General features: G+C 37.0%; 5 protein-coding genes across 5 annotated transcripts; 2 read left to right on the forward strand and 3 right to left on the reverse strand.

The window, feature by feature from the left end:
- The first annotated feature begins 6 nt into the window (after nt 1–6).
- On the forward strand, nt 7–1,640 carry LOC143571656 (uncharacterized). The gene is made up of 3 exons (XM_077057027.1): nt 7–210; nt 287–454; nt 1,035–1,640. Exons 1-3 carry the CDS (start codon nt 81–83, stop codon nt 1,184–1,186), a joined length of 450 nt encoding a protein of 149 aa, XP_076913142.1. The 5' UTR covers nt 7–80; the 3' UTR covers nt 1,187–1,640.
- A 2,450-nt stretch (nt 1,641–4,090) lies between these two features.
- LOC143571665 (uncharacterized) lies at nt 4,091–6,062 on the reverse strand. The gene is made up of 2 exons (XM_077057034.1): nt 5,344–6,062; nt 4,091–4,625 (listed from the first exon to the last, which is right to left on the reverse strand). The coding sequence occupies exons 1-2, from the start codon at nt 6,060–6,062 to the stop codon at nt 4,091–4,093; spliced, it is 1,254 nt and encodes a 417-aa protein (XP_076913149.1).
- Nucleotides 6,063–11,711: 5,649 nt separating this feature from the next.
- Nucleotides 11,712–13,408, reverse strand: LOC143571657 (uncharacterized). The gene is made up of 2 exons (XM_077057028.1): nt 13,278–13,408; nt 11,712–12,264 (listed from the first exon to the last, which is right to left on the reverse strand). The coding sequence occupies exons 1-2, from the start codon at nt 13,334–13,336 to the stop codon at nt 11,715–11,717; spliced, it is 609 nt and encodes a 202-aa protein (XP_076913143.1). The 5' UTR covers nt 13,337–13,408; the 3' UTR covers nt 11,712–11,714.
- Nucleotides 13,409–15,423: 2,015 nt separating this feature from the next.
- Nucleotides 15,424–17,522, reverse strand: LOC143571659 (large ribosomal subunit protein mL43-like). Its single transcript, XM_077057029.1, has 3 exons — nt 17,443–17,522; nt 15,838–15,944; nt 15,424–15,758 (listed from the first exon to the last, which is right to left on the reverse strand). Exons 1-3 carry the CDS (start codon nt 17,520–17,522, stop codon nt 15,586–15,588), a joined length of 360 nt encoding a protein of 119 aa, XP_076913144.1. The 3' UTR covers nt 15,424–15,585.
- Nucleotides 17,523–58,795: 41,273 nt separating this feature from the next.
- Nucleotides 58,796–62,915, forward strand: LOC143571660 (long-chain-alcohol oxidase FAO1-like). Its single transcript, XM_077057030.1, has 4 exons — nt 58,796–59,044; nt 59,525–59,797; nt 60,853–62,609; nt 62,833–62,915. Exons 1-3 carry the CDS (start codon nt 58,811–58,813, stop codon nt 62,569–62,571), a joined length of 2,226 nt encoding a protein of 741 aa, XP_076913145.1. The 5' UTR covers nt 58,796–58,810; the 3' UTR covers nt 62,572–62,609; nt 62,833–62,915.
- Nucleotides 62,916–72,089: the final 9,174 nt, after the last annotated feature.

Raw genomic sequence — 72,089 nt, forward strand, 5'->3', positions numbered from 1 at the left:
GTGGGAGCATACCTAAATTAAAATTCAGTGATCGCGAAACCTATGCTGGAAACAAGACAAAAGAATATGATGATCTGGCAATGAAGTATTTGTCATATGTACTTTTTGTACTTGTAGCATGCTCTTCTGTATATTCACTCATGTATGAAACCCACAAGAGCTGGTACTCATGGATCCTCTCGTCACTCACTAGCTGTGTATACATGTTTGGTGAGCCCTTACAGAACTTTAAAATAAATACTCAGAATATATTAGCAAATGTATTCATATTACCATGTTATTGCAGGTTTCATTATGATGTGCCCACAATTGTTCATCAATTACAAACTAAAATCGGTTGCTCATTTACCATGGAGGCAGATGACTTACAAGTTTCTCAATACGATTATTGACGATCTCTTTGCCTTTGTGATAAAAATGCCAATGCTACATCGGCTTTCTGTCTTCCGTGATGGTACGTTTTGATCCAACTTCACTGATAAATAGCCAAATTGGGTTTCGGGGGTTGGGTCTTTTCATATGGTTGAAATGGGCTGACCTAAAATAGCCTATTTTTTATATATATTTACCGTGTCAAATACGGTTATAGATTTTATACTCTTCCCAGTATTAATCTAGTTTTTGTTAAAAACAAGGTTTTATGCATCAAAAGTATATGTTTTGACGACCTTCCATCTTGTTAGACCCGTTTATTTCCTCACTGATCTCTTTGTTATACACAAAACCTAATCTGAATTGAACAATTTAGAAGGAAACGGGTCAAATCTGCCACCTTTAGTATGGGAAAATTATGAGCATGACCATTTTGACTGGGGAATTGACAAAGTAGTCGATTCTTTATAATTAACGATTAACCAGTTTTATTAAAAATTCCAATTCTTTTTATAAAAAAGAACCTATCATGTATACTTTGGTGCAAATGATTTTAATCTGTAGCAGATCCATACTGCTACGCCGGGACCCACCAAGCTTTGGTATTCTGCTACTAATTCCATGCTCACTGTTGACGTCTGTTGTCGATTTTATGGTTGCAGATGTTATATTTTTAATATATTTATATCAAAGATGGGCTTATCCGGTGGACAAAAAGAGAGTGAATGAATTTGGATTTGGTGGGGAGGATGAAGATGAAGCCTTGGCAGCGGCAGGCTCTAGCAGTACTGCAGAAGAGAAGAAAACCAACTAAGAACTGCTGACCTAAAATAATGTCAATTTTTGGACAACGCACACCACAGGTTTGTTAGTGTTAAGAATATTTTTGTTTAATTATGATTTTACTTTTATCTTAAGTTGTTGATCTTGATGGTTTAAAGTTGTTTAATTAGACGAGTAGAAAGGAAGGTACAGTGTTTGTAGTTTCGGATTTTCCAGTGTCAATCCTATTGATTTGCATAATCATATTCTTAAAAGAGCGCCATTGTAGAAAGTAATTCCCTATGCTTTAATGTAGTGTTTTTAAACTAGGATCGTGTTTGGATATGTGATTAAATGATTAGTTCTACAGAAAACTCAAGATTGTTTATTTATCGATATCCAAACTCAAATTTCTCCTAATAGTCCATATCCACCTTCCATTTAATAGACACTGAAATGATAACTAGAAGAAATTGACATTTGATTACGAATGTACATCAAATGAGGCTAGAAAAATGAAAACTTTTGTAAAACAAACAAACATTGTTGTTGCATGCAGACATTTGGTACTTGGAACTTATATGTACGTAACCTGAATAACAGGTTATTCCTAATAAAAACATGCATTTAAACAACCCTCTCCCTGCTCTACGTCAGAATACATTGATAATCAAGAGGTAATCGATACAAGTCGTGATCCAGTTTTCCTGAATGTAACAGAATATGTTGCAAGAGCATTGAAATGTAGCTCTTCAGGATCATGGATGCATAAATACTTGTTAATTTTCAATGGAGACTCATTATTCATACTATGGAAAGGTATGTAGTTGACGTTTATATGATGTCTAATGGTAAGATGGAAGGTGATAATGAAAAGGAATGTGGACGTTAAACAATATACGCGTAACTACAATAATAAAATCGGTGGCATTGCAATTTGAGGTCAAGAACATGTAACCATCACATCAGCTACCTCGAGTTTGCCCTCAAGTTTAGAATGTCGCACCTGGGTGGAACCAGGTGAGGGTCGAGAGGGTCCTTTGACCCTCCAGTCCCTTAGTTATGATCGAAAGAAAAGAGAACCTTACGAGCTATGATGACCCTCTGACTAAAAAGTTTCGATTTTCGGTTGCATGCAAATATTGTGCATAGTAACTCCATCTACATTGCTTACAACAATAAATCACTTTCATAGTTTCATACTTTCATGCATAACCCAATATACTAATGGTTACCACAACCTTAGAGATAACTCGACGTATGTACAATATCCGTCAAAACTAAGTGTATCTAGTAAAACAATGAAATTCTGTTAATCCCATACTAACAACCACTACTAGTGGGTTCAAGTCACTACCAATGAAAGTTGAAGTGCACCACTTTTTAAAACCATAGGGACGCAATCGTACCATTTTGACTTTTAGCACAACATGCTTCCGTCCACAAACCACATGGATGCAAATAAATATTGTCTTTAAAATTTAAATTACCATTTTTAGGATTTAAAAAGAAATGAAAAAGAACACATTTGCCAAGTTTAGCGCCAAAGTATCCCGGACTTGTGGCCTAGTGATAGGAGGCATGGGTTTTCTAGTAGAGACCCAAGTTCGATTCTTTTTGGTGGATATAGGAAATGGAGGACTTGAGCTAGGCCTTACGAGGTTGTTAGTTCGAATCCCAAGCCCACCCAGATTTTCGTCCCACCGTGTGTTACGCTTGAGAGTTCTGCTCTTGTGGTGACACAACGATTGTCAAGTGCCAGCCGGCGGTATGGTTTCCCGGTGAACGCCAAAGCCAAAATCTCTGAAGCCAACGTGAGCCCGATTAAGACAACATAGTCTGACCAGAGTGAGACAACAAGACTCTTCAAAATTGGGGAGTGCAGTAGCCGAACATACATGAAAGTCGCCTTTCCAAAAAAGAAAAAAACGTAAGTTTAGCGCCAAATCAGTGGAAAGCTTCATTTTTTTTCAAGTAATATATTATACAAAATCAATAAATAAAAATTAATATTACAAGAATATGCTTACAAGTTACAACACTGGTCTGACTTTTTTGTCGTCAAACCCGCTACTTTCCATAAACTAAAATACATATGAAATATTTCACTCTTAGCACCACTATCTTATGTTCCTAAAGCTTATTATACAATATGATACAGATATCAGTTTCAATTAAACAATAATGAATAAATTTAAATAAAAACCACAGTTATAAATCGCTACATTTGACTCTCGAAAGTCAACTTCGACAACTCTTATAGTCTGACGCTACTACCGATTTGATAGAGCAGCTGACAGTTGACGAAACTTAGGTTGCACAGTGATAACTCCAATTCTCGCCTCATAGTAATAATACCTGTCATTCAATTTATATGCTTTAACTACTTAACCAACTAATAAACTAGAAAACCAAGATTATAGGGAGATTATAACATCCTAAATAATAATTAATACTAGGAGTTGAAAAAGACGCACCCTTTTTCACTTAGAAAGCTTTTTATTACTACCGGAAGCGCAGCTGCCCCTCGGCTGTGACTGCCTTTCCCTGCGCGATCACAAGTTCAATATATCGGTTACAACTGTCTTACCGGCAAAATGGTGTCAAAATGAGCAGGTAGGGTCAGGTAATGGGTGACAAAATGGGTTCAGGTACCAACATAGAAAATATTCTTTTACATTACAAAATTGACAATCATTACTAATCAAATTTATACAACCATATCAGTAAATAGTATTCCTGTATTCCTTTCCCAAATTAATTTCATTAATCCTCTTTTATAGGCAAAATGTCTAATCCATACATCTCTTTGTATATTATTAATCAGAATAAAATATCATACTCAGTTGAAGAAACATTTCAACCTAATTACAGTTAAATGGGCAGAACGGGCCAGATGTTGCCCAAAGTGTGTTTTTGATGCAAAAAAACCTCCAAAATTATAATGTTAAAAAAGTTAGATTATTACTTTATATAATATAACTTTTGAATCATATTCAACATATAGCTTACAGAAAGTTGAACAAAAATGTGTTTGGAGTTTGGACAACCCAAAATAACCAAATCTTGACCCATTATCAAACTGCAGCATACTGAACAAATAAGAAGGTATTGTAGATAAATTTGTATGTTTATTACCTGTAATAACTTCTAACAACTTTGGCTTAGATAACTGTTGTCTTTCTGACTTATCTATTTCTAAACCGACTTTAACGTTGGTTTTATCAGGTTTTGTAGACAACTGAGACTCAATCTTTAATAAATGCTCTTGTAAAACTTGAACTGCTTCTGTGGCATGAAGACCATGCAAATCCAACTTCCAATCATCATTTTCACAGTTTATGATGGTTAATATTTCCTTAGCTGCCTTAGCATGAAGCTTTTCTGCATTATTCCATTCTTCTCGGGCCTTAAGGGAATATTCCAGTGCAGCTGCATGATCTTTTCTCAAATAGGCATCGCTGGCAGCTTTTGAGTGACGGGAGGCAAACCTGTTCACCAAAACATGATGCAACATTAATCTTAATATACACAAGTACACAACTATCATAAGTTCTATGGGTGGCAATGGTGACCTCATCTTTAAAAAATGGGTTGATTTGGACAAAAGTAAGTTGTATATGGGTTACCTAAAATTAGTCAACGGGTCAATTTGGGTACACTCAAACTAGTCAAAGGGTCAAAACGAGTGACTATTGTAAAACTTAACTTAAAACGGGGTTCATATGGGTTCCATCACCCATGACCATTGTTTATCTACACCACCTACTTGTCATCGCCAGCACCACCACCACTCTACCACCAACGCGCCCACCACCACCACCACCGCAACTGACACGTCACCACCGCCTCCGCAACCAGCATGTCACCGACGTGCCCACCACCACCACCGCAACTGACACGTCACCACCGTCTCCGCAAGCAGCATGTCACCAATGACGCGCCACCAAAGTTGCCACCACGCCGCTACACCCACTGCTGTCCCCGTCATCACCACCATGCTACAGGCGACACCAACAAGCCCGGAGCCACCACCATTCCACTACCGCCACCTTTAAATGACCCGTTTTGTCCCAAATTCATTTCAATGAGAACCCATTTTGATTCGAACCAAATTAACACTTCTTTAAAATGGCCCGTTTTGACCCGAAATCATTTTGTTCAGAACCCATTGTCACCTGAACCCGCCCTTATAAATTATAATCATACCTCATTGCCCTGATCGCTTCTTTTCGATGCATTTGGTACATGTCATCATCTTCCCATTCAGGCTCCACTGGAATCATACTCATATCCATCATAAACCCTAGTTGTACAGTATCACCAAGAAGAACACTACCGGAATTATTATGCTTATTTAATCGTTCATCATCTGCTGCAGTAAGACCAACTTCCTCAATATTATCATCAAGTTCTGTTATCTTCTTCTCCTGCAATCTACCACGGGGAGCCATCTCAATTAACAGAGCCGATGCCTTGTCAATATCATTATCTACAGCTGCCATTATATCCTCAATTAAGTTCTCATTAGCCCATGGATGATCTACCTTCAGTTTCTCATTAACTCGAGAGACGTTTTCTACATAATCGGAACTCAACTTTTCACTTTGACTATTTTCCTTCAAAGGGTTATGAGCATCCTCGCTGGTGATCGTGTTTCGAACACTTGATGAGTGAGTCAGCGCAGAAAAGAAAGATTTCCCAATAAGACTACCATTTCTTGAAGGATTTTGGTGGTTTTGTAATGCAGTAATCTTGGTTGAGATTGGTGGGTATGGATCATTATCATTATCATTATTATTATTATTATTATTATTATTATTATTATTATTATTATTATTATGTGTTTCGACATCCGTGAATTGTTTTGGTTGGTTTTTAGGGTCAAATGCAGCCCATCCAGGCGTTTTACGCCTCATACTAGACATATTTAAGTATCTCTCACTTTCAAAAGCAATCTCATGTATAAGAAAGAACAATGCATTAACTCTCTGAATGAGTCACACAGCAAATTTGAGGACCTGACATAATAAACATGACGAACGAGAGTAATATGATAGAGTGGCATACACACATATATACAGATACAGATATAGATAATGGATATACACAAGGGTGGGTTTTGCTATATAAACACCGCCCCAATAGTGTACACCGGCGTGGCTGTCACATCTTAAGTGCGGCTGAGTCAGAAACATCATAAATGAGAGTAATTTAATAAAGCTACACAAACACAAACACAAATACATATAGTAATGGATATGGATATATACAATAATAATACAAACATTAGAAAGCAACCAATTAAACCTTTCGGAAGTTGATGGTGATTAAAAGATTCTTGTATTAAGTTGTTCAGGTGCAAGATTCAGTTTTTATGTTTGCTGCTACTAGTAATAATTAATAAAAGTTGTTGTCAGTCAAACAAGTGAAGAGGTTAAATTGGTTGGTGTTTAATGTTTGTATAATTATATATGTGTTTGTGCAGCTTTATTAAATTCCTAACACATCACATGGGATTGAAAATTGAATGAATTATTGATTGAAACAACAGAAGTGCGTACCAATTCAATTAGGGGTTGTAATGCAAGTATTTGGAATCGGATGTTGGTCGTCCGTGGGTAAGGTTGTGGCTCCCCACGTCCGGTCCGATCGTCGGCGGTTTTCGCTGTGGATTTTCTGACCCTAGGTCTGCGTTGACCAAGCACAAATCAAATCCACTCAAAATTCCTGATGTTTTTTCTTTATTTTATTATATATATTTTTTAAGACATAATTATAGAAATTGTCTTTATCTTCCACTCAAATTTCAATTGTGGTTCATGATCTTCAAAATTGATTTTTTTTTCCTTTACGTTTCAAAATCCTTCAGCGTTTGTCCTTTTCGTCTAGCTCAGTTAAAAATCTTCATTAAGTCAGGTCATGTGCCTTACACATAAGGGTAAATTAGTCATTTTATCTATTAAATTAAAAAATATTTTAATAAATAAAAAAAAAACAATAAAAAACTAAAAATATATATTTAATTATCACTCTCTCCTTCTTCTTCCTCCTCCTCCTCCACTGGCAGCCACCACCAGTCCACCACTGCCGTCTTCTCCGAAAAAGAAAATCGCCGTCTTCTCCAACACAACCAACCTTCCAGTACCACCGTCCAACTTCCACCCACCTCCGATAGCCACCATCTCACCCCTTCCGACGACCCACCGCATCCTTCAAACGTCGGTGACTGTCGTAAACCATCGTCACCGGAATCCACCACAGCCGGAAACCACTACCACAACTGGCTCATCGTCTACCACTCCACTACTGCAACCGTCTCCCACCTCCACCCATATGCAAATCCTCGATAAACAGCCCACCCCCATCTTAAAACCTTCATCATATCTCTAGATCTGTCGTCGAAACCACGATTAGGGTTTCTATCAGCAAGGGGCTTTGATTGCAAGCATAGCGGCACCGGTGCCATGGAAGAAATACACCCAAATAAAGAGAGATAATGGAGATGGCAGCCATGATTCTGGGCAAAGAGTAAAGAGAGAAATGGAGATGATTGGTCCGATGAAATGCTTTAGAGGGTAATTTAGAAGTTTGGTTTTGTAATTACTACAATCTTCTGTGATTGCAATTGGGAGCTGCAGATGAAGTATTTCACTTCTCTAATTTATGTGGAAATTTACAAAGGCTGGTCCATTTATGCATCATTATTTCATGGAAACCGTGTTCACAAGCTCCAATTTGACTAGTTCCTTTTGAAGTGTTAGCAATTACCCGGGGTCTAGGCCTCTTTCCGGGAAAAAGAAGTAGAAATTGCTATCAATCAGAGTGTATATTTGACTACTGACTACCAACCTCCGGCAACTTCCGACTCTTGGTTTCCAATTTTGATCGGAGTTGAGAGTAATAATAATAATAATATCCATGCCATCGGAGCAGTTAATATCGTCGATGGTATGGCCGCCGGTGGACGGTGGTTGTGAAGTTGGTTGATAGGTGGCACCGGTGGTTTCATGAGTGGCGGCACCGGTGGTTTCAGTTTGTGACGGTGGTTGTATGATTTTGGATTTGGAGACAGGGAGTTTGGTGGGTGTGATGCTGAACGACAGTGAAGGTGTGGTGGTGATAGGTGGGGGTTGTTGGTGGTAGCAGGTGGGACGGTGACGGTGGTGGCTGCCGGAGATTGGTAGTGGAGGAGAAGAAGAAGAAGATGGAGAGAGAAAGAATTAAATATATTTTTTTAGTTTTTTTATTGTCTTTCTTTATTTATTAAAATATTTTTTTAATTTAATAGGTAAAATGACGGTGACGGTGGTGGCTGCTGGAGATTGGTAGTGGAGGAGAAGAAGAAGAAGATGGAGAGAGAAAGAATTAAATATATTTTTTTAGTTTTTTTATTGTCTTTCTTTATTTATTAAAATATTTTTTTAATTTAATAGGTAAAATGACTAATTTGCTCTCATATGCAAGGCACATGCCTGACTTAACGAGGATTTTTAACTGGGGCGAAAATGACAAACGCTGGAGGATTTTGAAACGTAAAGGACAAAAAAGATCAATTTTGAAAATCAGGGATCACGAGTGAAATTTGGGTGAAAGATAAAGGACAATTTCTGTAATTCTGTCTTTTTTTAACACTAACCCTATGTTTCAAGTAAGACTAGAACTTAGGCCGGCCACGTTGCAGCTACGTGTAATAGGGCGTGGTTAGGACCCCGCATAGCGTGTCTAGCTTGATCCTCTTCTCAGCGTGATGCGACGAAGACATTACTTAGCTCGACATTTGGCATGTCTTAGTCCCACTTTACCATAAACTCTAAGGCGGCTTTCAAGCGTGCGAAGTGCAAATTCGGTCACATTGCGCCCGTGCACGTCTAGTGCTTCACACCCTCGCTAGGACCACCGAGAGTGTCTTGTCATATAAGAATATTATAATGTGAGTTATCTTTCTTATAAAGAGCTCACAAATTTTATAATCTACCGATATGAAATAAGAACCTACTTTCTTATTTATATCAAGGCGGAATGATTCCCATGGCCGGCCTAAGAGGTGTGCGAACCGCATCTTTAGCCGGGGCACCTTTTTTGGGGGCACAAATTATATATATATATATTAAAAAAATTATGTAATATAATTGATTTCGATCATTTACAGTTTATCGGGCCCAACATGTTTTTTGATTCATAGTCGATTTGGTAAATTTTAGGTTATTGGGTCCAAACCATCAAACCAAAATCAATAAGTAAAAGGAAAAAAAACAAAGTGATAAGAGTTCAAGTAGCCAAAAAGGCTTCATTTACTCCTGAAGAGAATTTTAGAGTAAATTTTTTTTATATATTATTGATCAAACTATTGCTTCTGTTGAGACAAGATTTGATCGATTCAAAAATTATGATACATTATTTGGTTTTTTGTATCCACTTAACTTGAAGGAAATTGATGATGAAGATCTTAAGTTGTTTTATAATTTTCTTGAAAATGCATTCAAGTTTGAAGGAAGATCGGATATTGATAGCGAGGAACTTTATATTTAGTTACGCTCATTAAACACATTGTGTACCATGAAATTTGTAAGCCTTATTGAAGCTTTGAAGCATTTGAATGAGACCCAAGAAAATTTTCCAGATGCTAGGATTGTATATTAAATATTTTTAACTATTCCAATCATGGTGGCATCTGCAATAAGACATTTTTCAAAGTTGAAGTTACTAAAATCTTACTTACGATCCACAATATCCCAAGAAAGACTTAATGGATTGGTGATGATAGATATTGAGAGCGAAATCATAAATAATATAAACTGCGAAGAGGCAATCAAAAAATTTATTGTCAAGAATGCTAGGAGAGCTTCATGAATCATCGGTTAGCCATTAGATATTATTGTATTTGGCTTTATTACTATATTTTTTATTCTTTTATTTTTATAACTTTAATGTCGTTTAAAAAAAATTAGCTTATATGTTATATATTTTGTTACTCGTTAGGGCCTATGGGCCTTTTTAGGTTAGTTCGACCGAGATACATAATTCTCGGTGACGGCCTAGATGATTCCGTTTTTTTCCTCCAATGTGAGAAACTCACTTAGGGGTGTTTGAGATTCTTTATTTTACCTTTTTATAATTTTTCATTAAGTTAATAAGTTACAACATTGTAACTTATGAATTTTTTCTCATAATATTACTTTTTAAAAAGTTAATAAATTATACATTGATAAAAATAAACAATCCCAAACACCTCCTTATTTTACCAATGTAGGATAAACCGACACCCTCCTATTCTACATTCTTATCTTATCTATACTCTTTTCACTAGTTTATTTATTTATTTAATTATTACATAAAGAGATTTATCCTAAATGCGTGTTTGAAAGTGTTTAGAGGTAAACGCGAGATAGCCACAAGGTAGGGCTGACCTTGCGATTATTAGTTTTTTATGTTTTTTGTTAGTTCAATCTGAAAGTGTTTAGTGTTTGTTATTTCTATTAATGAAATTGTGTTTTTATGTTTTTAAATATACTCTGTATAATTTAAGTTTTATCTAAAAAAATGAGTAGAGTGTAATTTGGGTAAAAGTTAGTATCTATCCCTTCTTGGGGATATGGGTGGCTCTATGAAGGGAGACTGAGATTTTTGTGATTTTTAGTTCGATCCTGAGGGCATCCAGATTTTACCAACAGTGCGCTTTCGGGCGGTGGGTTTTCCCCAGAACTGAAGATAACTTGGAGGCGCTTAAGGGCTCCATACGACTGGATTGGGTCAGCTGGCGGTGACCGTTTACCATTAGATTACCCCGTACAGAGTACCTAAAAATTCTATATTTACTTGCAGTACCAAAAAAAAAGTATCCATCCCTTCTGGTTGAATGCTTTTGGGTAAAGTTAGTAGTACATCTTCCACCCAAAGGGAAAATTCCTATAACTAATTAACACATTAATACCCAACTTTTTATTATAATGAATAACTAGCTAGGTTAACGTCTTGTGTAACACAACACAAACATTATAAGTTTATGGTATAGATTATAAGGTATTATTACATATTGAATATTAATAAATGAGTGGTTGCATATTTTTAAAATATAAAGATTAGTAAGAATAATTTGCATTTGTATTTGAAAAGAATAAAAATGAAAAATTGTCAATCTATACCTATTATGGAAAAAACGTTGGCATCAGATCATCTTAGTTAAGTTGGTATGCTACAAGCATTTTAAAAACAAGGTTGTGAGTTCGACAAAGACCTCCGTTTTCGCAGTAAGAGTACCAAACCAGCTCATTCTACGAATCAGAATGGCCAATACGCATTTTAGAAAGTTAACTATTCATATGGTGAGAAGTTTTCCTAGTAAACCTTTTGTCAAAGGTGGTGATGGCAAGAAACCATGGTGCAAGCTCCAAAATATTGGTTGGCCTATCTAGTACCATAACTTTTAAATGGAAAACATCACAAGTTTAATCCCATTTTCATGTTTACATGCCAGATTTTCCTAGAATGCTTTTCAAGTAGCAAACAAAATGAATTTGGAAAACCAAAAGCAACTACTAAATGGCATGGGAAACAGAGAACAAGAATTAGCAAGAAGCTTAGAATCCATCCTCTTCTGCCAAAACCATTCTACTTAAAGGGCTTGGACCAAGCTGCCTCCTTCTTTTAGCATTTCTCTTCCTCACAACCTCTAACTCATTTCGCCTTCTTTCTTTCATCATCGCGTCCTCTTCGACCACAAGTCTTCTCATCAAAACATCATCGGTTAAAGACTTCCCTCTAAATATCCTCCTTCTTTCTATGCTCGCTCTTGCAGTTGTCAAATCTTGTACACAATTTGGAAATGGTTTGGATCGCGGGTAGGTGTTGCTTCGTCTAGGTGGCACGCCAACATGGAACACAACATCGCTATAGGATGATATAGGGACGCATAGGCAAACACGGGTGATTGAGGTGACAACGTTTAAAGAAGTCGACTTTCTAAGCTTTTGTCTTTCGGGTGTGGTGTTTCTTGTGGTATTAAACTTGGTGGGTGTGGAAAGATTCTTCTTTAAGATTTGGTTTGGTGTAGGAGCGATCTCCGGAGATTTTGGATGAATAATTTTCCACGGACTAGTGAGCTCCATTGCTCTTTGATACCAAGGCTTCCTGTTGCAAAGTTGTATGCATAAGTTAATTTTGGTTATATTTCTATTTCAAGCGGGTCAAATTGGTATAATGAAAAACTCCTAGTTAAAACAGACGGTCGAAAGAGTTTATTTTTAATGCATAAAACCTTGTAAATCAGTTTATTGTTATTGTAATAATGTTATTACTTGACATGTTTCAACCCCTATGTTGTTTCTACCCGAAAACATGTTTTGTCCTGTTAATCAATTCGCGGGACCCCTATCGCAAGATAGTAACCAAAGCAGTGTGAGATAGTGACCAAAGCGGTGGTGATCAAAGACGAATGTCTGATTGCCTACACATTAGATTTGGAATTAGCAGTTGTGTCACAAGTTGTCTACAAAGAAGAATTATTGACAAAAGAAAAGCAATACAATCCAAAATGGGTCCAGAATCCAGATACTGGACAAAAAGCTTTTATGTTGACCAACCTTTGGTCCATGAAAATAAAATTTGAATACTCAAATTATTTAAATTGCGGTTAATTAAGTTTCTAAATTACAAAAGATAATCTTGTGTTAGAATCTTGTAACCTTAGACATCTTGTATACCAAGAGATGCACATTAGCTGATATTTTATCTTTCAAGAAAGGGAGACAAGTTTTAGATACGCTCTAGCAAACGGTTGATAAAATGCCGTGTTTGAAAGAAAACACAAAAAAGCGTATACTAAGGGAAATATGATATTACTTAATTAAATAAACTAATACATCAAGCTCCCTTTAGTTACAGATTAAGGGGGTAACTAAGCGAAACTAAGAAAGTAAATAAACAACTAATTAATCACATGAACGGGTTAGAACTCACGAGTTAGATTTATATGTCGTTTTTCACGCATCTTGCACACGACATATTCGTGTTTGAAACTATTAATTGGGTTATGTGTCCAACTATCATTTCATCATGAAAGAGCAAAAAACTTACAGAAACTAGAACAAATAATTAAATTATTTGTGTTTACAGAATTGAAACTGGATGTAGAAGAAACATACCTTGATGTTGAAGATGTGTTCTTGGGATCCTGCATGAATAGATGAGCAATGATGTGCATGGGAGTGATGGATGAGGAGAGTAAGTATGAAAGGAGTTCATGTATATTACAAAATGATCTGATGAAGCTTTTTGGTTGTAAAAATATGGATGTTGGTTATCAGATAGAAAGAAGTCAAAATTCAAAGGAAAAGTTGGGTTTCTTGCTTTTTAGTGAAATTACCAATTAGCCCCATCCTCAAAACTAGCTTCACCCCCCCCCCCCCCACCTTTCTTTTTTTTTTTCTTCTGATATATTATATTTTGTAATACATTTTGAAAAGGGGTGCTAAACAGGTCGTGTTCATAGGTTAAGGATCTAACTCGATATGAACTTGAAAAGATTGACACAAACCCGTTTTCAAGTTAAGTCTTGACAGGTTGACTCCCACACGACCTTTTTAACTCGATTCTTTTATATATTCTCTCTTTTTTACTTTTTCAAAACTTTAGAATTAAAAAGCTAAAACTAAAAATACAATCATGTATAAAACAATTATGTTAAAGTTATAAAACTTGATGTCACATTTTCTTTTAGCTATTAACTGTTGGAATACAATTTTAACCATGACATAAAACTCAGATTAAAAAATAAATGGGTTAAACTGGCCAACCTGCAAACCCGTTAGATTGACCCTAAGTAATGCGTCTAACCGGTTTAGACTAAACTCAGACCCACAAACGTCGTGTAATGTTTCCGTGGGTGTGAGAGGTCCATACACTTTTAGTTTTGGATCTATATGTTAGTTATGAGAGAGATATTGGCCCCAAAATCACTTTAGGTCCCTCACACACCTTGTAATAATATTGAGCTCCCACTTTTGTATAATGATATTCTTACCTGTCACTTTAATAAACATAACATAATGGTGGATCAAATCTTAGATCATGCATGCATTAACAACGAGGATTTAATCATGTCACTTGTTTTCTTTTTCTCTTTTGATAAATCTAATTATACTCTTTAGTAAGCAACGAATATAGGGATGATTGAGACTTGTAACTTAAAAATATGAAATTGATATCTTATTATCTCGTGATGGCATCTCACTCAAGTTGTTATTAATAATAAGTATAATTAATTTGGTATTATACTATTATTACATAGCATGTCATGTCATCATAGTGTCTACCCAATCAAGGCCTTCAAAGTTCAAACACAGTAATTTTGGGCCACTAATAATCATTCATTGAGAAATGAAGACATTTGTAACAAAAAAATAAAATATTTATTTGATGATGTTGTGTATCTATTTAAAAACTATTCATTTGGCAATGTTACATAGTGACAGTTGATGAAACATGTTCCGTACGGTTAAACATTAGTGCCAATTAAATATGATTGAAGTTTGTAGATGAAAAGGGTGACCAACAAACCAAAATGGGTTGGTGATATCATTTCCAATATGTGTGGTCGTGGATATAGCAATTAATTATGCGTTTTTTTTTTTGAACGGCGACTTTCTCAGTTAAGTGATAACGCGACCGCATTCGCGGCCCCATCACCCTCGGTCCAGACTATGTTGACATTATCGAGACCCACACTGGAACCTAAGGATCATTTGGCATTCCCGGTAAAACCCCCGCTCACCCCACCCGAAGGCACGACAGGTTTTATGAATCAGGAAAAATCCGGTCGGCATCAGGGATCGAACCTGGGTCTCCCCGTGTCTTCCTATCCTTTGCCTGGCCAACTGGGCTGGCCCAGCTGGTTAACTATGCGTTTATCTATGTCACAAATTTGATTTTTTATTCACTTAAATTATGAAAAAAATGTGTTCGCCTATGATTATCGTTTATCTCCACCACCTACTCATTATTGTTACAAACATGGGCCGTAACTTTATCCGTGTAAAAAACACAACCTAACCCGCACACTTAAAATTGTTTAACACAACCCGTTTAGCCATTTATTTAAACATGACAAATGGATTGACGGGTTGGTGGCGGTAATCAAGTGGTAAACACATTAGTCCAGTTGGAGGGTAGTAAAAGACAGGTTAAATGAGTTATGGATCACAAGCGGGCTGACCTGTTTAATCAAACTGGTTGGCAGCCGGCAGGTTAACCTGAAATATTACAACCCAAATTCACAGCACAGCACAATAATACAATTGTACAAACAATTGGTTAGTCTAATGGATCTCAAAAATAAATGAAGAATTTGATAAGACAATTTACTGCCAATAATCAATTTCAAATCTTTATCATCCTAACAACAAACAGGAACCATCTCGCACGTAAAAGAAACAAACCAGCAAAACTCGGGCTTCAAATCTGCATGTCAGTTGTCCATGTTCCTTGTACACTCTGGTGTTTGGTGACATGTCGGGTCTTCAGTTTAACCACCTTTCTTCCCAGTGAATTTCTAAGGCGGGTTGCACATAAATGCACATCTTCTGGGGTCATGTTCATCACAGATACAACACGTTCGTTCTTGTTCTCTGCATAAGTTAAGTCACAAGTAATCGAGTTATTTACAAAATGGCCACTAATGACTAAACATGCAATGTGGAGTCTTACTGTATAATCCTTTTAAATAAGGATGTTGACCACGGTTAAGCTCGGTAACCACCTCTAACTGAGGATTGCTTTCCTTAAATGAAGCTAATTCAGATTCCATAAATGCCCTGTACATTCAATAGGAAGCTGTTAGTCAACATGTGGGCACGTTTAATCTGTTTATTTTCATTAATTTTGTAAAAGAGTAGGTTTTATGTCATAATATGAACTAATTGGTATCTTTTAAATAAACTTAGATAGTAAAAAAGAAACAAGGATCATGTTTATAGTCTACACACAACTATTATTTGTATTTTGCTGTGTGTAATTTTAGATTATTAATGTGCAAGAGAAAAAAAGCTCTTGCCAACCCTGCTTTACAATATTACATACATCTTGTTAGTATGCACGGTTAGACCACTAGAGGTAGGGGTGTTCATTGAATCAAATTCGGGTTATTCGAGCTTAAAAATTTTAAAACTGAATTTGAATTCGAATAAAATTTGCACAATTCAATTCGAATAAGCTTAATCGAATGCTAAAGTATTCAAAAATTCAAAATCATCAAATGTTAAGAGTAAACTGATCAATAAACTGATTTGGACTTTTAGTGGTGTTCTTTTTTGAAACCCAACTATAAACCAGTATGTTTTACAAAAACAAAAGTAAAAAAAAAGTTATACAAAATGTAAATTCGGTTCAACGAATCGGTTTGAGATACCTAGATGCGCATTCAAATTTGATTCGACTAACCCGAAATTTGAATTTGAGTTTGTTATTTAAGTCTGATTTAAATAATGAACACCCTTAGTTAGAGACTTAGGGCGCGTTCGTTTCACAGAATTCGTGGGAATTCAAAGGAATTGGAATTAAAATCCCATGAAATGGTGTGTTCGTTTCGTTGGAATTGGAATCTTAATTTCCTTTTGATGCGTTCGGTTGTCAAGGAATTGGAATTGGAATTCAATTCCTTCAAATTCCTTTAAATGATGGGATTCTAAATCCTTCCAAGATGTGGAGGATTTCAAGTGAATTCGTTAGAATCTTTTCTCGAGGGTTTTTATTTTTATTTTTAACGAGAACAACGAATAAAATACTTTGGTTTTTTTACTTTTTTTGTTTTCGATTTATATTTTGAGTTATAATTTTTTTATTATTATTTTTGAATATTTTTTTGAGGGGTTTTTGATCTTAATAGAAAACCGCTAAAAAAATTCATTAAAAAATCATAACACAAAATATAAATAAAAAATAAAAAATCTAAAATAACTAAAAGGTTTCTGCCGTTATTCTCGTTAAAAAAAAATATTATTCCAATTCCTTTGTCAAACGAACACACCAAGAATGAAATTGGATTTCAATTCCTTCAAATTCCAATTCCTATTGGAATGTTCGGATTCCAAATCCTATTCCCTCCAATTCCAAATCCTATGCAAATTCCAATTCCAATTCCAATTCCAATTCCTTTCCATTCCGTGAAACGAACGCGCCCTTAGAGGTTACCATAGTAAATAGAGGTTATGTTTTAGTTTAGATACAAATAAAAGAAATTAATATTAGTTGTTTTCCTTTATTAATATTAGCTTGTGACCAACAATTTAAGTAGAACACGTATAAATTGCATACCGAACGCCCCTACTGCTTCCGCCCCAGTTACAGTAGCTCACTACCAGCTTCTGAAGCTGCCAAACGCCTCGTTGTGACATCTGCCAATGATCAAATCATCAAGAACCAAACTGTTGTATTATAAAGACAATACTTTTATGGTGATTATAAAATATATCATTTAAATTTAACAAAAAATCTAACACACCATAAAACATACTGCCGGTTAATGTTTGTAACTATAACTGTTAACGGGCTGTTCCGAAAATAGATAGGTTGCCACAAATAGCTTATTGATCTCCAATAAAACATTTAGAAATCTCTAAACACTCCTTTAATAAAATGATATTTTGAGCATCATAAATAATCAATATATCTATGCAGTCAATCTCGGTTATCGGTCCTCATGTGCAATATCGGTCAGAATATCGGTACCGAGAATATTGGCGATGTTGACAGATATTTCACCAATATTTCGCCGATATATCACCGATATTCCCGATAATCAGTGTGCTAAGTCTTAATTTTAGTGTTTAATGTTAGTGTTTTGAGTCTTAATAAGTTCCTACTTGCTACAATTGTTAGTGTTTTGGCAGTTGCAAAAGGATCATTTGTGAATAGTAGGAGAGTATACTAAATTGTTAGTGTTAAAGTGCAATATATATAAATTTCTGCATGATATTAAAATTAGCAATATATCTCAAACATCGGTCCTCATCCGATATCCAATATTTTTCCGCATTAACTGGTTAGAAATATACCAAACAATATCTACGCAGTCTCTCCAACGTTTATGATTAAATCAAAGTGTTATTTACTTATTGTAGATGTATATTGAGATGTGTTGTGGGGAATTTTATCAAACAGTTGGTGTGCATCAGATAAAGCCCTAAACAATTGAATGTTGCGAAACAAAATAGAAACTACGGTTAAACCCTAGAAGGAATCAAAAACCCAAATATAAAAAACAGAGCTTTAAAATTAAATATAGAAAAATCGTACTTGAAGATTTGAAGATGTAGCCGGCTGCTGGGGAGAAGATGGAGAACAAGTCGGCTGGCTGATGAACGAGAAATGACACGGGTGGCAATTTAGTAATTAAAAGTTTACAAAGATATTGATTTAAAAGAAAAATAATATTATTTTTGGAGATTGATTTTAACGACAAAACAAAAATTGTGGGATGGGCGTTACGATTTGGGGTAAAACTCAAAACACAATTTTTAATCCTATGGTGGCCGTTTCACAGATAAGACCCATGTGATGGTTCTTTTTGTAATTTGGGTCCACCGTCAAGTCACAACGTTAGTTTTTATATGAAAAGATACTAATACCCTTTCCATAATTTGCAACCATGTGGTTTTTAAATAAATGCAATTTGTCCGTCGTCTTGTTTAACGATTTCCCTCAAAAAATAATAACAAAACCGTCCACCATGAGTTTCGAACCCGGCTCTAGCCACACCAGGTACAACACTCGCAACCAACTAGACTAAAATGATCATTGTTAAAAGTTTGATTTACTTATTCAAATACACACGCCATATATTCAACCTTCTAATCTTCTTCTTCCTTTTCAAAAATCAAGCTATTCGATCAAATCCTAGTAATCTGTTACGAGTAGAATATTAGTTGGTTCAAAGGTGTTGTTTAGCAATATAAGGAGACTAATATGAGCGAGCAACACACAGGACTGACTCAACGATTTTGAAGGCCTAAATCAAAATAAGATTTTGTAGCCCTAATATGATAATTGTTTTTTTAGAAAAAAACAAAGAAGTGCTATTAATGAGTCTCGAACTCATGACCTGCAAGTCAGCAACACGCAAGCTTAACACCAGACCAATAGACATATTCGTTTATAATCCGCCGATTAAATATATATCTATATATAATGTTTTCTTTAATAATTTGAAGGTCTTAACTAAGTGTGAATTTAAAGTCCTAACTTCATTTCGCTGGCCCACGGGCTGGCCCCGGCAATACCTCAACAAGATAGCCGAAGTTAATATAAGGCTCCCATAAAGATGACAACACTACCTCTAGGAGAAATAAATTTAGGGTGTCTATGTACAAAAAATAAAAAGACTATAAAGGAACATTGCTCGAACATAATATATAAATGCAATTGGTTGAGGTTGCATAAAAACGTTAACCGATTGCACATATATATTACGTTCGACCAATGTTCTTTTATAGTCTTTTCGTTTTTTACATGACATAAAATTTATTTTTCTAAGATTAGTGACCTGGTGAAAAATCTTTTAAAAATTCAAAAATTATGTGTTCGAGGACACATATTACATAGAATTTTGCCTTTGAAATAAAATGGATCTTTCCTCCACTTCATAGTAAAATGGTTTTCTCCAAATTTGTTGGCTCCCTTACAATGTGGAGGCCACGATGGTTTTTATTAAATCACAAACTTAACAAAGCTTTTCTAGGTTTTTTTTTGGGTTTAGTATCTTAATCCATTCCCCCCCCCAAAACCTTAACCATACTCTCTTTCAAAGCAAAACATACCATCATTTTCTTTAAATTTGCATCATATATCTTTGGTTTCGGTTCAGTGTGTTCTTCCATTATAACGGCCTCGCAAATGCTTGCTTCGCAGGATCATGTGGGGCACGGGTTTCCATATCTAATGTAGGTTTATATGCATATGTATACATATACATACATATACGCTCAAATACGTATATGGTGATTCCTAACTAGGTGTTTATTGTATGTTGTTAAAGATAGGAAGATCCATCTGATCCAGCTAACAGGCATTACCACAACTTGGATTTAAAAATCTTGTATGTTTTCCCTCTCCTCACCATGAGGAAAGGTTTAATCCGAGGCTTGCGTTGCATATTTGGTAATATACATATAAATAAATATACACAATGAATATATTCATTATAATCCCCTTCTAACTCGAGATCATGGGTTCATTAAACAACTTGATGTTTATAGACACGGAAGATGAAAAAGAAACTGAAATTCAAATTAGTTCCCACAGATGTTAAACATGTAGCACACATTGGATGCGACGGTCCATCTACCTCGGCACCTAGTTGGGTTAATTAGTATGACTCGTACGTCAAGGTTATAAAATGGACGGGCACGGGTCATGTAAAGGGTTGGTCAAAATGTATAGTTCTAGGGTGGGATTGACTTACCTAAAACACTTGTGTATACTTCTCGAGCTTTTTAAATAACCAGTGGGATTTTCTCTCGTGATGTGGCGTTTCGTTATAGTATCGGCACACTATAGCAACAAAAAAAAAAACCCAAAAAATAAAGTCGTGATATTCCAAAATGATAATGCATGTACAAGTTGCGATAATACCAATACCGGTACCGGTTGTTCAGTCGATATAGGTTTGGTTAATTACAGTATTGGCACCATTCGTATAGCTTATGATACCGAAAACACATTCTGTTTCGAATACAACGTCGTTTTCAACAATTTATACAAGAATTTTTAGAAAAAAAATTAAACACACGCATATTCAGTTTTTCTTTTTTAAAAATTAACGAACACAAATTATTTATGAAGAATCAAATCTACTATTATAATAAACAAAAATTTATTTGTGTCACTTGGCACCTAATTGCACTATATTTGTGTCACTTGGCAAGTTTTTGTACAATCATTAAAACCTTTTTTTTCTTTATTTAAATATAAATTTAGTAATTAATAATAATAACTAATAATCATGGTGTAGCATTGTAAGGTAACATTATTGTAATTTTTGGGACTTGAAAAATGGAAGTATATATCTTCACTGGAAATGACTCACATAAGTGCATATTATTCTTCCATGAATCATCATCATTATTATTATTTAAAAAAAACAAGATTAAATGACTTAGCTTAAAGAATCAGTGGTCGGTTTTTATCATTTCAATATTATATTAATCTTTATAATTAATCATATTATATATACAAATGTCCAGTTCAAAACTAATTTGAAGTAGAAAATTATGAGAATCGTATAAACACTTCTACATCATGCATTAAAAATATCATCACATGTAATGAAAGAGAGTATCTATGTCTATATTTGTGCCATTTTGCAAGCTTTTATTTTCAATCATTAAAACTCTTTTTCTTTAAAAAAATAATAAAAATTGGTAAATGGGTATCTCATAACCAACCCTTTGGTATAAAAAAAAATTTACATTAACTTCCATATAATTTATAACACACATGCCGACTTTTCCTGCCTCCCCAAATCATATTTGACGTAATTTACTTTCTCCCTAAATGATATCATACACAAAAAATTACAGTTTGAAATCTTATCTGGAGAATCAGAAATCAATCACATAATCTTAAGCTATTCCATCTATCAAATCTCAGTTATGTCGATTTAGCTGTAAATACTTTCATGATTTCTCCAAAACTCGATAATAAACCTCTAAGGTTTACGATTTGTTTACCTGTTTGATTTTGGTTGAATTTATGATAATCTAGGTTAACGTCTTAAATTTTTTACAATACTATTGAATTTGTTAAATAATATTTTCTAATTTCTATCACTATATATATGTTTTTATTGATGGTTATGTTACATCTGCTCATATCAATAGATCTTTGAACTCATAGGTTTCCCATGTAATTTTCAAATTGGGAAAAAAATTGATGAGACTTTACAAACTTAATAAATTTGATGTAAATGTTATGCTTATGACTAATTTTGAGGACCGATAATGATGCATTTGTAGAATATGTCTACTTTGTTGATATAACTGATGAACTGTGTAATAATTTGTCTTTTTATATCTTATTTGTGTAACTAACGTATCTACAGAGTTAATGTACATTATTTCTTGTAAGGTAAGGAGTATATACGTAAAACAAATAGATGTATTCATTTATGAATAATCATATATATTTCATAGTTTAGTATGAGTAACTTTTTTGGTTAAATTTATATTGGGTTGTCCATTTATCATCTTGGTTTAAAAAAGCGCGCTCAAGGCGAGGTGAGGCGAGAAGCGACCCAAGGCGAGCACCTCAACGCTTTTGCCTACTCAAGGAGAAGCATATTCAAAAAGCGAACACTTTTTGCTTTTGTGCGAAGCGAAAAAGCGAGGAGGTGAACGCTTTATGTATAAAAATCGACCAGTTAGCCAATTTTCAACTTAACCTTTTTAATTAGCCATTTCTAGACTTTTCACATTTGCCAATAAACTTTTGAAAGTTGAAACACTATTGAGTAGTGTTCTTTTGGAACAACTTCCGAGTAATTTGGTACTCGATAACTTATTTTTATGCTACTTTGATATTTTGGGCGAGTAATGTGGTACTCAAAAAAGTGTTCTTCACTACTTTTGGAATTTTAGGATATATATATGTTGATGTGTGTAGACGTTTAATACATATTATAATGAGGTTTGTGAATAATATGTGGCTTATAAATAATTGAATATTTTTTAAAATATGGTCGCCTTGTGTTCAAAAGGCATTCGCTTTTACACTTTTCGCCTCGGCTGAGGACCTCTTCGCTTTTGTTCGCCTCACGCTTTTTTAATCCAAGTTTATCATAATCATCTGATTATCTTTTTGATAGTTTCTCATATTTTGTTTGTAAATCAAACATATATAATTAAATGTTACTAGCATACTATGCAGTTAATGCGGCAAAAAATTGGTTCGCGGTCAAGGGCTGCTATTTGAGATATAGGTTATCGTAGTGGGATAGCGGCGAGAAAGCGGCAATTTTAATATCATGTATATATATATATATATATATATGTATATAGTAATATCAAACGTAAAAAACATAAAAGTATCAATAACTGAAACATGGTTCAGTCATAAGCAATGAAATCTTCCTCCGAATCCACATCAACCAAGGAATCATTGGTAGACGAAAGAGTAAGAACATGACTTTTCTAAGGTTTGGATAAAAAACCTAGTTATAAACAAATAAAAGTTCAAATTTGAAGTTTGAGCTTATTTTGTTTTTTTCTTAATTTAGCCAAAATATACCAACCTTGAAAATCGGTGCTATGGCCGCTATCCATGAATAAAAAATCGGTTAAATAGCAGCCAATAGCACCGCTAATAGCGGTTCCGCTATTCTGGACCGCTATTGGCACCGCTATTTTGCAAAGGTCCGCTAACCGCTATCCCACTGCTATCCCACCGCTATTGACTGCATAGCTAGCATAAGCAGATACACCTCTACAAACATTTTCAATAGGACCAAGTTTCTTTAGGGTTGTGATGTATCCCGAAAGACTTTATATGAAAAACATGTTAATACATTTGTTTTTTTTATACTACTTATGAATCAAAATATTTGATTAATGATATTCTTTTCTTATATAATTCAGGTACACATGCATAATCATATATAAACTAATTTTTTTAAAAATTTTTGGTAACTTTATCATGATTCTTTTTTTTTCTTTTGTAATTTATTCGATTTTATAAATCTTTATATTCACTTATTAAAATCAAAATATTATCTATCCAACCCGTGTATCACACGAGATACTAACATAGTTTTATAATATAAGAGGTGAAAACTGAACTTAAAAAAAAATCAATGTTCCGACCGACCTTTGAAAATTATATATAGAGTTAGTATAATAATTAATGTTTACATCATATTGGCAGCCTGTTATAAACCAACTTTAAAAATTGGATCGACTTCAATGAGCCAATTTTAAAGATTTTATACTCATTTAACACGCTGGATATATATAAATTGTAGATGAACGAGTATAAAGGTGGTTCAGAGGCTAAATCCGGTAATGCTGGATCGGATGGTAAGCCTAAAATCAGATTTTAAGGGTTTCAGTATTCTATATTATCTATGAGGGCTGGCTCAAATATTTTGAACGTCTTAAGTGAACTTAGAAACCGGGGCTTTTTCTTATGCCATTGTCATAAACTAAAAAAAAAATATAGTTGAAAATGGTATCCCATATATTAAAACTGCCTTAACTTACTGTAAATAATATTTGATGATTATATGAACATTTGCCAATTGTAGAGGACACTATTGTACATCTTTTTCACGTATATATCTTTAGTTGGGTCTGAAGTGAAAAATATAAACAAGAGAATTTAAAAATTAAAACCAAGAATTAAACACATAGAATTAAGAACTGAAACCCGAGGCATCCACGAAGATGCTTAATATTGATAAACCTTAATCATTACTTTTCAATAGTTGTGCCTAGAGATGGCAGTGAAATCCAGGGTTAGGTTCAAATAAAAAGTTTGATTTTTCTAAAAAGGCTAGGAAAGAGGGTATTTTAGTCTTAACACTTTAATATCAAAACCCTCTTACTTTAAACTTAAAACCCATTTAAATTAATTTTAAAAACCCACTTACAGAAAACCCAATTAGATCTTCACTCATCTCCTACCACCATCACCACTCCACCGCCCACCGCCACCACAACCGTCACCCACCGCCGCCACATTGCCGGAAAAGTCTATGGAAATTTCGCTGGAAAAGTCGTCGGAAAGTCACCGGAAAACAATCCTCGAGAAATTTCACCGGAAAAATTGTCGAAAATTCACCGAAAAGTCGCCAAAAAAAGTCATCGGAAAACGGCCGCCGAAAAAAGCACAATGAAAAACACTATGAAAAACACAATGTAAAAAACACAATGGAAAAAAACACTATGAAAAAAAACACAATGATAAAAACATAATTGTATGACACAATGGAAAAAAACACAATAAGAAAAAAAACACAATGATAAATACAATTGTATAACACAATTTTGTAAAACAAAATTTTGTAAAACACAATTTTGGTAAATCACAATACGTAAAAACCCACTAATTTTTTTTATAAATTTTATATAACAATATGGTACTCATATAAAAGATAAAAAGACACTCGTTATTATGGTGAATTTGTTTTTCAATAAAAACGTCGTAAAAAAAGTTATGGACATTTTAAAATGATGGGGGAATTTGGCATGTGTCTTACATGTGGAGAGAGAAAGTCAACAAATGTGTTATTCTTTTTATGCCCTCCCCCCTTCTTTCTTACTTGATTTCCACCTGAACTAATCTCAACCCTCCATGTTCAAAATCAATGGACAAGATTACTTCATATCCTTCCTACAAAAACTATACTTCCTATTATAACATAACCCGTGAAACCCAAACCTCACAGGAAAACTCGAAACCCGACATAATTGGAACGGGTAATACCTAACTCACTAGATTTTGGGACGGTTTTGGGATTAGTTTTGAAATTTTTCATGGGTTCGGATTTGTAATATACCCGATTACCGATAATAATGACCTATTTACCCGATTATATACCCGATATACCCGACATAATCTTTTTATATATTTATTTATAGTATAATCTAGTTTATACATATATTATCCATTAATTAATTTATATGAAATCTGAACATGAATAACTCTATATCAAAGCCTTTGATCAGCTATGTTTTACTCTTTATAAGCTATTTGATTCATGGTTTTCGTATAATTTGTTTTGAACATGAAGAGGTAGGTCCCAGCAGAGCCCAGTTGGACCCGCAAGACTCACCTTGAACAGGGACGTCTGCGCAACGACCAACTGCTCCCGCAGGACCCACCATGCTCAGAGAAAACCTTACGCGCAGTACGCCAGCTGTACCCGCAGGGAAAGCCTCCCAATGGTGAAGTACCCCGCCTGTTCCCGCAGTTGCGGATACAAGCCATCAGGGAAGGCTACCCGCACTAACAGCAAGGCTACACGCACAAGGCACTAGCTACTTCAGTAGTCACATGAAGGAATGAGCAAGGCGGGAATACTCCCGCCTAAATGAGCCAGTCCGTATGCTTCTGGAAGATCTTTTGTACTATACCTACTAAGGTATGGGCAGAACAGACGATTTGACCAGAACAGCCCATGAACCAATCACAGGGTGACAGCTCACCGACAACAGTACGAGGAGGAGCACCCTCTAGTACTGTTTGTCACTATTAGCCGCTGCCTACTCACCAACCCTTACGATGGGACGTGCGCAGCCTACAGTTGGTGGAACAGTGCGTAGCCGGCAGTAAAGGAACAGTGTACAGGCGACCTTGTTACTGTCGGCCGTAGCCTATCCACCAACCAGCATGGCCTGTGCGTAGTCCACTGTTGGTGGAACAGGAATACTATTCAGCCGGCTGTACCTTCTAGGAAACCTACCTTCGGCTATAAATACTCCAACACCTTGGAATGGTAAGGACATGATCGGATATCTCATTATCTTATCTAGCAATCTCTTAATATACACTTATATTCAGAGCAATCTAGTCTGATTCTCACGCCGGAGGGTGGTCACAAGGAGGAACCCCCCCTTCTCAGTGACGAGCTTACGGTGTCTGTTTTGTAGGTCACCTGAAGAACAACCTTCTCTGCTGGACCTCATACTCGTGGGAAACATTACTTAACCCCCAGATTATCCGTAATCTACCCCGGGTCACTTAGTGTTTCTTCAGAACATATCAAGTGTTAAATGGAATGCTTGATGCATTGTTATGTACGTTTTGTTCTGCCAAACATACACATTGCTACTTTACTCAGTTTTATATAATTTTGTATATAGTAAAGTTGCAGCTCAATTTTTTTTTACTTGTTTGCTAGGTAATTATTTAATACTATTTTTTCTAGGTTAATCGCTGTTTGTTTTGTCAAACCCCAATAAAAACCCGACGGGTTTGAGCCGGGTGTACCTGACAGGTAGTTTGTCAAAACCTGATGGGTATCCTCAAAACCCAACGGGTAATTACCCGATAAATACCCGACGGGTTTGGGACAGCCTTTAATAATCGGATATGGGTTTAGGAATACCTAAAACTGCCCTAAAACCATTGTTATTAAATGCGTTAGGCACACTCAAGATGCATAGGCCTCTCCGAGGGCCTAGGCGCAAGGTGTAAAAAAACGTGGGCCTAAAAAAAGCGCACATAGATAATAAAATTTTCAAAATATATTATGTAATGGTAAATGTACTTTTACCAAATACCAAACTATACCAAAACCATAACTAGGGTTGCAAATGAGCCGAGCCCGAGCTCGACTCGGCTCGGGCTCGGCTCGGCTCGTTTAAATTACACAGAGCTTTAGCTCGAGCTCGACTTATTTCGAGCTCTGCTTTCAAAGCTCGACCTCAGCTCGTGAGTTTATTTTCAAGCTCGAGCTCGGCTCGTTTACTATATATCAACTATTTTTTTATATAATTATAATTATTTTTATATATATTTTCTATTATAATTTTATGTATAAAATAATATATATTATTGAGTTATTTTTATTTATTCTTCCATAGCATTATATATATATATATTAATTAATAATTATTAAATATATATTTTAACAAATAATATAAATGACAGGCTCGTTTAGGCTCGTGAGCCGGCTGGAGCTCGATAAGTAAATAAAGTAATATATTGAACGTACGGGTCTTGTCACACCCCAACCTAAGGCGGAATATGCCGGGGCGCGACATAATTGTATCATAGCTCAAAAGACACTAAAGTAAAATACACGTGTCAATATCTAAATTATTTATTTCATATATCAAGTACACAAAATCATAAACATTGTCTCGAAGTAAATAAACATTAAAAATGAAAAATAATTACTTTATTCTAAAAGTCTTTATCCGTCATGCAACCTAAAGTCCAACTATTCTTTAACTCGTTTTCTTCATCCAATATAGCTACCTGCGTCATGCGTGAAAATACATAGCTTGCCAACATAAATTTGAGCAAGTAATCACGGTTTTTGAATACAAATAATATTAAAAATGACAATTCCTTGCGTAAATATGAATTACTACAACTAGCATAACAATAACATAACAATAATATAAAAGTTGTCTTTTCACTCGAATCCCATGGATAGCGAGCTACTCCGACGGCGTATGATCATACTAACGAGGATGAGGATGAGATACCAACCACCAAAAAATAAAGTAAACACATAGTCATATTTGCACGTACAACTAATTGAGCAATATCATGTAACGCAAATAGTGGAATTGTAGTGAAAAATGATTAACGCATAACGCCCCCAAAATGTAAAACGGTAAAAAGGGGGATGTGAATTACTTACTTTATGTGTGGATTAAAGGAGGATGAGATAATAATAAATCGTGAGAAAGAACACGTTCAAGCCTTCGAGATACGTTAACAAAGATGCCCTAATTGATACGATAGTATTAACAAAACCAAGAAAATTAAGGAGACAAAAAGATTTGAGATTTGATGTGTTACTATGGGTTTGATCATCATTATTGTAAGATAATTGGATTGAAAGATTTGAATTCGTTTAGAGTTTAGTTTCATTATTACAATCGTTATTTATTATTGAATATTATTACCTCTATCATTATTAATATCCTTCCTATTATTATTATTATTATTATTATTATTTGTTAACTAAGATAAGCGTATATTTTATTCATATCCATATTTTCAAGTAATGAATTTTAATAATGCATAACCGATATTTTGCATTAATAAACATTATATATATACTTTGATGAAACATTGGTGTTAATTATTATAAAAAGGTACATATATGTATATATGTTACGGAAAAATTATTTGAGCCTTTAAGCTAGATCGATTTAGATAAAAATATATTTTTGTTTCATGTTATCTATGTATGTGTAAGTATATGTTAATTATTTATGTGTGTGTATATATATATATATATATATGTATACATACCAGTAGGTAGGACGAAGCCATGGCCAAAATAATACCTCTTGGGTTCGGTTCACTAAAATAATGTTTATTTATTATTTTTATTATTACTAAAGTAAATTAAAAACAATATAGTAAATTAAAACAATAGATTACAAAAAAATAAACAAACCGGGTCCGGGGGAGTCGAACCCGCGCCCTGGGTCGGCTTAATGACTTCAAACGAAACGAACCAGCCAACGGGCTTGTGCTTCAATTTGCGTTTAATGTGCTCTGCAAAACTATTTAAACAGATCCTGACCAGAACCCAATTTCAATTGAAAACCCTAGGAATTCAATCCGTTGATTGGTTCATTGTTCGTTCAAATTAGTTTAGGGTTATTGTTAATGGATCAAAAAAGAACTATAAGCATGCTTCAATTAGCGTTTATGGTTGCGGATTGAGGGTTAACGAGCAACAGTGGGTCGAGACGGTTCTTGGCTTCGTTGATGGTATGGACGGCTGCGTAATTAACAATTGAGTTAGGGTTTAGTTTCGTGAGGTTCAGAGGAATGTGTGTGCACGATTAATTGAATTATACTTGTGTATTTATAGTGTTCTAGGATTGATTGAGCCGCGGGTTTTATCTCGCGAATTAGCCGTGATTTTGATTCGTTTTTCCATGAATAAAGTGTCGGTGAGACTTGTTTATGATCAAGGAAGATTTGACAAGATCAGTTTGTAATAGTATGCCCGAGAATTGAGGTTCAAGAAAGGTGGGGGGGGGGGGGGGTACGCCGGCTGTAGGTTAGAGGGAGAAGAAAGATTATTTTATTATTATAAATTTGAATAATATTTTCATTTAGGTCCTTGGGCTTTGGTTGTGGATGCAAAGTAGGTTAAGGTTTAGTTTAGGGGTTAGTTTGGCAATTCTTTGATAGTTAAATGCTTTTATAAGGTAAACGATACTGACACTGAGTGTCGAGAAGTGAAAATAAATAATCAATGACCAAAAAGATTAATAAGTTATTGATTTTATTAAGTAAATTAGTTCGGATAATAATAAAAAGTTTTAAACGTGTCGGGGGTCCCAAATTGACGAATGTTACAGGTCTTAAATCTCATATAACTTAGTCTAAGCATGTCTTAATCTGGATTATGAAATATTATAATACTTTTTATTTTACCGGTTGTCACATCATGCATGACAATTGTCCGTGTAAGTTTCTTTACAAGACAATATACTAGAAGTAGCCATTCGTTGTACATTTAAGTATATAACCAAAAAGGCAAAAACTATGAAATGGTCCACAAAACGTACAAATTAAATAAAATATCAATCGACCGATAGTTTTTAAAGCATATAAAAAAATGATGTAGACATGATGTAGACTATTTCATCACCACATATGGCGGCACATGTTTATTTAGTAATAATTGAAGTCTATAAAAAAAAGAAGATGATGTAGATGTTAAACGAGACGATATTTAAGGGCGGTTCGGTAAATCTCATGGGGTGGCTTGGAGGAGATTTTAAATAATAATTCGTTTATTATTTATTAATAAGTTAGTCTTATTTTAATTAAGTTAGTCTTTATCCTAATTCCTATTTGAGTTTGGCTCAAATTGTGTATTTTAGTTCGAGTAGGATTAGGCCAAAGGATATCTATATAAGCCTTTGGTATTTGATGTATTATTTAAGTTTTTCCCATTCGTTGGTTTTCTTAATAAGAGTTGAATTATTTTGTTTGTCAAATATAGTTCCAGTAGGTGCAATTTAATTACTTTGAGATCAAAGTAATTGACCTCTTCTTGTTCGTACAGTAGAGGCACACAACACCAATAGCAATTGTTGAGTTCTGCAGCATAAGGCAACCCTTTTCTTGTTTGTGCAAAAAGGCACTTGAGTTGCAATATTATTTTGACATCACTTGCGAACCTCTCTCGGTTTAACAAGTGGTATCAGAGCCGGGATTACGAACGTTCGTACGTAATCAATTTTAGCCGATCGAAGTCCAGCCAAGAGATTAGTCTCACGGACGATTGCCTTTGGCGATTATCCGGGTCTGTAGATCGTAAGCTAAGCAGGTGAAGAAAAGAAGCAGGCGAATAAGGAAACGATGGCCGATACGTCGTTTGTTGCCGGAATCAAGCGTTTGAACCAAACTAATTACCGGACTTGGTCGACATGTGTTATGTCATACCTTCAAGGTCAGGACCTTTGGGAGGTTACCAACGGAACCGATACACAACTACCAAGAAACGACACCGGAGGTGCTGTCGGGAAGTGGAGAGTAAAGGTCGGGAAAGCGATGTTCGTGTTGAAAACAACAGTCGAAGAGGAGATGTTAGATCACTTTCAAGAAGCCGAAACACCGAAGCATGCATGGGATATTCTTGAACGACTATTCACGAAGAAAAATGACACCCGACTACAACTTCTTGAAAACGAGTTGCTTTCGGTCACTCAGAAAGATATGTCGATTCCAAAGTACTTCCATAAAGTGAAATCGCTTTGTCGCGAGATTGCCGATTTAGATCAGCAATCAAGGATCGGAGACGCGAGGATGAAACGGATTATTATTCACGGGTTGAGACCGGAATTTCAGTCGTTTGTCGCTGCTGTTCAGGGTTGGGCGACCCAACCGTCACTCTCGGAATTTGAAAATTTGTTATCTGGGCAGGAATCCTTAGCTAAACAGATGGCCGGTGTGTCGGTCTCCGCTATACCGAAACAAGAAAACGAAGCACTATTTGCGGGTAAAGGAAAAGGAAAGTTCAAACCCAACCACAATTACAACAAAAAGAAGCCATGGGATCGATCAAACAAAGGAAATAAACCCGAGGAACGAAACCAACAGGAAGGTGGTGTTGAACGAAAGAATTGGAACCGTAATAAACAAGGTAAAAGTCCGCCGTTTAAAACTTTTAAGTGCTATAATTGTGGCATGCGAGGACACATCGCAAAGTATTGTACATCGAGTGCAACTGAAGAAGGAAACACCGCGACAACGCAAAATCGAACTGAAGAGCCTTGGGATGCCGAGGCCCATTATGCCGGAATTGAAGAGGTTCACGCGTTAACGGCTACGGTAAAACCCTCTTTAAATTTGTTAAATGATTGGATTGTAGACTCGGGTTGTTCGAATCACCTAACGGGTCAAAAGGAGCGGTTAAAGAACCCGGTTAAGTACGAGGGTAATCAGGTGGTAGTTATAGCCGATGACTCGCGACACGGCATAGCTCATATGGGTGAGGTTGATATCTCATCAGATTCCGAGGAAGGTGGTTTGGTTCTTAAAAACGTGTTTCATGTTCCCGGCATGAAAAAGAACTTGTTGTCGGTTCCTCAAATCACCGACACCGGACGGTATGTTCTATTCGGGCCGAACGAGGTGAGTATTTTCGATAAGTTCGAAACTAAATCCATACCGGTGATTCAAGGGAGAAAGAAAGACTCGGTTTATGTATTGTCTGCCGGGACTTCGTATGTGAATAAGGTGAAAGGGAATTTAAACGCAGATTTGTGGCACCAACGTTTAAGCCACGTCGGGTACGATAAACTTCAATTAATCGTGAAAAAGAAGTTGGTGGCGGGAATACCCGAACTTGAAGTAAAAACGGATGTAGTGTGTGGCGGTTGTCAGTTTGGAAAGGCTCATAAGCAACCGTTTGAGAACTCTAGTTATCGAGCTAAAGCCCCTCTTGAACTCGTTCATACCGATGTGTTCGGTCCGGTAAAGCAACCAACGGTCAAAGGTATGATTTTATGATATCATTTATTGACGACTATTCGAAATATTTGTGGGTATATTTCATGAAGGAGAAAGCCGAGGCGTTTGAACATTTTAAAGAATTTAAGTTGGAAGCTGAACGAGACTTAAAACGAAGCATCGAGTGCCTTCGTTCCGATAACGGAGGCGAGTATACATCCCGTGAATTTTCTTTGTTTCTTAAAGAAAATAGAATAAAACGCCAACTAACGTGTTCTAATACTCCTGAGCAAAACGGGGTTTCGGAGAGAAAGAACCGGACCCTAACCAACATGATCGGAAGCATGATGCACAACAAGAATGTACCGGGGAGATTTTGGGCGGAGGCAATGAGTACCGCTGCGTTTATAAGTAATCGATTGCCACAACAAGGAATGGGCTACGAGTCACCATACGAGAAGATGTTCAAAATCCGACCGAATGTTAGCTATTTTCGAGTCTTTGGATGCGTGTGTTACGTGTTCATCCCGGGGCATCTCTGACACAAGTTAGAGAAAAAGGTAACGAGATGTATTTTTGTTGGTTACGATAACGAAAAGAAAGGGTGGCGATGCTGTGAGCCGAGTACCGGGCGAATTTACGTATCTCGAGACGTAATATTTGATGAAAACTTATCATGGTGGTCACCGAGTAAAGAAGTGTTACCCAACACTCAAGACTTAAGACAAGAAGTGGACAAGTATGTTGCTGTTGAGTTCAACAATGAAGAGGAGGTTGAACCCACTGTTCAATCTGTTGAGAATCAAACAGAAAGTGCGGGTTTACACAGCAGCCCACGGATCAGCCCCTGGCGCACCGGGTTGTCGACCGGTCAGTCCGGGTCTCAGTCCGACAATCCAAACGATTCAGCAACCGTTGAAGATAGTGTGCAGGCTGTTCGAAGGTCTGAACGGGCGAGAAAACTGAACCCAAAGTATGCAAATGTCGCCTTACTTGTTAGTCAAGAAACCGAACCCGAGACGGTAGAACAAGCTATACGAGATCCTAAGTGGATGGAAGCAATGAAGCAAGAGGTAGATGCTTTAGCCAGTAACGAGACCTGGCATCTTGTTCCGAAGCCGGGTGATGTAAATCCGATTTCGTGTAAGTGGGTTTTTAAAATTAAAAGGCGGGCCGACGGGTCGATAGAAAGATATAAAGCTCGATTAGTGGCACGGGGTTTTTCACAGGAGTACGGGATCGATTATGAAGATACGTTTAGTCCCGTAGCTAAGCTCGTTTCGGTTCGAGTAATTTTAGCTATCGCTGCGTGCAAAGGTTGGAATTTATGGCAAATGGATGTGAGTAATGCATTTTTATATGGCGATTTGGATCGGGTAATATACATGGATCAGCCGGGAGGTTTTGTAAGTCAAAAATTTCCTAATTATGTCTGTCAGTTAAAGAAAGCAATTTACGGCTTAAAACAGTCACCGCGGGCCTGGTTCGGTAAGATCGGTGAGTTTTTAGAACTTAACGGATTTGTTCCTACAATAGCCGATACCAGTGTGTTCGTCCGAGCCGAAGGTGACAAAACCGCTGTTGTCCTCGTTTATGTAGACGATTTAATTATAACCGGCGATTTAGTCTACGTGGTGGAGCAGTTAAAAACGAATCTGTGCACTTGTTTTTTTATGAAAGACTTGGGAAAATTAAAGCACTTTTTGGGTCTAGAGCTCGAGTACGAGAATTATGGGTTTATACTTCACCAAAATCGGTATGTCGTTAATCTTTTGGTGAAATTCGGTATGGAAAGTTGCAAACCGATACGAGTACCCATGGAACCAAACGGGTCTCTTCAAGCCGAAGAAGGAAAAGAGTTGGAAGAAGTAACCATGTATAGGCAAATAATTGGAAGTCTTATTTATTTGACCTTGACTCGACCCGACATCACGTATGTCGTTGGTGTTCTTAGTAGATTTGTTCAAGCTCCGAGAAAATCGCACCTTGAAGCCGCTCGGTTAGTGTTGCGGTATGTGAAATTGACTCCGAGCTATGGTGTTAAGTTTAAGAGGGAGTCGAGTATGGAATTAATCGGGTTTTGCGATGCCGATTATGCTAAAGATCCGGACACGAGACGGTGTACAACCGGGTATGTTTTCTTGATTGGTTCAAGTGCTGTTACTTGGTGTAGCAAAAGGCAGCCCACGGTGTCACTTTCGACTACCGAGGCGGAGTATCGGGCTGCGACTATGGCCGCGCAAGAGTGCGTGTGGCTGGTTCGTTTTATAAACGAGTTAAATCAAGGTAAAAACGAGAAGGTAACCTTGTATGGGGATAATGTGTCTTCGATATTGTTGGCTAAGAATCCCACGTTTCATGCGCGTACGAAACATATAGAAGTTCATTATCACTTTATTCGTGAGAAGGTGTTGAATGGATAAATTGATTTTAAATATGTTAACACGTTGGAGCAAGCTGCTGATATGTTCACGAAGAGTTTGCCAAAAGAGAAGTTGTGAAGTTTTGTACTCGCTTGGGAATGAAGGAAGCAAATATCGAGAGGGAGTGTTAAACGAGACGATATTTAAGGGCGGTTCGGTAAATCTCATGGGGTGGCTTGGAGGAGATTTTAAATAATAATTCGTTTATTATTTATTAATAAGTTAGTCTTATTTTAATTAAGTTAGTCTTTATCCTAATTCCTATTTGAGTTTGGCTCAAATTGTGTATTTGAGTTCGAGTAGGATTAGGCCAAAGGATATCTATATAAGCCTTTGGTATTTGATGTATTATTTAAGTTTTTCCCATTCATTGGTTTTCTTAATAAGAGTTGAATTATTTTGTTTGTCAAATATAGTTCCAGTAGGTGCAATTTAATTACTTTGAGATCAAAGTAATTGACCTCTTCTTGTTCGTACAGTAGAGGCACACAACACCAATAGCAATTGTTGAGTTCTGCAGCATAAGGCAACCCTTTTCTTGTTTGTGCAAAAAGGCACTTGAGCTGCAATATTATTTTGACATCACTTGTGAACCTCTCTCGGTTTAACAGTAGACTATCTCACCACCACATATAATGAGATTTTTAAACATAACGTCCTTATATGAGAAACATTTTGAAAGCACCTTGTTTTATTTAAATTAAAATTAAAAATACATAACCTTGAACTTTAATTGATTGGCTTCAAATTAATATCTTCTTTCATTCACTATAAAATGGAATCTTAAGTAGGATTTGCCTCTTAAATGGGAGGTCCCAGATTTAAACATGGTCAAGAACGTAGTTTAACATTATTGGTAGAAAATATAGTAGAAGTATCATTTGTTGTAAAAAAAAATCATCTTTGAAAAACCGCTTACCAGTTTAATATATTTAATAATCTACATGATACTACAAGAGAAGCGAAGTCCGATTATGACATCCAAGAGGGTTTTCGCTTCATATATGTATATGGTATCAACAACATGCTAATTAAGAAGAACAGATTGTTAGCTGCAATGCATGAGGAGGCCTCTTGCAATTAGCCTGCGAGTGAGAATTAGCCGGGGGCGGTTTCTCCACTGAAAAACAAAGTATGAAGACAATAGTTTATAGTGAAAGTGAGTTTAATGGTTACATTTGGAGTTTTGATCGTGTATATATAAGCTGATGAGCTATAGGGTAACGACATCTTTGACATCTTTGACATCTTGTGCTTTCTATTTTGGGCCTGACTGCCTTGAATGCGGATTTCTTCTCTAATAGTGGTGCTTGTATCCATTTAGGGGAAATAGTTTGACCTTCCCATTTAGAGGTGTTCCGTAGGTGTTCCGTAGGTTATTGGTTGCCTCATCGCATTTTACCTTGGTATTCGAGCTACTTGTTTGCTTATTGTGGATGACCTTCCCTCAAGTGAAGAGATAACTCTTCCTCATTTGCTGTTTTGACTTCTTTATTGTTTCCTTAGTGACTCTCTATATTCCTAAAGAGTTTCTGAGCATATCTTTTTAATTAAGAGGTCCACAGAGGCCTCTAGTGGTGTGTATTTGGGACTACCTACGTCACCAGGCCCAGCCAGGCCTAGGCAAGTGACATTGGCTTGGTTGGGCCTTATTTGCCACTTGGTATTTTCAGTTTTTCCTCAGTTAGATTGGATCGAACAAGTTAGTCTTTTGTTTGGATTGAATGGTGGTTAATAAGGAGCTTCCCCTTAAGCTTAGCACCCATCCTATAAATTGAGCTCATTTCTCTTCCTTCACTTTGTCACATCCACAATTACTAAATTTCCTTCTTTTTGAGCTCTCTTTGGTGTTTTGCATAACTTTGACTTATAAAGTCAAACCGATCAAGCTCAAAACTTTTTCTTATTATCTTTTATGTTCTTTCCTCAGGTATGTTTTTGTTATTTTTATGCATGTTTCCATCATTTAGAAACTTAATGCTATGTTAAACTTAACTTAACATTAGTATTAGTTCTTAAAATAACAAACAAACTTGATTCGCTTACGTATTTATTCGGTTCGGTTTAGTTATTTTATATATCCAACATCTAAAAACTAATTCTTTTCATCACATCAACTAAAAATAATATTTTAACAAGACGGAAAATAATGTGACTAACCATTATTATGACCCAAATTTGTATAAATAATTTAAAATGAACTCACTTATATATTTTCGTCAAAAAGTCTAAAGATAGACAATTATAAAGGTAATATATATGCTTTTCTTACAAAGGCTTAAACACTAAACCGACAACCGAATTTGTCTAAGTCTTATGTTTCATTTTATTACCTTGAATCCTATTTTGAACCTAGAAATATTTTCTAGGGCCGCTCATCGAACCGAACTCATTTAGTGTCACACCCCAACCTAAGGCGAAAATGCCGGGACGTGAGCTGATTGTTCACAGCTCGAAGATACTATCATAAATAAAATGTGACAATATCTATTAAGTTAATTATTTCCATATACAGTGCACAAATATTTCAAATACAATATAAATAATTTAATACAAGTAATCCAATCAAGATTTAATAATAATTGTCTTCAATAAAACTCTAATGCCTTTCTAAGTGTCCATACTTCAAACTTCAATTCAATGGCAACCTGCATATACGTAGAAAATAGAGTTTGTCAACAACACATGTTGAGTGAGATTATCACCAGTTTTTGCATTGATATAATATTAATATAATAGATAAAAGAAATAAGCAACACGTAATAAATGCATTAAATAAATCAAACAATGAGCAAATAAGTTGTCAATTAACCATTGCCAAGCGAATCGGGCGTTGGTAATCAACCATGAGCAAGTAATAAGACCGTTGCCAAGTGAATCGGGCGTGGGTCAATAATATGAGCACCCTATACAAGGGAATATGCTGGACCTCTCTGAAATACGAATTCACACATAAACAAGTAAGCACGTAACACGTATATTTGATTAATCACACACAATTACACGTTTGCTATTTTTGAGATATAGATATATTAAGAAATACGAATAATACGCATATGTTCCCAAAACGTTTAGAAAACTTAGTAAAATAGGGGATTGATAAAACTCACCTTAGATTAAAGGCAAGTAAATAAATTAATGTTAAGCGAGTTAATAATTAAGCGAGTCGTCCACAACGCGTCGAACGAGATAAAAAATCAGAACCTGAAACTTTGAGATATGATAATATAAGTAAAAAGGAACTCGTTGCCACTGGAATCATTCTAAACGGACGTTTAGAACTCCGATTATGTTAAATTAAAGATTTAAGCGAACTGGTACTGACCAGAATCCGAATAGCGAGTCAGAAGTCGGGTTTTGGTCAGTAGACTTAAAATTTCATTACGATAATAAAAGTCTTCTGGAATTGACCAGAAGTATGGAAAACGTAAAGTCAAACTTGTTGACTATTTTGCCCTTTGGGTTTTAAATGAGTTGACTAGTCAGCACCCTTCAACCACCGAAATTGATTGAAGGTTATTGACTAGGGAATATCTATGAACGATTACTCAGTTTACAACTTACCCGAAAAGTGAAAGGATTGATCAAGAAGATGGGTCAAAGGTTGGTGCATAAGCGAAGTCAAACTTCACGGCCTGTGTCTTCAACCAAATAAGCAAAAATGAGCAAAACCGAAGAAGATGATGAAGTTCAGAAGCAAGTGACTGCTGTGGAATGTTTATGAGGGCTTAGGGAAAGTTTTTGGCAGAGATTATAAGTGTTGTTTATATATAAAACTCTAAAACGAACTATTTATAGTTATTTGAATGGGCCTTTAATGATCAAATCAACATTATAATCAGTAAAATTCGTTCTTGAGCAAGAGGTAATGTATATGGACATGCATCTTAGTTATATTCTTTTCCTTGGATCTTAATTTACTCGATTTATGCCGAAAATAAGCGATTTGCATGCCAAAAACGAACTAGGAAAGCAAATTAAGCAAGGATTTTGATTAGGTGAGTCATGGCAACGCGTGGCCACCATATGGGGGTGCCATCACGCAGCGTTCCGGGTCTATATCGGTTGGAGTTTGATTTTTGACATATATGGCCCTTGTAGTTTGAGAATTGGTTAAGTATTGAACCTTTTATGCTAAAAAAAATAAATGCACAACATGGAAAATGTAAAGGGTATAAAGTGAACATGAGAAACTTAAATACTTATAAATATTTGATTTTGTTAATAATAAAGATCTAAAAATGTTCACAGGTCAGGTTAAACATAAACGAATACGAGTTCGAAATATTCGAGATGTTACATCCGGTTCAGCTCGCTTAAACGCATAGTTCGGTTTTACTCGCTTAACTTAACAAGTGAGTTTTTCATAACCCTCTTTTTAACGCTTTTAATGTTTTTGGGGTGTAGCATGTCACAAATTTTTATCTCGTTAATTATGAAATTGTTTACAAACCGATTTACACATATTGTTCGTGTTAATATTATTCTCGCATCTTGTTTATGATGATACGTGAATTATGTGCAACGTGTTTACTGTTTTTATGGTAGAAGTTACACAAACGCAAACGCAAGCGCATACACATTGGGGGGGGGGGGGGGTCCGACGGGACGTATCTGCGCCGTCTAACGTTACGATTTATGTTTATGTTGTTTACGTAAGGTGGTTCTCATTTCCCCGACCTTTACGGCTTCGGCTAAATGAACGGGAGGATGACAATATTTGATTTCATTTACTCTATGTTTGAATATTTATTACATAACAACCGTTGAATCACGAATTTTATATATATTTATATACACAAAAACTTATGAAAACTCACCAACATGTGTTGTTGACAAAATATATTATTTTAAACGTGCTGCAGATTGATACGATGAAGTGCCAGGACAAGAGAACTAGACCGACCTTAGAATTTATTAAAATGAATAATAATTTTTCTCAATTCGATGTAATGTTATTTGTCTCATTATCGAACTATTTGTGTGCGTGCGAAATTATTGAATAAAATAAATATATTGTCACTATTAATAGTGTTACGAGCTTATGAGTGATCTGTACGTTGTACCCGGGCGTATTCCGCTTAAAGCCGGGGTGTTAAAACTAAGTCGGAGAGTTTCGAATTAAGATTGTTAATATGCGTTGTAACTGGCCCACCCTTTTCATTCTCGTTGTCACTAGCTCTCGGATAAGAAAGACCTTATCGCTACCGGAGGCTTCTCATACATGTTGGATAGTGCATCCATCATACCATGGGCTGTGGTTTCTTTCATGATGTTAAACTCCACATCTTCTGACAATGACAAAGTAATACAAGCCCTATCCTTATTGTCTAACTTCTTCCAATCTTCATCTGGCAGCTTTTCTGATTTTTCATCATCAAGCACTACATCTAAATCTTTCTGACAAAGTAGCGCTTCCATCTGCATCTTTCACCAACCAAACTTTTTTCCTTCAAACTTTTGTATCGAAACCTTTCCGTCTTCTACCATGATAATGACTAAACATGTAACGCTCGTTAATTCTCGGTTCAAGGATTCGAAGCTTGTAAAGTATGTATATTTCTCGGGATTTAACCGACATTTCTCGTAAGCCTTTACGTCATCCCGGTATGTTTAATCGTTTAACTTTCTTCCAAGTTGCTTTATTATTCAAATTAGAGGGGCTAGATTGAAATATGTTTATGTTATAACATAAAAATTAAAACCCTAACTCCCCCCTTCTCTTGCTGGTCCGATCGGCCTAGTGCAGCCCCCCCCCCCTTACGAATTTCTTCTGCGCAGCCAAGATTAAGCCATAAAACTTCAATTCAAGGTTGGTTTTATGATTCCCCATGTCTTTTACACCTCAATTGATCTTTATATCATGCGTATTGATCGATAAACGACTAGTTTTAGGTTAACCGTGTGGCTGTCCAATTGAGCATTTTCGGGACTATTTTGATTGAGGTTTTTGCACCAAAAATCCTCCTAGGTATGTTTAGTATATCATACTTAAAAACCATGTTCATTGGTGTTCTTTAAATTGGTCAACTAGTTATCGTTTGAAAGATTGTGTTCGGCTGACTAGAATTGTAGTTTGATGGGTTTAACGCGAGGGTTGAAGTGATTGACGGCCAATTCAGCTCGGGGATACTTGGTTTGATGTACGGGCTGTTGAAAAATCATTTTTATATGTTATGGGGCTGAATTTGTTGTCGGTTACTCCAACGGGTCGGTACAACGCGCAATTGCGTTTATTGAATAGTTGGTGCGTTGTACTTGCGAGTTACCGACCATTTGACTCGTGTAGCGTTGTGTGGACTTTTTGGATGTGATTTTATCATATTGGGTCCACACGGGGCTGAGTTGGATGTTAACGGCCTAAACGACTCTTAAACGCGCGTATTGGTATCACCTAGTGCTTCCGGGGGTAATTTAGGAATTCTTTATTCCCGGGAGTACCTAAGGGTCTTTTTGGTGAATGTGAGGCCTCGGGGACTTTTGTGATTTAGTTTGATGAGGTCGAGGCTTTAGGTAACTCGAACCATGCTAGAACGTCTCATAGGATAAACGAGTCCTTTCGAGGTCGACTGTAATGTTTGTATGTAAATCGACAGGTGTTTGAGTTTTGGGATCACTTAGGGATTACCTAGCTCATGGTGAATACGTGTCGTGTGTCAGGTGAGTTCATGATGCCCCCTTTTATCTCTTTTTAAGTTTTGGGTTAGCATGCACACCTAAGCGATTTTGCTTGATGAAACGTTTAAACTATTTTATATAGGCTTGCTAGTATATGGTAGGCCTTGGGATGTTATAGTATGTATGTATGTATTATTGTATGGCCAATATTTGGCGATGTTAGTAGTTGTTATCGACTACTGATGTTACGTGTGCCTACTTTGTGTTTGCATACGTTGATGAGATGTTACGTGTTTGGGTTGTACGTTTGCTCGACCCTAATGTTATTACTTGGATGTTATATGTATATGTATATATATATATATATATATATATATATATATATAAGAATGATCATTTATTGGTGATGATGGCCTAACTGTTATATCCCGTTTATTCTAAAATACTTGGAATGATTATCATGATTATTATTTATTGATGTTTTATTTATTTAAAACTTGAACTCACTCAGCTCAAGCTGACTTTGTGTGCATGTTAGTGTGAGTTTCAGGTTAGGAGATGGATGCATTACCGCTTGGACGTGCACGAAGCTACTTGGACGGTGGAGGGCATGCTTATTCGGATGTTTCAATAATAATAAACATTTGCGTTTCAATATTTATTTAAATACATTTAAATTGGTTTTGGGCATAACTCCCGGGTTTCGGGAACTTGTTTTATTAATTATGGTTTTCCGCTGAACTATACTCTGAGATGTTTATTTTCAATGGAATGAACCGCTTTCAAGTTTATGTATTTTCTTAAGTATTTTGTATGAATACCAACTGTAGGGTTTCCGGGGTTCGGGGCCTTACAAAACAAAAACTTGGATAAAAATAGAGACATACACAACAATGGCACGGACCTGAACTTAATAGCTGTTCTATTGAACTCTGTTAAAAATCAATCTATTTAAACCGCATCGGAATAACAAACTGTAAATTAGAACAAAAATTTTAAGCTGAAACTATAAATCCTGACAAACGTGCTTGGCACTCATTCCCGATTTCTTTAACGTTTTTTTTCCGATAAACAATGGTTCTTCAACAACATAGGATCTTGATTCTATTTATTTATAGGCTAAACAACCCAAATGGTTCGAACCCAAAAGAATGAAAACAACACCCTTTGGTTACCGCTACTTTATTCACGGTCCAACAATTAAAAAAGAATGATTTTTCTTGTAAATGGATGTTATGGATAGAAATTTCAAGGATCCTGACAGGCAGAATCCTCAAGAGAATCCTTGCTGCGTTTCAGGATCACAGATGTAAGGCCCCGTTCCCGGAAGCCTTACTTTGGTGTTGGATACTCATAAACACAGTTCTAAATATCAGAGTTAATTAAAAACTTTTCGCGGAATACTTAATATTAAACATTCTTACATAACATAAGTACTTGTCTTAACAAAATACATTAAGTCTTAAGCAATAACATAAACGACACGTGAATCTTCCATCTTCGATGCCAGTCTTCATCCATTTGCCACGTGTCACACCCCAACCTAAGGCGGAAATGTCGGGGCGTGATCCGATTGCTCACAGCTCGAAGATACTATCATATATAAAATATGACAATATCTAATTAATTATTTTATTCAAATAATACATACATTATCCAAATATAACAAACAATTTACAAATATGAATATAAGCTCAAATAAAGGTTAACTTGATTATATCCTAAGGTCTTGTCTACATGTCCAAAATTCAATCTTCAATACAAGCAACCTGCATATGCGTATAAAATGGATTTTTGTCAACATAAAGTTGAGTGAAAATATCACCAGTTTTGACACAACAATATAAATAAGCATAACGTGATAAGTGCGGTAAATATAATCAAACTATAAACAAGTATGTAGACCGTTTCCAAGCGAATAGGGCGTTGGTCACAAGCAGGAACACCTGCTATATGATTGGCTGAATAGCAATCCCAATATACGATTGATTGAATGGTAACACAAGTAAGCAAGTAGCACGCATGCTTGATTAAATCACTCACAATAACACGTATGCATTTGTTTGAATATATATATAGTATGAAATACGGATACGTACGCATATGTCCCCAAAATGTTTAGAAAATTGATTGAAAAAGGGGAATGATAAACTCACCTTTAGATTAACGATAAACGAATATAAATACGAATAAGCGAGCTAACGAATAAGCGAGTCGTCCACTACACGTCAAATGATATGAACAAATCAGAATATGAGATTTTAGGATATGATGATATAAATAAAAACAAACTCGTTGCCGCTGGAATCAATACAAACGGACGTTTAGAATTCAAGTTATGTTTGTTTTAAGATTTAAGCGAGCTGGTATTGACCAGAATCCGAACAGCGAGTCGGAAGTCGGGTTTTGGTCAGTAGTCTTAAATTTCGTTACAAGAATAAAAGTCTTCTGGACCGAACGTTGAATCCGACCAGAAGTATCAGAAAACATTAAGTCAAACTTGTTGACTGTTTTGCCCTTTAACGAGTTTGAGTCCATTTGACCACCAAGACTCCCTCAATCAGCAAAATTGATTGAGGGCTTTTGTTCTAAAAATCAAAATCTACAATATTGAAGAAGACAACTTACCCGAACGATGAAAGGAACAAGAGATAATCGAGGTCAAAGGGTCTTGAAGCTTGAAAGTCAACAAAGTAATACGAACTTGATAAATTCTTGAAGAAACCGATAATGGGGAAAGGAATTTCATGGGATATAGAGATGGTGGCTGGTATTGAAGTTATAATTTAGGGTTTTATGATATGCCTTGTTTAAATATTAAGGGTTAAGACTTGCTTATTAGGAAATAACTATTTTAGGAAACCGAATAATCAATAAATGATAGAATCGGGTATAATAACATAGAGATTTCGAATTGGACAACAAGAAAATTTCTTGGGATCTGTAATAACATTTATTGGAGTTTAAGTTTCGTTAATTTAATCGAAAATAGGAAAAAATTGGCAAAATTAGTCCCTGTAGTTTCCGAAAATGCGATTTTTAGCCGTTTTAAGCGATTTTAAAGGTTTCTAAGGGATATTTGGCATAATTGAAGGTTATGAAATTATAAAATAAGTTAAACCAAGTTAAATACCAATAAATAAAAGTTTTAAATAGTTCGAAATATCCGAATTACGTTCCCGAATCAGTTTAAACAAATACGAAAAATCCGAGATGTTAAACCACGTGTCCCACCTCAAGCAACCTGCCTCATCCTACTCACCTGCGTGCATACTAAAAGTCAGCTACGCTAAGTGAGTTCTAGTTTAACAACTTACATGATTATTCTTACACATTCTTTTATTTACAAACAAACATTTCTTGCATTATTTTATTACTTTCTTACAAACATACGGTTATTCTTACATTCTTGCATAGATATTATAAGGTTTTGCCACCCGACCTCTTGCACAGATATTATAAGGGCCTGCCACCCGACCTCTTGCACCGATATCATAGAGTCGGCCACTCTATTCTTGCCCAGGTATTATAGGGGCCTGTCACCCCGACTCTTACATTAGACTCTTACTATTCTTGCCTAGGTATTATAAGGGCCTGTCACCCCGACTCTTACATCACATTCTTACTTGACTCTTTCAATCACGTTAAGTTAACAGAAGCACATACAAGTTCTTACAACTTTCTTTCATTCTAGCAACAATCATTTATGTTAATCATACATGGATATATATTGCTAGTCTTACAAGCATGCACACAAGCCCGAAAATATTTCAATGAGAAATGGGGCTAGAACTCACCTATACGCGGCTAACTGTACAAACACATTATGCGTTTCACCGTTAATGGTAATGCCCTTCCTTAGCTGTACGCGACTAACTGTACAACACATTACGCGTGTCAATTGTCCATTACAACTACTTCTTACATCTAAGTTAATGAAACCCTCAGCTAACGAGGGTCCGGGGGCTGTGCCCCTGGTAGCGGGGTCTAGGGGTGGCAGCCCCTAGCAGGGTCCAAGGGGCAGAGCCTGTGGCTGGGGTTGAGCTGCCAGGTCAGCTCGGAAAAAAATTATTTTCGTTAACAGGTCTTTCATAAAAAACGTATCAGAAAATGGATTTCATGAATTTTCGCATGGAATTTCGCATGAGAATTTGCATGGAATTTCGCATGAGAATTTCGCTTCGCAAGCTATTTCGCTTCGCATGCTGGTTTCGCTTCGCATGCAATTTCGCTTCGCATGGCGTGCGATGCGAAATTCTTGGATTTCGCATGGCATGCGATGCGAAGCCCTTTTTCATGCGAAAATCCCTTTTTACTTCGTTTTTACCATTTTATGGCCATTTTCCTCCGAGATTCTTCCTTAGGACCCGATTCTACTCTTTGTATGGGTTTCGGGTCGTACCAACTTTGTATACCCGTGTTTTTCATGGTCCAAACATCATCTTTTGTCCTATAACACCCCTGTGAGGTTATAACTTATCAAGTTTATGTTTTTCTTACGTCATACAACCCGATCTATTGTTCTATCAGTTTGCATGTCGATTCTAACCATAAAACTTTGCCTTTTTAAACCAACTCACCTTTTGTTCTCGGGTTTGGTTTAGATCTGAAACAACTCGAGGATTTGGACGTGATTCTTGGTGTTTGATGGCGTTTATACACAGATCCGTCCTTCTTTAGTTCGGATTTGGATTCGGGTTTTAGAGAGAAAGTTTGTGTGTTTCTTGAGTGTGGGTGTTGTGTAAAGAAATGGAATGGAGAATAAGATGAGTTATATATTTAGGGGGTCTAAGGGCCCCACCACCCACTTCCCATTCCAACCAAAACCTTATCCAAACATAAACACGCACACAATTAAACTAACGACACACAATTAATAATAAACTTCCCGTTATTTCTTATTCTTAGAAATGCGGATGTTACAAGTCTACCCTCCTTAAAAGAGGTTTCGTCCCCGAAACCTAACTATTTCAACTAAACAAAAGCGGGTAAAACTTGCGCATCTCTTCTTCAACTTCCCAAGTAGCATCCGATCCCTTACGGTGCTTCCATATCACTTTCACCAAGGGAATAACCTTATGACGAAGCTGCTTTTCTTTGCGGTCAACTATCTCAATCGGCTGCTTGACATAGTTCAATTGTTCGTCCACCTTGATGTCCAGCAGCGGCACATGGGATGTGTCATCCGCTAGACATTTTCTCAAGTGAGAAACATGAAAGGTAGAGTGAATTCCTTCCAGTTCGTCGGGTAGATCAAGCTTGTAAGCCACTTCACCCACACTGGCCAAAATTCTGAACGGCCCAATGTATCTTGGACTCAACTTTCTCCTCTTTCTAAAACGTATAATCCCCTTCCAAGGAGAAACCTTGAGCATCACGTTGTCACCAACATTAAACTCAATTGGCCGTCTCCGCTTATCGGCATATGACTTCTGACGGTCTTGAGCAGCTTTCATTCTGGCCTTTAACTGATCAAACTTTGAAGAGGTTTCTTTGAAGAGGTTTCTTGCACCATCTCCAAACTCAGAATTTCTTTCTGACCAATCTCTCCCCAACATACGGGAGTTCTGTAACGTCTTCCATACAACACTCGAACGGCGGCATACCAATACTCGAATGGTAGTTATTGTTGTAAGAGAATTCCGCCAGGTGCAAATGATCGTCCCAGCTTCCTCCAAAATCTAACACACAAGCACGTAGCATATCCTCAAGAGATTGGATAGTCCTTTCAGACTGCCCGTCTGTTTGAAGATGATACGTCGTGCTGATGTTCACTCGTGTTCCCATGGCTTCATGGAACTTCTTCCAAAATCTTGAAGTAAAGCGGGTATCTCTATCCGACACAATCGACAACGGCACCCCATGCTTTGTCACCACTTCATTAATGAACATATTGGCTAACGTTTCTAACGAGATAGCCTCTCGTATGGGCAGAAAGTGAGCACTCTTAGTCAAACGATCCGCAATCACCCATATGGTATCATGGTTCTTAGTTATACGCGGTAGCTTAGTTATGAAATCCATGGTGATGTGTTCCCATTTCTATTCGGGTATCTCCAAAGGCTGCATCTTTCCATACGGTTTCTGGTGCTCTGCCTTGACCTGCAAACAAGTCAAGCACTTACTGACATAATCTACTACTTCGTTCTTCATACCCGGCCATCAGTAGTCTTTCTTCAAGTCTTGGTACATCTTGGTAGATCCTGGATGGATCAAGTATCGAGACTTATGGCCTTCGTCTAGGACTCGATCTCTAAGATTCCCATGACGTGGAATCCACATCTTGTCAAACCTGGTCTTTACGCCATGAGTATTATCTATCAAACTCGTTCTGCTGCCCAAAAATCCTCTTTTTCTTCATCAACCTTCATCTACTAACACTTCTGACTGCACCTTGCTGATCTCTTCAAAGAAATTTGAGTTGATTATCAACTTATAAGACTTTACTGTCGTGACGACTTCTATGTTCTTCCGGCTCAAGGCGTCAGCAACTACATTAGCCTTCCTCGGGTAATACTTGATATCACAGTCATAGTCCTTTATCAGTTCTAACCACCTTCTCTGCCTCATGTTCAGCTCTTTCTGCTCGAAAAAGTATTTCAAACTCTTATGATTTGTATATATAGTGCACTTGGTACCGTACAAGTAGTGCCTCCAAATCTTGAGAGCACCACGGCTGCTAATTCTAGGTCGTGCGTCGGGTACGTACATTCGTGAGCCTTTCAATTGCCTAGACGCATAAGCTATGACCTTCCCTCGTTGCATCAACACGCAACCTAACCCCTGATATGAAGCATCAGTGCAAACTACCCAATCCTCTTCACCAACGGGCAGAACAAGGATTGGAGCCTGAGTGAGTCTTCTCTTCAATTCTTCGAACGTTTCTTCTTGATTCTTACCCTAACTGAATACTACAGTCTTCCGGGTCATGCCGGTTAACGGTGCGGCTATCTTGGAGAAGCCCGGAATGAATCTCCTATAGTAGCCAGCTAACCCTAGGAAACTGCGTATATCGGTCGGGTTTCGCGGAGTTTTCCAATTCTTTATCGCTTCAACCTTGACTGGGTCCACAGTAATCCCCTCGGGATTGATTATGTGACCTAGGAACTGCACTTCTCGTAACCAGAATGCGCACTTCGATAACTTAGCGTACAATTTCTCCTTCTTCAAAACTTCCAATACTTCCCTCAGATGCTCAGCATGGTCAGACTCGCTATTCGAATAAATCAATATATCGTCAATGAAAACGATAACCGTCTTGTCTAACATCGGCCGACATACCCTGTTCATCATATCCATAAATGCTGCGGGGGCGTTGGTTAGACCAAATGACATCACGAGGAACTCGTAGTTTCCGTACCGCGTCCGAAACACTGTCTTAGGGATGTCTGCCTCTTTCACCTTCAGCTGATGATAACCTGATCTGAGATCTATTCGCGAGAACCAGCTTGCACCTTGTAGATGATCAAACAAATCATCAATCTGTGGCAACGGATATCTATTCTTTACCGTAAGCTTATTCAACTCCCTGTAGTCAATACACATTCTCATGCTTCCATCTTTCTTCTTAACAAATAACACCGGTGCTCCCCACGGGGAAACACTTGGCCTTATAAAACCTTTGTCGAGGAGTTCTTGCAGTTGGGACATCAATTCCTTCATTTCAGACGGCGCCAAACGGTAAGGTGCTTTCGCGACGGGCTGTGCTCTTGGTATCAATTCTATCTGGAATTCTACTTCTCGTTCCGGTGGCAATCTCGGAAGGTCCTCAGGGAACACTTCTGGGTAGTCACATACTACCTGAACGTCTTTAACTTCTTTCATTTCGGTCGTAGCTTTTACATCATACGCCAGGTAGGCACTGCACCCTCGCCTTAACAAACCTTCGGCTTTAATCATCGAAATGACGTTAAGCCCTGAACTTTCTTTATCATCATAAACCGTTACTGTATCGCCATCCATCGAGTTTAGTCTTATCAATCTGCTCTTACATACTATCTGGGCTTCTACTTCATATAACCAATCCATCCCCAGGACTACATCGAATCCTCCTAAGGTCACACGTATAGGGTAGCAGGGAATTCGTGTCCCTCCAAATCTTCTTACAACTTTTAACCATTCTCAAAATTTTAACTGAGGTCTCACTAGCGGTTTCTTCCATAAAAGTTTCAGGCACAAGACAACACTTCATCTTAGCTGTTTTACAGAATGGGGTGGCTACAAAACTCCTAGTTGCACCCGAGTCAAACAATACGGACGCAGGAATACCGTTTACTAAAAATGTACCTGTCGTGACATCTAGGATTTGTCTGGCTTGTTCTTGGGTGAGCATGTAGGCTCTCGTCTTTGGCCTGTTCTGGTCAGCCACTTTCTTGCCACTTCCCCCAGCTTCACTTGTGGTGCACTCTCTTGCCATATGGCCAGTCTTCCCACACTTGTAACAAACAGGCTCGCTATTACAATCACGAGAGTAGTGCCCTGTCTTCCCACACTTGTAGCAAGTGTTCACTCCAACCCCCCACTTACACTCTCCCCCATGCATTTTTCCACAAGTCTTGCACGGCTTCTCTTCCCACACCTTCTGCTTTTTCTCCTTGGAATTACACAACTGAGTGCCTGGTCGCTTAGCAGGAGCAACCCACTTCTTCTCTTTCTTCTCTTCCACCACTACCACATCATCCACAGCCAGGTCATCGTAAACCATCTCTGCGAGTTCGACAGCAGAGTCAAAGGTGGTAGGTTTACTAGCCCGAACTAAGGTGCAGACATTTTGTGGTAGTCCCCTCAAGTAGCACTTGATCCTCTTTTCCTCGGTGTTCACCATGTCAGGGACAAGTCAAGACATGCGATTGAACTCAGTGGTGTCCTCACGGTGTGTCATCTTTCTTGCCTTCAGATTCAGGAACTTCATCTCCGCCCTCTCAACTTCAACATCCGCACAGAACTTCTTCATGACCATCTCCTTCAAATCTTACCACCTCAAAGCTTCGATCTCAGCAGCAGTCTTCTTTTGCTCTACCGTCTCCCACCAAAACATAGCTTCATCCCCAAATGACTGGGTAGCAAAACCCACTACTTGGTTGGGGCGACACTCGCTAATTCAGATAACCTTATCCATCGCGGTTATCCATGGGAGAGTAGCGATTTCATCCCTGTACCAGACAGTTTTGGCGGTTCACAACCCTTAAACAACCTGTAGCTGCACCCACCTCGGCCTTTCTTACCATCACCGACCTTCACAGACTCATCTTCACTTGATTCCTCCTTCTCAGCCTCTTCGTCCTTCTTACTAGCCTCCCCAGTCTTCTCAACAGCTTCTGCATGGCTCCCAGTTGGCTTTTCCTGTTGAAGTTGCTGCACTGCAGCAGCTACTGCTTGGGTAATAGCAGCTTGAATCGCCGGGTCGAGTTGATTTCCTTCGTCTCGCATAGTCACACTTCTCTCTTCATCAGACTCGATAATCGGTTGCTCGGGGGCTATTTGGGTAACACGTAGTCTACCACGGCGACTCGTGCGACTTCCTTGTCCAACAATCTTCTTAGCACCAGCCATTCGTATTCTATAAGAAAACACAAACGTCGTCACTTCAGGAATTGTTTAGTACAGGGATAGTAAGGCTAACAGGTAATAACAGTGGCCAGTTGTGATTAGCTGATCACATTATTCTCCGTGTCTTACACACTTCCCTTTGTGAGTCCACTTGTGCTAGTTTCTACGTATAATAGTTGATTGATCACACGTTTCACATCTTCACACACAAATAAGCAATTCTATATCTAGCTATTAAGTTAGCTTTCTTACTCTTTCTTTACTATACACAAGATCATGATCAACTTACATAAGATGATTACTTTCTAAGCTTTTTGGAAGACACATGGCATTCTTGGACTGACATCTTCTTTCTTTTCTTCCTTAAGTCCCATTCTCTATTCGAATCTAAGCATGTAGGATGCTTATTCTCTCGAACTTATGCTCTGATACCAACTTGTAAGGCCCCGTTCCCGAAAGCCTTACTTTGGTGTTGGATTTACTCATAAATACAGTTCTAAATATCAGAGTTAATTAAAAACTTTTCGCGAAATACTTAATATTAAACATTCTTACATAACATAAGTACTTGTCTTAACAAAATACATTAAGTCTTAAGCAATAACATAAACGACACGTGAATCTTCCGTCTTTGATGCCAGTCTTCATCCATTTGCCATGTGTCCCACCTCAAGCAACCTGCCTCATCCTACTCACCTGCATGCATACTAAAAGTCAGTTACACTGAGTGAGTTCTAGTTTAACAAGTTACAGGATTATTCTTACACATTCTTTTATTTACAAACAAACATTTCTTGCATTATTCTTACATTATTTTATTACTTTCTTACAAACATACGGTTATTCTTACATTCTTGCACAGATATTATAAGGGTCTGCGACCCAACCTCTTGCACCGATATCATAGAGTCGGCCACTATATTCTTGCCCAGGTATTATAGGGGCCTGCCACCCCGACTCTTACATTAGACTCTTACTATTCTTGCCCAGGTATTATAAGGGCCTGTCACCCCGACTCTTACATCACATTCTTACTTGACTCTTTCAATCACGTTAAGTTAACAGCTAAGCACATACAAGTTCTTACAACTTTCTTTCATTCTAGCAACAATCATTTATGTTAATCATACACGGATATATATTGCTAGTCTTACAAGCATGCACACAACCCCGAAAATATTTCAAAGAGAAATGGGGCTAGAACTCACCTGGAGCTGGTTTCTCTCACCGTTAATGGTAATGCCCTTCCTTAGCTGTACGCGGCTAACTGTACAACACATTATGCGTGTCAATTGTCCATTACTACTACTTCTTATATCTAAGTTAATGAAACCCTCAGCTAACGGGGGTCCGAGGGCAGCGCCCTGGTAGCGGGGTCTAGGGGCGGCAACCCCTAGCAGGGTCCAAGGGGCAGAGTCCGTGGCTGGGGTTGAGCTACCAGGTCTGCTCAGAAAAATTTTATTTTCGTTAACAGGTCCTTCATAAAAAACGCATCAGAAAATGGATTTCATGAAATTTCGCATGGAATTTCTCATGGAATTTCGCATGAGAATTTCACATGGAATTTCGCATGAGAATTTCGCATGGAATTTGGCATGAGAATTTCGCTTCGCATGCTGGTTTCGCTTCGTATGCGATTTCGCTTCGCATGGCGTGCGATGCGAAGCCCTTTTTCATGCGAAAACCCCTTTTTACTTCGTTTTTACCATTTTAAGGCCATTTTCCTCCGAGATTCTTCCTTAGGACCCGATTCTACTCTTTGTATGGGTTTCGGGTCGTACCAACTTTGTATACCCGTGTTTTTCATGGTCCAAACATCATCTTTTGTCCTATAACACCCCCTTGAGGTTATAACTTACCAAGTTTATGTTTTTCTTACATCCTACAACCCGATCTATTGTTCTATCAGTTTGCATGTCCATTCTAACCATAAAACTTAGCCTTTTTAAACCAACTCACCTTTTGCTCTCGGGTTTGGTTCAGATCTGAAACAACTCGAGGGTTTGGACGTGAATCTTGGCGTTTGATTGCGTTTATACACTAGATCCGTCCTTCTTTAGCTCGAATTTGGATTCGGGTTTTAGAGAGAAAGTTTGTGTGTTTCTTGAGTGTGGGTGTTGTGTAAAGAAATGGAATGGAGAAGAAGATGGGTTATATATATAGGGGGTCTAAGGGCCCCACCATCCACTTCCCATTCCAACCAAAACCTTATCCAAACATAAACACGCACATTATTAAACTAACGACACACAATTAATAATAAACTTCCCGTTATTTCTTATTCTTAGAAATGCGGATGTTACAACAGACAAACAGGATCCTCGGTTAGTTTCGTTATTAGTTATCATTATCCTTTCACTCTTGACTTGGTCTTGCAGGCAACGTTCAAAAATTAATGTTCAGCTAAAGACTTGGTCAAATCATTAAAGATAAGAGTCGTTAGGGGCTTTTACAACTCGTTTATGGCAAAAATACACAATCCGTAACCGTTTCAAGATCCTCGCAGGAGCTTTAAATGCTCATTATTGTCAATTATTGTCATGTTATCCTTCTTGTAACTATATATAGAAGTGGCTTAGATCGCACAAGACACGAGCATACACCCGTATACACTTACTTGCACTTATAGCAGCGATCAAACACTTCCAACCCTTGTAATAACCCATTTTTACTTAATTAATTGGGGTAGGGGATAGTTTTTCCCTCCCGAGGTTTTTGCTGGAGTTCCATTAAAGGATCACGGGATTTTTCCTCGCTAAATCGCTGTGTCACGTGCAACATTTACTTATCATTTTGTTTACAAATTCAAGCATCCTACCTCACATATAAAGTTTGGTTACTTGATTATCTTTGTGTACTTTTTAACCAGAATTTAAAAAATCTCTTGATCGGGATCACACGAAGAACACGTTGAACCAGCGGCGTAAGCGCAACTGCTACCAGTTGCTAGGGTTCCGCCACCCGCCGACAAGAGATTTTCTCACCATCTGATTCGCCGCCACAATAGCTTGTTGTGGTTGTCGCAACACCTTTAGTGCCGGCGATCTGAGTTGTTGGTTCTGTTCTGAAAGTTTTCCATGCATCACCACCGTGTAATACCCTTAAAAAAGGGATCTAGTCCACATACAATTAGATGACCTATCCTTTTTTCACAAAACAAAAATCAACTCCTTCTTCACAAGCTATACTCAACCCTGCCTTCTTCCTACTATTCGTAGACTGCTACTGAATTGGAGATTTCACAAAAAACAATAGTGGCAACCTAACAATAGTGGTTCAACGTGTTCTTCGTGTGATCTCGATCGAGAGCCAAAGCTCTGATACAACTTGTTAGTATTTGATGCACACACTGCTGAACACAAACATGAAAGCAATAAACGAAAACGTGGATTTAACGTTGTTCGGTCTAAACTAACCTACGCCCACATGTCACACCCCGACAAAAGGCAGCGGAACATGCCGAGGCGTAACATATTGATTGGAAAGTAGCTCAAAAGACATTAATTAAAGCGACAATAATTATTTAACTTCATTAACATTAAACAAGTACACAATTATAGTAATCGAATTATATACATATTTTGAATAAATATCCTAAGGTAAAGTAAGTATCTTTGATCTTGAATACATAAAATACTTGAACCTGTAGCATGTATATAAATAGAGTTTGTCAACATGAATGTTGGTGAGGATACATAAGTTTTAGTTGTGTGTATATATATATATATATATATATATATATATATATATATATATATAGGTAAAACACAATTCATATTTAAATGGTGAGCATTACAAAAGTTATGAAAATGTAAACAACTAAATAGATGTGGATCCGTTCCTATTGATACGAAATCAATGTACTTGGGTAAGTGTATGATCATATTAGATGAGAATAGATGAGGACGAGATACCAACCACCAAACATAAAATAAACATTTAAACACATAAAACATAATCATAGAGCATGCAATGAACACACATAAACATATATTGAATTGTGTTTTGAATAGATGAGGTAATAAAACATATGAAAAGTGAATAAGGTACACATGCTACCCCCAAATATAAAAAATGTCACACCCCAACCTAAGGCGGAAATGTCGGGGTGTGATCCGATTGCTCACAGCTCGAAGATACTATCATAAGTATAAATGACAATATCTAATTAATTATTTTGTTCAAATTATTCACACAATAATCAAATACAACCAAACAATTCAAATAAATAAATACAACAAGTCTAAGTCCATGTATGTCTTCATTATAATCCTAAGGTCTTTCTAAGTGTCAATCCTTCAACTCAGGCAACCTGCATATGCGTAGAAAATGGAGTTTTGTCAACAAACATGTTGAGTGAGTTTACCACCAAGTTTTGACACCAAAAATAATGTTAATATAATAAATAAGCAAAATGTAATAAATGCGGTAATGAAATCAAACCATAAGCAAATAAGTTGTCGACTAAACCATTGCCAAGCGAATCGGGCACCGGTAAATCAACCATGAGCAAATAATGAGAATAAGACCATTGCCAAGCGAATCGGGCGGTGGTCAATAGAATGAGAACCCTCTCTAAGGGGATATGTCAAGCGATTGAATACAATAACAAATAAGCACATAACAAGTAGATTTGATTAATCACACCCAATTACATGTTTGCTATTTTTGATATGTATGTATATATAGATATGTATGTATAGTATGATATACGCATATGTCCCCAAAACGTTTGTGAAAATTGAGTAAAATATGGGAATGATAAAACTCACCTTAGATTAAAGGCAAGTGAGTACAATTAAGAATAAACGAGTCAACGGATAAGCGAGTCGTCCAATACGCGTCAAACGAGATAACTGATTAGAACCTGAAACTTTTTTATATGAAACTATAAATAAAAACGAACTTAATTCCGCGGGAATCAATCCTAACGGATGAGTAGAACTCTAGTCTGTTGAATTAAACGTTTAAGCGAGCTGGTACTGACCAGAATCCGAACAGCGAGTCAGAAGTTGGGTTTTGGGCAATAGCCTTAAAATTTCATTACAAGAATAAAAGTCTTCTGGACCGAACGTTGACTCCGACAGAAGCATGAGAAAACATAAAGTCAAACTTGTTGATTGTTTTACCCTTTATTGGGTTTTAAAGCAATTGACCAGTCAACACCCTTCAATCACTGAAATTGATTGAAGGTTATTGACTAGAGAATATATATGAACGATTTTATAGTTTACAACTAACCCGGAAAGTGAAAGGATTGATGAGAAACGGAAGTCAAAGGTCCTAACGCAAGCAAAGTCAACGATCAAGTCTTGTATCTTTAATGAATATGCAAAAACCGAAGGGTTTACGAGATGGCAGAGACTAGTGACAGCTGTAGGAGGTGTATTAGGGTTCGATTAAAGTTTACAGCAGGGAATTATGATGTATTTATATAGGAATAGCTAAAACGAACTAATTATGGCCTTTTTGGCCCGTTTAAGCAAGTAAATATCGTTTTAAGGAAAGAATCATCGAAATATTTATAAAGATCTGATCATGGAAACGGAAAACGAATTAGGAGTTGTATTTTAGTTATATTATGATTACTTGGTCCTTACTTCTCTCAAAAGTGCCTAAAATAACCGATTTTATACCATAAACGAGCTGTTAAACGAAAACGAACCAGATTCTGCCCAGCGAGGCCACCGCGCTGCGCGGCCAACCTATAGGCTAGCCACCGCACGGCGCCTCGGGTCCAGGTGAGGTCAGGTTTCACAAGTTGTCACTTTTAGTCCTTGTTGTTTGGACCTTGGTCATTTAATGAAGTTTTTTCATGAATTGTTTAAGGTTTGAACAATATATAAAGTATGAGGGCTTAAAGTGAATATAAGGAAAGTTAAACTCTTATAATTATTTGATTTTTAGTAACAATAAAGATCTAAAATGTTTCGTTCGGGTTAAACGTAAATGAATATGGTTTTGAAAAATTCGAAATGTTATAAAAGATGGAAAAAGGGGTATGTAAACTCACATGAATATAAAGGGCGGTAACAAGTGGACAGTCATAGCGAATTGGTCGGTCGCGTGGGAATTTCCAGCAACTTGTCCTAAATTTAATTGGGTAAACAAAATAAATATCTTAGCGAAATTAAACGGAAAGTTCAAAACGGGTCGGTTTTAAGTATGAAAGTGAATGACTACTGTACCACATGTGGCAACTAGGTATTCTTTATTGATTGATAACACTTACAAGTACAAAACATCAAATATATGGAGATACAACTAAGGCTTGTATCTTAGTAAACAATACCGAGTCGGGTTTAGGTCCGGCCACCCTACACCTGTTTGCCATTTAGACTTCAAATAATAAATCGGGCCACACAAGGCCTTAGAACCCAACACAAAATCCAACAATTTGTGTGTGGTATTGGTGAATCAACCAGAAAACATGAAGAACACGACGAATATCTTTCCAAAACCTTTCTTGCTTATAAATTGTTCGTGCATGATATATTACAATTGAACAGTAACTCATCCTAAACCCTACAAGCTTCATTCTATCTATGCCCCCATATACAAGAAATGATTAGTTACATATATATTTGCCCCTATATATCTAGCCTTTGCAAGACTTCAACCTGCATGCTCTCTTCATCAACCACTTTATTAAATAAAAATACCCGTAGTAAAATTATCAATTGTGCTAGTGTAACACAATTTGAAACACCTAATCCGCGAGGTGGTTACATCATGAACACCATAAGTCAGAAAAATCATGATCAGCACCTTGTGGTCACAATACGAATTGTATGACCACCAAACACTAAATGCCCTAAGACAAGGCAACAAACCATCAGCACATGCACACCGACACACAACAGCAACTAACACTTGGACCAACGGTTAATAACTAAGAAGAGCCGTAAAACACAAGTTGAAACTTTAATTACTACGACTAGTTAATAATTATAATACCAAAGTCTACGACTCCTAAAGATAGTAACAAAATTGCTTACGCATTACCAATTAACAATTGTATATCTGCTAACATCTTTACAACATTATAGAAGAACGTACGTTATTTAATTATATTATTGTCTGGTTCCACTTTTCAAAGTGCATGACCAAAATATATTATTTTTTCATGTATTACTATTGAAGTTGTTTAATCAAGTCAACCAAGAAGAGCCGCAAAACTCAAGTTGTAACTTTAATTAGCACAATTGGTTAATAATTTATGCCAATGTCTACGGTTCCTTATAATAGTAACGAAATTGCTTACGAATCACCAATTAAACAGTTGTATAATTAAATGTTTTCAAATGAAAACGACAGGAGGCCCTTACCAGATCTCAACCTCTTGAAACCTTTCAAATTGTTATTATATATATAGATAGACATGTCTGATACGAAGGCACACAAACCTTAACACTACTCTCTCACACACAAACACAAAGATGTATGGTGAGAGTGAAAGAGCGTGTCACCCTTTGTTAAGAGGAGGTGAGAGAGATGACGACCACAAAAATGGAAGCTTACGCTCATCAGAAATGGAGACCTTAACAAGCCTATGTGAGGTCATCCTTCAACCACTCCCTTTGAATGCCCTTGATCATCATGGACACAAAAGGGAAGAATCCGTCCAATTATTCTCCACTCTTTCGGGTTCTCAAGATCGTGTTCCAAACAAGGTAACATAAACGATTATTCGAACGCGTATGCTTAATTACGTGCATATACTCTATTAGTTCTTCATCTATTTAGAAACGCACATGTTTATGTGCACATATTCTATTTTAGTTCCTGTTCTGTTTACAAACGCATATGTTTATGTGCACACACTCTATTTTAATCAGTTCTTGTTATATTTACAAGGGCGCATGTTTTATACTTTATGTGCATACACTCTAGTTTAGTCCTTCTTTTGTTTGCAAGTGCGTATGTTTATGTACATATCTTCAATTTTATTTTAGTTATTGTTTTGTTTAGAAATGCATATGTTTAATTATGTGCATTTATTTTAGTTCTTGTTTTGTTTACAAATGTGTATGTTTATGCATATACTCTATTTTAGTCCTTTTTTGTTTACAAACGCATATGTTTATGTACGTATTTTCAATTTTATTTTAGTTCTTGTTTTGTTTACAAAATGTTTGAATATGAAATTACAGGCAGCACAGATTTTGGAGAAAAGAGGGTTTTTTGAAGCAGTGATGGTTGTGAGATTGGTTTTGAAGCTTCTTTCCACCAGGCTTGGTACCCTTTTTGTTGCTGGTTCTCTTTGCTTATCTTATAAGTGGCCATACATAAACAAATTCTCAGAAATCCCTTTACACAAAAGAGAAAAGATTGTGCAGAAATGGTTGAAACATAGCTTCCTAACACCCATCAGACTTGGATTTGTTTTCATTAAGAGTCTATGTGTTTTTGTCTTCTTTTCTCAGGTGATTGATCTTCCTTTAAATTTCATGGTTTTTTTTCCAATGGCCAAGGGCAACTTGTTGCCGGAAACTCAAAAAGACTCACCATCCACATACAACCCACCTAACCTAAGTTTGAACGCCCTTATAATTGTGCTACCCATATTCACAGAGTGTACATCAGCCGAGATTCAAACTTGAGCACCAGAAATGAACTGCTAAAACTAATAAATAATAAATAATAAAATATGTAACGCTATTACTATTTCAGTGTATGTATTTAATGAAGCTATTAGATATCGTCAGAAATCCTAGTTTTGGACGATAAAAGTTCTTTTTAATGAAAGTTAGGTGGTGTTGGCTCAACTCTTTTATGTATTTATTTTTAAAGATTTTTGTGAATTTTTATTTACCTTGTCTTTTTCCATATTGATGACTAAAAACTTTTATTAAATACGTTCTCTATAGTCGTATTCATTAAAGTAGTAACTTTTAACGTGTTTGTCAGACAGGATTTATTAAGGTTTCTCATTAAAGATTGAAATATAAGTTTATCAAAACTATTAAATTGATGGTCCTGATTCCTGAATTCTGAAGTAGACCCTTGATTAATTATTAATTGTATGCTATGATATTCATTTTATTTAAACAATATAAAAAACCTATTTTGAAGGATTGTTATGTCAATTCAAGTTTAATATTCAATCTGAAGAAATGTAACAGCACAAACATATATGTTTTGCCGTATTTCTTTCTTTTTTTAACTATGATACAACACTTACGTATGCAACCATATAAATTATCCTATTTTTTTCTAATCATATCTAGCAAACAAGTGAATAAATGTTTTGTGACATGTATATATAGTTCTTTCACTGAAGTTCACATATCCAAAGTATCATGTTCTTTTAATTAGAGGAGGTTACATTTCAGTACTGCTACAAAATTGGTATTCGGGATCGAAGAATGTGGTCCCAAATGCCTAGTTTTGTAGTACGTAGTGAATTGGACATGTTAAAGTAGTTAATTATATATGATAATTTAGCTGACATGAGATCCTGAAAATGTCCAACGTACAGGTGAATGAAAAATCAAACAATCCTTCATGGGAAGCCATTGGCTACCACATAGATACTAATGAAGAACCCTTCAATGATCAAAAGGAGCGGCCATTACAGAAAGGAATGGTGGAAACCGTGAACGAAACTGATCATACACTTGTGAGTTCGCTTATGCAAAAAGGCCTAGACGTGACAGAAAACCTAAAAGAAAACATTTGCAAAATCAAATGCGATGTGGTAATCGTCGGCTCAGGTTGCGGAGGAGGTGTTGCAGCTGCGGTACTCGCAAAATCTGGCAAGAAAGTGGTGGTTCTTGAAAAGGGGAACTATTTCAGCCAAACTGATTATTCTAAACTCGAAGGCCCTTCCCTAGATCAACTCTATGAAGCCGGAAGTATACTTCCGACACTCGACGGAAAACTAATGATCCAAGCAGCATCGACTGTTGGTGGTGGCTCAGCGGTCAATTGGTCGGCATGTATCAAGACACCGCAGTCTGTTCTTAAAGAATGGGCAGAAGACCACGAGATAGAGTTGTATGGAACCCATGAATACACTCTTGCAATGAACAAGGTGTGTGAAAGAATTGGTGTTACTGAAAAATGTAATAATGAAAGCTTCCAAAATCAAGTTCTCCGTAAAGGGTGTGAGAATCTTGGTCTGAAAGTGGAAGCCGTCCCACAAAACTCATCGGAAGATCATTACTGCGGTTCGTGTTGCTTCGGGTGCAGATCCGGAGACAAAAAGGGAGCTGATTCGACTTGGTTGGTTGATGCAGTTGATCATGGAGCGGTGATCATAACCGGATGTAAAGCCGAGAAGTTTTTATTAGTTGAAAACCATCAGGCTGATACATGTAGAAAGAAATGTTTAGGGGTGATTTCACAAGTTTTAAACCCAAATATTTCGAAAAGATTGCAGATCAAAGCAAAAGTGACAATTTCCGCATGCGGCTCTCTCATGACACCACCTTTGATGATATCTAGTGGGCTAAAGAACCCTAATATTGGCAGAAATCTTCACCTTCATCCTGTTTCAATGGCATGGGGATACTTTCCAGATAATGACACAAATCTGCCCGGTAAAAGCTTCCAAGGTGCGATTTTAACGTCGGTTCATAAATCGGAGTTTGATGAGAATTATATATTGGAAGTTCCAGCACTTGCGCCAGGGACTTTTGCAGCACTATGTCCATGGGAATCTGGGAAAGATTTTAAAGAAAGAATGCTGAAATACTCGCGAACAGCTCACGTGTTCTCATTGGTTCGAGATTGTGGATCTGGTGAAGTGAAATCAGCAGGAAGGATAAACTACAACTTACATAAATCAGATAAAGAAAGCCTCAAGAACGGGTTGAGACAAGCGATTAGAGTTTTAATCGCGGCTGGAGCGGTTGAAGTGGGAACTCAAAGGTCTGATGGTCAGAGGTTTAAGTGTACGGGAACTAGTGACAGAGATATAGAACAGTTCTTGGAGACAGTAGATGCGAAAGACGGGCCATTGTCGATGGTGAAAGATTGGAATATTTATAGTTCTGCTCATCAGATGGGGAGTTGTAGAATGGGAATAAATGAGAAGGTAGGCGTGGTCGATGGAAATGGTGAGAGTTGGGAAGCTGAGGGGCTTTATGTTTGTGATGCCAGTATGTTTCCATCGGCGGTTGGTGCTAACCCGATGATTACGATCCAGTCGACTGCTTATTGTCTTGCACAAAGAATTGCAGATACCTTTACCTGAAAATTTGTGTCAAGTGCCAAAGTGTGATTACTATGGAGGTTTGAGTGTGCTATATTCATATGCTTTTTAACTAAACTCTTAAATAAACAAAAATTCTGTAAGATCTTTGGTAGTAATTGGGTTGGATGAAATTGTAACTATCTGTTCATCATATATTGGATTTTGTTATTAAATTTTCATATTATGTTGATGCTTTAATTTGTAGTAATTATACCAACTGTATATATATATATATATATTCAAAGTGTTATTACTATAGAGATTTGAGTGTGCTATATTCATATAGGTTTTTAATTAAATTCTTAAATAAAAATTACTGTGGGATCTTTGGTACTAATTGGGTAGGATTAACTTTGCTATCCGTTCACCATGTTTTGGTTTTTGTTATAAATTTTCATATTATGTCGATGTTTTAATTTGTAGCAATCATGACACATAATATCTTGAAAGCGTCAGTATTCTTAAGTGTTTCCTTATACACAATGATTCTTTTAAGGTTAAATACTTCTTTAGTGCTCAGCATTTCGTCATATCTTTCTTCTCTCCTAATCCCCGAATGTTTTACTCTGTCAATGTCAATACATAGGTGTTCGTCGTTGATAACATGGCCTGTGAGTACTTCATTTTCGTTGATGCTCTGTTCATTGTCATCGTTGTTCTGTTAATTGGTTATTACTTATTTGTTGACACCATGTCGACAATTATTTTTGCCCACAAGTTGGTTCGGTAACCTATGACATTTTTTTTCTTTTTGAGGAATATTGATGTAGGGTTCCATTTTATTAATATAGTTTTTTGTATTATTTCGTATTAATCACGATGCAATTTACGTAGCTTTCGTGTGTAGTAATAACGTTTGGGCCCGAGGCCTTGTAATGCGAGCCCATTGGGTCGGACATAATCGAAAACATGTGCAAGGAGATGCACCATAAATATGCATCCTTCCATGCACTAAACAACCTTTCAAAATATTATATATCTTATCCACTCACCAACTCTCCTCTCCCTCTTTTTCTTTACTCTAACCTGAAATAGCCAAACCCGACAAGATCCAAGATCTCAGTTACTTGTAAGTGATTTCCGCTAGCTTACAAGGAGATTGATCTAAGAACATTGTTGTTTGATCCCGTATCTAGGACCTACAATTGGTATCAAAGATTTTAGCTCTACTAGTTGAGGTTCTTGGGTCACAACCTTGGATTTTGGTCTTGTTTGAGTGTTTGTGAGGTGTGTTCTTGCAAAACAAAGTGTGTTCATGTGTTTGAAGTAGTTTCGGTTTTACCATAGAGTACTTGCAAGCTTGAAAATCGATTTAAAGGTGTGTTTGAGGTTGTTGAAGTGTTCCTCGAGTTTTCATCAGTGTGTAAAGGTTCAAAAGTGGTAAAAAGGGTATTTGTTGTCAGATCCGTACGTAAATAGTGGAATTGGAAGTTTCTGGAATTTTAATCGAATCGAGTTTTGATTAATCGAATCGAGATTCTTTTAACTGAATCGAGTTTATTTTAATTGAATCGAGTTTATATTTTAATCGAATCGAATTTCTATATTTGATTCGATTCAGTTTACTTTGATTCGATTCGGATTTATTCGACACGATTCAAATTTGTTCGATTTGATTCCTTTGATTCGATTCGTTCTGATTTGATTCGATTCAAATTATTTCGACTCGATTCTTTTGAACTTGTATTCCAAATCTACTTTTTGCTCAAGAGTGTTTGGTTTTCTGATCTGATTATCAAGATGGCACAAGATCCTGAAGTGAAGACTTATCTAATGTTTTGAGAATGCAGTCGATACAACGAACAAACCACTTAAGCTGCCTAAATTGGTATTGTAAATTTGAGGAGTTTAAGTGGATATTTAAGAACTACATAACAATCAATGACTTTGCTCTCTCACGATCCATTGAAAATGGTTCTCACAGACCCACTATAGCTTCTCCTGCTAGACCCGTTCTTGTTCCTGTGGCAAGTTATACTGAAGATGATAAGAAAATGATCCTTGATGATGAGAAGGCCTACGGTGTCCTAAGTGTATGCTTATCTATTGACATTGCTCAAACACTTAGAGAATACACCTCTGCTAAAGATCTTTGGGATGCATTGGTTGAAAAGTTTGAGGGGAACTTAGACATGAGGGAAAGTAGAAAGGTGAGTTCAACATATCCAACCACATTCAAGAAGAATCTGCTGCATTGCTTATTTATAGGTTTGAGACCCTCAACACTAAGATGAGAAGTGCTGGCATTAATCTTGAATACTCTGAAGTAAAAAAAGAAGTTGTTGAATTCATTGCCATACACGTGGAATAGTAGTGTCAAGACTAAATAAAAGAACCACGAATCTGAATACAACAACATTAAGCGACTTGACTTCCACCATAAAGTTGTTTGAGATGGATGATAAGTTGCGATTGACCAATCATGACAGCTCATTAAATCATGCCGGTGTTTCTACTAGTTGAGCGACTTGACTTCCACCATAAAGTTGTTTGAGATGGATGATAAGTTGCAATTGACCAATCATGACAGCTCATTAAATCATGCCGGTGTTTCTACTAGTTCTGGTGTAAGCACAGCCTTTCTTAGAAAGTTTCATCCAACGGCTCATGCTGTTGATGGTGTAAGAGGTTATGTTTCTCAATCTGAGATGAACAATGCTTTCAAGACTTCAGCAAATCAACCAACACCATAATCAAACTCATTCCAGGATGTAGCGAACAAGGCTGTTGAGCAAGCTCTTAAGGCTCAAGGGATTAGCAAGCCAGATAGCAATATGTCACACCCCAATCGGGCTTAGGAGTGTGACCATTAGTTGGTACATGTTTTGAAAATATATCAGAGTTTAAGGTTGCAAAACGGAAGCCTTGATTAAAATTATATTATATTCCAAAAGTCGGGATTTAAACACCCGATAGTCGTTACAAAAGTGTTTGAAATCATAAAACCATAATTTACAATATTTCAATATCAAAAGTTTTCATCTGAGCCATTAGATCGTCTAGTGGCTATCCTTCATCTCCAAACACCTATTCTTGATTACCAGTTGATGTAGATGTCGTGCTCTAATAACAAGTATTTATTAGACTTAAATACCTATAACTAGTATGGGTAAGTCAGGTCGTCTCCACAGGGAATCAATGAAAAGTGCAAGTAGAACTCATGATTTAAACTAATATTACACTAAGCGGACAGTCGATGTCATGCAATTTAGAAAGATGATTTGAATGCAAAACGATTACTTTTAACTTTGTAAACAATTATGAAAAAGATGATTCACTTCAGGTTTAGGTAATGCGATAACAAACCAAACACGGATTCAATTAATTGAGTGCGTAGTAATTACTAAACCTAACAGTTTGGTTGTGATGACAAGCGAAACCCTATCCGAATTGTTAACACAATTGAACTCGGTTTACTGACGTGAGGTCGAAGACTCACTAAAAAATAAACCAATTACAACTAAATAGATAGCAGTAAGTGGGTGTCGAACACAAGGAGTTTGTGGAATATGTGTTAAATAAGTAGCTTAACAATTAAACTAATATAAATGTAAATGACACAAAGTAATTTCCAAGTTGGTTTTGATTTGATTTTTGTGAACTACAATAAACTAAACGGAATTTGTAAACAATTGATTAAACGAGCACTTCTCTCGGGGTTCGAGTTATTACTCAACACTTATGTTAACATACAATGGATAAACCATATTATCTTGGTTTTGTGTAAATGCACTTGTTTGTGATTAATCAAGAACTAAGTACTCAGATTCCTAAAAAGCGAGGTTGTTACTTAACAATCTATCAATAATGTTAACCCCAATTCTTTTCACTTAATCTCAATTGTCAACGACACCAAGAACGTGTGATTCAAAACTAGGTTTAAACAATATAGACAAACTACAAACAATCACATAAACAACATGATCATACTAACATAAAAATTAGACAATCAATCCAAATTCAAGAACAAATAACATAAAGTGTCTTGCAATTAACTTTACATCCCAAGAGAAATACCAAGGAAATTAGCCACTCATGGTTTGATGAATCATCATAGCTTCAATTGTCTTAATAATAAGAATCAAACACTCAATCTAATGATTAGAATCACCAAAAACAATGTTTTGGACTCCACAAATTGCCCTAGGGTCATCCCAATTGAAAGATATCTCAAAAGACAACTAAAAACGGCCTAAAAAGTGGACCAAACTCGGAAGTTACGAGTCGGACCGTGGTCCACGGTCCAGACCGTGGGCCACGGTCCATCCACGGTGCATAGAATGGCCACGGTACGGTGAAAACTGTCATTTTGGAGCTGGGTTGACCGTGGGCCACAGTGGAGCTTTTGCTCATTTTCTTGTTTTCTTCATATCTTTCTCGTTTCAACTCCGTTTTCTTTGCCGCTTTCGCCCACGTTCTCGTAATTTCATCCTTTACCTCCTCCTACCTGCAAACATATAAGTAACCATAGTCAACTAATTCCATGAAATTAAGTGGGTTAAGCCAATGCATTTCTATCTTTTAACTCGCTTAACGGCTACCCTACGAGTCACTCGTCATTTACCTAATTACCAGTTTTATATTATGAAAACAAATTGATATGCAATGACTAACGGTTTGGATCAATGACACATGAATCTAATCCTAAATGTTGATGAACACAACCAGAGAGGTTGATGCATACGTTGATAACCAAAAGTATAAACTGTTTAAACAATCAATTGTGAAGGCAAAACAAGATCAAATAATAAACCCAATCAAGTTCTTAATCATTCAAACTCAAAGAATCCGATGAAAGTTGTAACATCCCCATTTCGATAATAAATAAATAAGCATTAAGAGTTTATTTTAGTTATCATGTCGTGTGACGTTGAATTAAATTAATTAAATATTTTAAGAGAATTGATAAGGTTAAAAGGGTTAGTGGACTTAAAGATGATTTTGGACCTCAAACCCTTTGGGCCTTGCCTATTTAAACCCCTAAACCCTAATTTTAATCCTTATCCTCATCATTTCATCATCATCTCCCCATTATAGTCACACATACCCATACACACAAACAATCCCCTGTGCACCAACACTTCCAAATTCATCCATCTTTCCATATATTCAAGATCTAATCCAATATCTAAGGTAAGTGTTATGTTTATTTTCATTTCTTATTACGATTTATAACAAATGAATAAATGAATCTGAAAGTTTACAACCGAGTCGAGCCGACATAGACGAGCTCGATATAAATGAGATTTTATTGAATTTGATAATAATAACAATAACAATAGTATGCGAATTGACCAAATACAAACAATAATAAATTGATGTGAACAAGGTTCAACAAAACCCGGAGCCAAGTAGCCAGAAACTTGAACCAGAACCCACCTTGCCGAACCCTGTGACGAAGTTAAACCGGAACCGGAGAACAACCTAAATCTGAACCGTAAACGAACCTGATGAGCCTCATGTCCAAACCCTCAAGAAACCGAACCCTTAAGAAAACGAGCCCAGTACCCTACTCCTGTCCGTCTCCAGTGAACGGAAAAGTTGCACGAGACCCTAGGTGTGACCGGCTTCCTGTCCTTAATGTCAAATACGAACGGCCCGAGTTGTAGGTAGAAATAAACCAGATTCGAACACAACTAAACCCGTGCGAACTCGTCTCAGAACTTCGCATCGCATAACGAGCGAACTCGTCTCAGAACTTCGCATCGCGTAACGTGTGAACTCGTCTCAGAACTTCGCATCGCATGACGTGCGAACTCCCATATCCGCTTCGCATGACGTCCCCATGCGAAGACCCGTGCGAATCCTTTGAATGCGAATCTTCCGATGCAACGCGAATGCTTTTGAGAGCCGTGCGAATCAGATTTGATTCGCATCTCGTGCGAACCCTCCCGTGCGAACTATTGTGATGCGAAACAAGTAGAGATATACCGAACTTCCTGTGGCTTTCATTGGGGTTGTCAAGGTGGCTGGAAATGGAAGGGGAGTGGCGGCGTGGTGTCGCCGAAATTGGCAGACGGTGGCGGTGGGTGGCCGTGGGCAGGTGAAAAAGAATGGGGAAGAAGATTATGAGGGGGGGGGGTTAGGTTAGATAGGGTTGGATAGGGGAGGGGTTGGTGAGTGAGGGTTTATATTATAATAATAATAATAATAATAATAATAATTATAATTATAATTATAGTGTTAATAATAAGACTTTACTAATTAACAATAATAAAATGGTTAATAATAATAAGTATAGTGTTAATTTTGGTTGTTGACATTTTTGATGTGCGGGGCATAGACTTTATGGGCCCGTTTCCAAACTCATGCGGGTACCTCTATATTCTTGTTGCGGTTGATTATGCGTCAAAATAGGTCGAAGCGGTTGCAACAAGAACTAATGATCATTCTGTGGTGTGTAAATTTGTTCCATCCAACATCTTCTCAAGATTTGGGATTCCTAGAGTTATCATAAGTGATGGTAGATCACATTTCAAGAACTTTGCATTTGGCAAATTGTTAAAGCGTTATGGTGTTAATCATCGAATTGCAACGCCCTACCATCCTCAAACAAGTGGCCAAGTTGAAGTTTCTAATCGACAAATTAAAGAAATTCTAATGAAGACGGTTCGGGTCGATAGAAAAGATTGGTCGATTAAGTTGGATGATGCATTGTGGGCTTATCGCACGGCCTACAAGACACCGATTGGTACCACTCCTTATCGGTTGGTGTATGGGAAGGGTTGTCATTTGCCAATGGAAGTAGCTCACCGGACGTTATGGGCAATTAAAAATGTCAATATGGATTATAATGAAGCCGGTGAGTTGAGGAAGTTGAAATTGAACGAGTTGGAAAAAATCCGGGATGAGGCATATGAGTGTGCTTCGAATTACAAAGAGAAATTGAAAAGGGTGCATGATGCTAAGATACGGAAACGAACATTTGAGGTTGGGCAAAAAGTGTGGCTTTATAATTCAAGACTCAAACTGTTTCTCGGGAAGCTCAAAAGCAAATGGATGGGCCCGTATGTGATCACAAGAGTCGGGAGGTTTGGTGATGTGGAGATTGAAGATGTGCAAGGTCAAGCTAAACAAGTTGTGAATGGACATCGTCTCAAACCGTACATAGAAGGAAAAGATGTGAACATGCTTAACAATGACAAGGTGCGTTTCCTCTTAAGCTCACCGGATGGCTCCAATTCGTAAAGGAAAGGCCTAAGTATGTTGTATAGTGTAAACAACTTTTGTTAAAAATTTATTTTTAAAAGTACCTTTCTCGTTGCGAGTGTGTTCGAGTCAAGTATGGGGAGATTCTTAGGAATTTCTTTACCGTGTTGAGGACAACTCGGGTTTTTCATAGGGGGTAGGGTAATTTCTAATTTTTAAATTTTAGTTTTGTGTGCGTGAATACTTTATTTGGGGTTCCTTTCATAAAGTGTTTGTTAAAAAAAAACACCGTGGACCCCGGTGTTGACCGTGGCCCACGGTCAACCTAGCATTGGACACGGTCAAGCTATTCGCCACGGTATTGTCTCTTCTGTTTGGTTTGGTTCATATCCACCGTGGACCACGGTTCACACCGTGGCCCACGGTCTAGCATTCCTGATTCTGTTGACTTGGTCAACCGTGGACCATCGTGGCCCACGGTGCGGTGCCCACTGTTGCTGTTTGACGAGTTTTAAGTAAGAAAAGGGTTTAATTTTTTTTCACAACATAACACATCTCAACCATTTTTCTTACCAAACATCTTCTCCATCTTTATACACTCTTTCTCAAACCCTAATTCCACCATTAAATCTCTCGCAATTAACCATAAAAATCCAAGTTTCTTAACCCTAACTTGAGTGATTTTCTATGAGAAGTAACAATAGAAATCTTATTTCCTTCCATACTTAAGTGTTAATCCGTTTGTGAGGGTTTGGATTCTGAAAAATTCAAAGATTTTTGGGGGTTTCTTGTTTGCTTGTGACAGATTACTCGTTTATCATCCTAAACTTCAACCAAGGTATGTCTTTGTTAATTCTTTGTATACATTGGAATAATTGTTAAGGTAGTGTTGAATTGAGAATACCCACTTGTTTGTTAGTTGTAATGGTTATACTTTGTAGTTGTGGATAAGAGATAAATGCTTGAAATTGGTGATTTTTCATTTAAAAGTTGAAAAATTAAGTGTTTATTGGAGTTTTGAAATATTGGTTAATTAAATAAAGAGTTGATTATCCACAACCATGGTGACAAGCAAGTGTGGGGAGGGACATAGTGAGTTGATTTGGTTGTTTTTGGTGGTTTTTGTGTGTAGAAGGGACGAACTTCGGATAAAGGAAAAGGAAAGGCTACATCTTCAAGTGGCCGGGCTGTTCAAGCCAAAAGACAACGTTTGAGAGAGGAACAAGAACATGTGCAAGTGGAAATCCCGAAACCCGACTGGAGAGGTGGGGTATTATCAAGCTATGATCTGGTATGGCAACTGGAGCCGTTTAGAGATAAGCTAAGCGGTTTTAGAGATAAACACGAGGCGTTTATGTGCGAAAAGGAAGTGACTGACCCCGGGTTTGAAGCGTTTGGGGTATTTAACATAATCGAAGCTTTGGGGTGGGAAGCTGCCCTCAAATGTTATGAGAGCAACACGTTGTATGATCAGGAGATTGAGGAATGGGTATCTACCTTGAGATGCCCACCATTCAAAAAGGGGTCGGATATGAAGTTAATTGGTACTGTGGGGGGAACTCAAATGGTAATGTACTTTGACACATTTAATCATATTGCGTTGTTCGATAGCAAGGCCTCCAATTCGTATGTGTACCCTTCGGTTAAGGATTTGTATGATAGTCCCGACAAGCATCCTCAATGGCATGATATGCTATCCAAAGTCTTGAAAGGGGGCTGTCGGGGTCCGTGTGCGAATATAAGAAGAAGAGACCTGAATATTGAGGCAAGGTTATTAATGACAATCTGCTTATCTAATGTTGTGCCAGGAAGGGGGGACATTTCAGTAGTCAGGAATAGCGATATTCCTATTTTATATGCTTTGATGAATGGAGGCCCACGCATTTCTTATCGTTATTTGGTCATGATGAACATATGGATCAGCCGTGAGAGCAATAAAAGAAAGTTAATCCCCATTGTCGACTGATTACAGCCCTGTTAAAGCATCATGGGGTTATTCAGGATAGTGCGGTTGGAATAACGAAGAATTTCAAGGAACATAAGTTGGACGATTTGGGTCCATGTTGGAACTACACAAAGGATGAGAGGTACCATTACTTGAGAAATGAGAGGGTGAGGTGGAGAGTGATAAGGGAAGATGTTGAGCCAGAGACAGGTGAGGCGTTAGATGAAGAGATTGAGGAGCCAAGTGATATAGAGGACATGGATACTGCTGGTGCTAGTGGATCCCAACAAGGGGGTTGGGATTATTCATCAGGATATGCTTCATATGGAGATAATTGGGCCCACATGGGTTCGATTAATGAGGTGGTGGAAAGGCATCGGCCTTCCACTTTTGATAGTTGGTCGGAGGAATACCGGGCGCTTTT

Source organism: Bidens hawaiensis, unplaced genomic scaffold (assembly GCF_021521415.1).
Source record: "Bidens hawaiensis isolate Kalapana, Puna unplaced genomic scaffold, B.hawaiensis_p1.1 tig00025458_1, whole genome shotgun sequence".
Classification (NCBI taxonomy): domain Eukaryota; kingdom Viridiplantae; phylum Streptophyta; class Magnoliopsida; order Asterales; family Asteraceae; genus Bidens; species Bidens hawaiensis.

Bases quoted from the DNA above. Each gene is read 5' to 3' on its own strand.
- LOC143571659 (XM_077057029.1), bottom strand. From the start codon at position 17,522: ATGTCACAACGAGGCGTTTGGCAGCTTCAGAAGCTGGTAGTGAGCTAC. The intron at 15,945-17,442 runs GTATGCAATTTA...TTGAATGTACAG, and splicing joins GGAAGCAGTAGGGGCGTTCG to GGCATTTATGGAATCTGAAT. The intron at 15,759-15,837 runs GTAAGACTCCAC...TAACTTATGCAG, and splicing joins TTATTTAAAAGGATTATACA to AGAACAAGAACGAACGTGTT.
- LOC143571660 (XM_077057030.1), top strand. From the start codon at position 58,811: ATGTATGGTGAGAGTGAAAGAGCGTGTCACCCTTTGTTAAGAGGAGGT. The intron at 59,045-59,524 runs GTAACATAAACG...ATGAAATTACAG, and splicing joins AAGATCGTGTTCCAAACAAG to GCAGCACAGATTTTGGAGAA. The intron at 59,798-60,852 runs GTGATTGATCTT...TCCAACGTACAG, and splicing joins TTTTTGTCTTCTTTTCTCAG to GTGAATGAAAAATCAAACAA.
- LOC143571665 (XM_077057034.1), bottom strand. From the start codon at position 6,062: ATGTCTAGTATGAGGCGTAAAACGCCTGGATGGGCTGCATTTGACCCT. The intron at 4,626-5,343 runs GTATGATTATAA...TTTGGTGAACAG, and splicing joins GAAGCGATCAGGGCAATGAG to GTTTGCCTCCCGTCACTCAA.
- LOC143571657 (XM_077057028.1), bottom strand. From the start codon at position 13,336: ATGCACATCATTGCTCATCTATTCATGCAGGATCCCAAGAACACATCT. The intron at 12,265-13,277 runs GTATGTTTCTTC...ACTTTGCAACAG, and splicing joins AACACATCTTCAACATCAAG to GAAGCCTTGGTATCAAAGAG.
- LOC143571656 (XM_077057027.1), top strand. From the start codon at position 81: ATGAAGTATTTGTCATATGTACTTTTTGTACTTGTAGCATGCTCTTCT. The intron at 211-286 runs GTGAGCCCTTAC...ATGTTATTGCAG, and splicing joins TAGCTGTGTATACATGTTTG to GTTTCATTATGATGTGCCCA. The intron at 455-1,034 runs GTACGTTTTGAT...TTATGGTTGCAG, and splicing joins GCTTTCTGTCTTCCGTGATG to ATGTTATATTTTTAATATAT.